Raw genomic sequence first — 67,417 nt, 5'->3', positions numbered from 1 at the left:
ACATAACATAACATAACATAACATAACATAACATAACATAACATAACATAACATAACATAACATAACATAACATAACACAACATAACACAACATAACATAACATAACATAACATAACATAACATAACATAACACAACATAACATAACATAACATAACATAACATAACATAACATTACATAACATAACATAACATTTTTTGGAACATTATCATAGATGAGCTTCTTTCTATGCCGCTGCCTGAAGGGTGTGAAATTCAGGCCTTTGCAGATGACATCCTCTTAATAGTCAGCGCCAAAACTGTAAAAGAACTGCAACTTTACGCTAATGATGCTTTGCGCCTAATATATAATTGGGGAAAGAATGTGAAGTTGACTTTTAGCGACACCAAGACATATGCTATGGCATTTAAAAGTAATGCTAAAAAAGCTGAACTATTTTTAAATGGCGATCGACTAATCTTCGTCAAAGAAATTAAGTACCTGGGTGTAGTAATAGATGATCGACTGAGATTCACCAACCACGCTAAGTACGTTGTCAATAAAGCTCAGCGAGTATATAAAAACTTATGCCGATATGTTAGACCCACATGGGGTGTACACGCAGACAACGTTATCACAATCTATAAGCATGTTGTGGAGCCAACTATAACTTACGCTGCAAGTATATGGGGCAAAGCTATACAGTTTAATTATATTCGCCGTCTTCTTCGCTCGTTCCAAAGAACTTTCGCTATACGAGCAATCAGAGGCTTTCACACAGTTTCGGCTAATTCGGCTCTGGCGCTTGCAGGTTTCACACCGCTGCATCTGAAGATAAAAGAAACTATGCAAATCGAAAGTGTCAAATTATCCGGAGTATATGATGAAACACTAAACGTCATGCTTGAACAACGCACTACACCAAAAAATCAACTACATCCTTCCGAGCGTCAGTCTATACGTTTTGAAAGTATAGCATCACAACAGGAAGCTGACAATACTATGGATGCAAATGCGACCCACATCTATACCGATAGAAGCAAGTTAGAAACAGGCGCTTGTGGATCAGCTTTTGTCGTTCATAAACAAGATGACGACTGGACGACACGTAAATTTAAATTACATGACACATGCACTGTCTTCCAGGCTGAAGCTCTAGCAATTGACACTGCACTTAAATGGGCTCAGAATGAATTGAAAACTGAAAAGCTAGTCATATATAGCGACAGTCGCTCTTGTTTGGAAGCTATCCAAAATCGGAGCAACCCCAATCCTTTAATTGCATCAATTCATCAGCACCTGAACCTTCTTCGCCAGCGACACAGAATTGACTTTTACTGGGTCAAATCGCACATCGGTATTGAAGGAAACGAGCGTGCAGATGAACAGGCAAAAGAAGCAGCAAATCAAGGAGTCGATCCAGTATATACTGCATTTCCCTTAAGCTATGTTATACGGCAAATACGTTCTCAAATATTCGAGTCATGGCAGCAGGAGTATGCCGACGATACCACTGGCTCCATTACAAAGATTTTCTTTCCAATTCTTGAAGATGCGCAACTATACCGACAACTCTTTGGGATATCATTTGAATTGACACAGCTCTTTACTGGCCATGGTTTCAACAAGGCATACTTAAAGCGATTCAAAATCATTGACGAAGACTGGTGCCCGTGTGACCAACTCACTGTGCAGAGTATGCATCATCTTTTGCACGACTGTCCACGCTTTCACAGTGCACGACAAAGACACGAAACATTCTGTGCACAATATGATATTCCAGCATTCAACATAAAACAAATTTCAAAATATCCTAGTTTGATAACATCATTTAATGAATTTGTCAAAAAAATAATTGATAATTTAAAAAACTTCAATGCTTCAAACATTCCTACCTAATGTCTTAATCATAATAGTAATATTGTAGAATAACCATCTAACTGCTTGTATCCAATCGCAGGCATTTTATTTCTGTTAGTTTTGTTAAACTATAAAATATTTATGTAATTGAAAATACTTGTAATCTATCTGAATGTTATACTGCACATATGTATGAAAATATTTGCTCTAGAAAACAAACTAATTGAAATAATAAATTACTCGAAACGCAGTAAGCGCGTAGAACCCAAGGAAAAAAAAAACATTACATAACATAACATAACATAACATAACATAACATAACATAACAACTTACCCCGTATTAAAGCACTTATCAACAGCTTTCATTTGATACCCATATTGTACATACACAACCAAAGGTTACCCGGGTCCGCGTTTTGACCTATATCTCGAGACCCCAGTCACGGAGCGGCATGAAAAATACTCTGTACTAAAGCATTCACCAACAGCTTCAACATATATACAACATACATATATACGCTCACTTAAGTAGGAGAGAGCAAGATGTCGAACGTTGCCGTTCGTTTGCTTTGCTTGCTTTGTCGTTCGTTCCGTGCTTTCGCTTGCAGTTTATTCAATGCAATGAGCAAGGTAACGACAAATGAGCAAGGTAACGGCAATGAGCAAGGTAACTACATATGAGCAAGGTAACACTAATGAGCAAGGTAACACTAATGAGCAAGGTAACACTAAAGAGCAAGGTAACACTAATGAGCAAGGTAACACTAAAGAGCAAGGTAACACTAAAGAGCAAGGTAACACTAATGAGCAAGGTAACACTAATGAGCAAGGTAACACTAATGAGCAAGGTAACGACACATTTTTTCGTGCGTGCAGCCTGTTAAATCGAATTATAAGACGTTATCACGTCAAAAGTTCTTAGCCGAAACGTAATTAAAATACAACCGAAAGAAACAACACATTATACAAAAATAATAGACCTACTAAAACAAAAAACAAAAAAAATTTTATACATTTAGGCCAAAAGAGCAACAAGGGTTTAGAGTATTTTTACGACAGATGCATCACTCGACTCCTATCGAAGACATAAAAAATGAACTTTTTGATCTAGGTCATGAAACAACAAATATTCACAACATACAAATTAAAAACGCTTCAGGAATAAAACAACCTCTGTCACTATTTTCAACTGAACTAAAATTAAACGAAAACAATAAAGACATATACAGTAGAACTCATCTACTCCACTGTAAAATTAGTTTTGAGCCACCGCGTCAAAAAAGAACAATTCCTCAATGTGCAAACTGTCAGAGATACGGACATACAAAAAATTACTGTATGGTAGATCCAGTCCGCGTAAAATGTGCTGGCAAACACAAGACAAATATGTGTAAAATTAAGAACAAAGTGGAAACATACCAAATTAAATGTGCTCATTGTGGCAAAAACCATACAGCTAATTATAGAGGCTGTGAAATCTACAAAAAACTCCAAATACAAAGATATCCGACACTACGCAAAAAAGAAATTCACGCTGCACAAGAACAAAGCAATAATGATCATCAACAGAAAAACCTTGGCACAAATACAAATCAAACCCTTATACCAGGCGTTTCTTATGCAAGTTAATTCCAATGATTAATTTTTATTTAAAAAAATAAAATATCTTCAGTCCGAAGATGTTGTTCTTCATTTGAACATTTTATTGGAACTGATCTTATTAATTAATTTTACAATAATGAAACTTAAGAGCTAAAGTGCAATTCAGCAATTTATTTTTTTATTTTTCTTATTTCATATTTTTCAAACAAATACTATCGTGGTTGAAGCATACAATCTTCACTTTGAGCGCAATTATAGTGAAAGTCGCTGGTATGAACCAGAATATATATGTTCCACGTGCTCCATATCACTAAAAAAGTGGAAATCTAGTCAGTGTTTTCAAGATCGTTTGCCATTTTCGAGCCCAATGGTTTGGCATCATCAAGTCATTCACAGACAGGGAAGCCTGCTACTTTTGCCAAACCAACCTCCAAGGTCAGCGCTTCAAAACACGTAACAGTATAAAGTATCCCGAAGTGCTAACTGCTACGAAACCATCTTTAAGAGAAAATGAAAACAAGCTAACTGAAGTAAAAAAAATAGCTGATTCAAGAAGCGGTGATAACAGTTCATCTAATAGTTCACATAATGATGAACCTTTTATCACAGCTGCGTTAGAATCAAAAGAGGGGCATTTTGTTTCGAATTCAGATATGAACGATTTAGTACGTGATCTAGAACTCTCATACAGACATGCTGAGGTTTTGGCATCACGATTAAAACAATGGAATCTTGTAGAAAATGATTTCAAAATAACATTAACAAGGAAAAACTCTGAGCGGACTATTTTCAATAACAATTTTGAAATTGATGGCGAATACCAAAACCTTGCTTATTGTAAAGATTCATCGATGGATCGTGCAAAAGTGAGTATTTCATCGATTTTACGCTTTAAAAAAGAAAGATTTCTCTGTAAACATAAGTCCTGAATTTGATGTATGCTTTTTGTCAGGTTTAAAAGCTGTGTTATTACACAACGACAACGAGTTGCCATCCGTGCCTTTGGCATATGCTACTGATATGAAAGAGACATACGAAACTTTGGCAAAGATCCTTATTCTCTTCTTTTCGGAATGCAAGGAGGTTACACCAAATATCCCTGTTATTTTTGTGAATGGGATAGTCGTGCAAGCAATCACTGTGATCGAAAAGAGTGGCCATTGCGAAAGTTTTTCAAAATCGGAAAAAACAATGTTGTTAACATTCAATTAGTAAAAGCTGATAAAATCATATTACCGCCCTTGCACTTGAAACTCGGCTACATGAAGCAGTTTGTGAAACGTCTAGATAAAGACAGTGAAGCTTTTTCACACTTAAAAACGACTTTCCCTAAGCTGAGTGATGCCAAAATTAAAGAAGATATTACATTTCAAATAAAATGAAAGTAGCAAGTAATCGTCTGAAATAAAAACAATTTTTTAATTATTAGAAAATTGATGTGCATATTCCATGGAAATATAACCTATTGTATTATTGCACAATATAAAAAATTTTCCGTTATTGTGCAGGGATATTCGTTGGACCGCAAATTCGCAAAATCATGAAGGATGGAAATTTCACTGAGAAACTGAATCCGGTGGAAAGAAGAGCATGGATGAGTTTCATTTCTCTTTGTGAAAACTTTTTGGGAAAAAAAAGAAGTGACAACTACGTTGCAGTCGTGGATGAATTTTTACGGGCCTACGGAGACATGGGATGTAGAATGTCCATCAAAATTCACTTTTTGCATTCACATTTAGACTTCTTTCCGGAGAACCTTGGAAAATTCAGCGATGAACAAGGGGAAAGGTTTCATCAAGAAATTGCGTCAATTGAAAAACGTTTCCTCGAAAAAAACAAAATACATATGTTGGCGGATTACTGTTGGTAGCTCAAACGCGAGACGAGCGATTCTTCGAAGGTCGGGTAAACATTTTTAGAAAAATTTAGGTATGTAAAATCAACAAAAAAATTTATATAAAAAACAGTATGATTGTTCTTTTTACTCCAAGTCAGAACAACTTCATCCCAATTTTCAAAGTTGACAAAAAATGTACGACCAATACATTGTACACACTGCAATACACATGATGGCCCATATTTTCTATTAACGAAAAACTAGCGTAGTTTACGCAAATCCGATTATTGAAAGTAATACATTAATTTCTTCGTTAATAAATGCACTCAAAGAATATTAACATCTTTAATTTTGTTGTAAAATTATGCAATAAAAAATTGTTAAAATTAAAAAAATGATAAAAAAAGCACTTTCTCCAGGTTTAATCAAATAAAATATTGAAAATCTGTGAAAAAATGACTGAGATATCCGTAGATTACCGCGCAAAGTCTGAAAAAACGGTTTTTTTATAAATAAATAAAAATTGGAGGGTACAAAAAATATAACAAAAATATTTTTATGCATTATTCGACCATATAAACAACCTACAGTGTGTAATTTGTCAGGTGTATTTCGTTTTTTTTTGTAGCACAGTGTAATTTGATATTAACAATTGGCTCATTTCCCCTTCAGAATTTTGTTTTTTTCTTCCTTGAACATCCTTGTGTTTGACTGAATCAATGTGCTGTTTGCTTGAATTTTTTTTTTTGCAGAAACCAAACAATTGCAATGTGAACAAAATAAGACTGATTTGTCCGACTGAAAAACATTGGAAAATTGGTTTTTTCATATGCACAATAAATTCACCCGGCGTTTCTTTTCTATCTTTTGGCATCTTAACCCAATTTTCAATCAACCGATTACTTCAAATACATGCAATAACTCAGAAGAATATGATGTAACTTACTGCGTTTACTATACATTTCATACTAACACAAGTGACACATAGCACTTGTCGTTGTGCTCTCTTCACAAATCATAGTAACCAATAATTGCGCCAAGCTCATTTCGTGAAAATTTTTGAGTCTCATTTTTATAAACAAATTTGTCGCCTCATTGGAGAAAGCAAATAAATAAATTTTGAAACAGATTCACGCATAAAATGTTATAGATCTGTTCTTTAAACGAAAGTTTAGCTGCGAATTGTTTTTCTTTATGCTTTGGTTAGAAGAATGATTTAAATTTCTTAAAATTAGTCAAAAAATATGCAATCATGCATTTGAAATAGAAATATGCTTTTATGGACGAAACATGCGAAATATGCATGCAATATAAAAATAAAAACGATATAAAGAAAATTAGAATGCCAGTGGAGCGCACTCCACCGCGTGAACGGAGTATACCGCTATCTACCGTGTAAACAACAAAATCAAATCAGTGCTCAACTTACTCTGATAATAATGTACATGTAGAAACAAGAGAAACTATGGTTAAAATAAGAGATACAACAATACCGCTATCGTGGAGTGATCAATGCAAAACACCAACAGCTAATCATCATCAATTGGAGAGTCCGGCAATAAAGACTGCTTTGGCGCCCTACAACTATCCGCAAGAAATAGCAGTAACATCATGCACGACAGCAACTGGTACTCACTACTCCATTGACACCACATCAGCAGCAGCTCTAAGTTCAACAACAACTTCATCCACTTCTCCTGAACCAATCCATACACCTTCAACTCTCATTCAAACCGCAACACGTAGTGCTGAATGTAGCGCACCATCTACACTGATCGCATCGTCATCACCAGTAACGCACAATACAAAATGCAAATACAAAACGAAAAAAAAGACTTTGTGCAATCACATTTAAAGAGAAACCGCGATAAGCAATCGCCAAACAAACTCGAACTCGAAAATAATAACAAAAAACAAAAGAATAAAATGCAAAGCTCTACACAAACAACTCTACAAGAGTATTGGTTAGGCAATCCAGCTTCATCAAATAGGTTCGATCTCTTGGATGTAGAACCAAATATCAGTAAGCCAGAAAGCAACCCAATAGAAAAAGATCCAGGTACGCAGCGTGCACAAAAACCGCCACCAATATATGTAGGTACAAAATGTGGAAAATGTATGGACTCTAACAAATGCTTTAAATTCCATGTCAAATACTAAATTTGACATAAAAAAAAGAGGTTGTCTGTAAAGTCGGTTTACTGACGATAGTTTAACGTGATAACGTCATAAGAAAATACTGATTGAATGGTTGCATTTTTCAAAAGAAAATTTTAATTTTATTTGTTTGATAGATATTTTGTATGGATATAGAGAATGAGTTAACATTAACGTAACATAATATACTTTAAAATAACATAACATAACATAACATAACATAACATAACATAACATAACATAACATAACATAACATAACATAACATAACATAACATAACATAACATAACATAACATAACATAACATAACATAACATAACATAACATAACATAACATAACATAACATAACATAACATAACATAACATAACATAACATAACATAACATAACATAACATAACATAACATAACATAACATAACACAACACAACACAACACAACACAACACAACACAACACAACACAACACAACACAACACAACACAACACAACACAACACAACACAACACAACACAACACAACACAACACAACACAACACAACACAACACAACACAACACAACACAACACAACACAACACAACACAACACAACACAACACAACACAACACAACACAACACAACACAACACAACACAACACAACACAACACAACACAACACAACACAACACAACACAACACAACACAACACAACACAACACAACACAACACAACACAACACAACACAACACAACACAACACAACACAACACAACACAACACAACACAACACAACACAACACAACACAACACAACACAACACAACACAACACAACACAACACAACACAAAATAACATAACATAACATAACATAACATAGCATAACATAACATAACATAACATAACATAACATAACATAACATAACATAACATAACATAACATAACATAACATAACATAACATAACATAACATAACATAACATAACATAACATAACATAACATAACATAACATAACATAACATAACATAACATAACATAACATAACATAACATAACATAACATAACATAACATAACATAACATAACATAACATAACATAACATAACATAACATAACATAACATAACATAACATAACATAACATAACATAACATAACATAACATAACATAACATAACATAACATAACATAACATAACATAACATAACATAACATAACATAACATAACATAACATAACATAACATAACATAACATAACATAACATAACATAACATAACATAACATAACATAACATAACATAACATAACATAACATAACATAACATAACATAACATAACATAACATAACATAACATAACATAACATAACATAACATAACATAACATAACATAACATAACATAACATAACATAACATAACATAGCATAACATAACATAACATAACATAACATAACATAACATAACATAACATAACATAACATAACATAACATAACATAACATAACATAACATAACATAACATAACATAACATAACATAACATAACATAACATAACATAACATAACATAACATAACATAACATAACATAACATAACATAACATAACATTACATTACATTACATTACATTACATAACATAACATAACATAGCATAACAAATTACCCCGTATTAAAGCACTTATCAACAGCTTTCATTTGATACCCATATTGTACATACACAACCAAAGGTTACCCGGGTCCACGTTTTGACCTATATCTCGAGACCCTAGTCACGGAGCGGATGGAAATACTCTGAACTAAAGCATTCACCAACAGCTTCCATTTGATACCCATATTGTACATACACATCCGAAGGTTACCCGGGTCCTCGTTTTGACCTATATCTCGAGACCCTGTCTACCAATAGGTATCCAAACTATACGAAAACCATCTTCAATACCTCCTTAACAATGTGTGTAAGTTTGGTTTAATTCGGTGCAAAGACACGGCGGGTCCACGTTTTGGCATATATTTCCAGACCCTAGTCATCAATAGGTATGAAAATTACCCCGTATTAAAGCACTTATCAACAGCTTTCATTTGATACCCATATTGTACATACACAGCTAAAGGTTACCCGGGTCCACGTTTTGACCTATATCTCGAGACCCCAGTCACGGAGCGGCATGAAAAATACTCTGTACTAAAGCATTCACCAACAGCTTCAATTTGATATCCATATTGTACAAACACATTCTAGGGTCCACGTTTTGGTCTCTATCTCGAGACCCTAGTAACGGAGCGGCATGAAAAATACTCTGGACTAAAGCATTCACCAACAGCTTCCATTTGATACCCATATTGTACATACACATCCGAAGGTTACCCGGGTCCACGTTTTGACCTATATCTCGAGCCCTATTTCCAAAATAAAATATAATCCATGTTACTCGTGGATGATGTAGCTTTCGAATGGTGAAAGATATTTTAAAATCGGTCCAGTAGTTTTGAGCCTATTCATTCCAAACAAACAAAGTTTTCCTCTTTATAATATTAGTATAGACAACATATCTTATAAGGTATATGGTAAATATTAAAATACATTTTTTCCTTCATATATAATAAAAAAATTAATAATTATAACATTAAAACAACAGGTATTATTAACAAACTTGGTTTTATTTTAAATTCTTCAAGTGAACCAAATTAATAATAATCAATAAGAAGGCATATGCAAATACAAATACGTGAATTTATATATGTACATATGCGCATATACATACATATATACGCTCACTTAAGTAGGAGAGAGCAAGATGTCGAACGTTACCGTTCGTTTGCTTTGTTTGCTTTGTCGTTCGTTCCGTGCTTTCGCTTGCAGTTCATGCAATGCAATGAGCAAGGTAACGACAAATGAGCAAGGTAACACTAATGAGCAAGGTAACACTAAAGAGCAAGGTAACACTAATGAGCAAGGTAACACTAATGAGCAAGGTAACACTAAAGAGCAAGGTAACACTAATGAGCAAGGTAACTACATATGAGCAAGGTAACACTAAAGAGCAAGGTAACACTAATGAGCAAGGTAACGACACATTTTTTCGTGCGTGCAGCCTGTTAAATCGAATTATAAGACGTTATCACGTCAAAAAATTAATAATAATAACATTAAAACAACAGGTATTATTAACAAACTTGGTTTTATTTTAACTTCTTCAAGTGAATCAAATTAATAATAATCAATAAGAAGGCATATGCAAATACAAATACGTGAATTTATACAATATATGTACATATGCGCATATACATACATATATACGCTCACTTAAGTAGGAGAGAGCAAGATGTCGAACGTTGCCGTTCGTTTGCTTTGCTTACTTTGTCGTTCGTTCCGTGCTTTCGCTTGCAGTTCATTCAATGCAATGAGCAAGGCAACGACAAATGAGCAAGGTAACGGCAATGAGCAAGGTAACTACATATGAGCAAGGTAACACTAATGAGCAAGGTAACACTAATGAGCAAGGTAACACTAAAGAGCAAGGTAACACTAATGAGCAAGGTAACACTAAAGAGCAAGGCAACACTAAAGAGCAAGGTAACACTAATGAGCAAGGTAACTACATATGAGCAAGGTAACACTAATGAGCAAGGTAACACTAATGAGCAAGGTAACGACACATTTTTTCGTGCGTGCAGCCTGTTAAATCGAATTATAAGACGTTATCACGTCAAAAGTTCTTAGCCGAAACGTAATTAAAATACAACCGAAAGAAACAACACATTATACAAAAATAATAGACCTACTAAAACAAAAAACAAAAAAAATTGTATACATTTAGACCAAAAGAGCAACAAGGGTTTAGAGTATTTTTACGACAGATGCATCACTCGACTCCTATCGAAGACATAAAAAATGAACTTTTTGATCTAGGTCATGAAACAACAAATATTCACAACATACAAATTAAAAACGCTTCAGGAATAAAACAACCTCTGTCACTATTTTCAACTGAACTAAAATTAAACGAAAACAATAAAGACATATACAGTAGAACTCATCTACTCCACTGTAAAATTAGTTTTGAGCCACCGCGTCAAAAAAGAACAATTCCTCAATGTGCAAACTGTCAGAGATACGGACATACAAAAAATTACTGTATGGTAGATCCAGTCCGCGTAAAATGTGCTGGCAAACACAAGACAAATATGTGTAAAATTAAGAACAAAGTGGAAACATACCAAATTAAATGTGCTCATTGTGGCAAAAACCATACAGCTAATTATAGAGGCTGTGAAATCTTCAAAAAACTCCAAATACAAAGATATCCGACATTACGCAAAAAAGAAATTCACGCTGCACAAGAACAAAGCAATAATGATCATCAACAGAAAAACCTTGGCACATATACAAATCAAACCCTTATACCAGGCGTTTCTTATGCAAGTTAATTCCAATGATTAATTTTTATTTAAAAAAATAAAATATCTTCAGTCCGAAGATGTTGTTCTTCATTTGAACATTTTATTGAAACTGATCTTATTAATTAATTTTACAATAATGAAACTTAAGAGCTGAAGTGCAATTCAGCAATTTATTTTTTTATTTTTCTTATTTCATATTTTTCAAACAAATACTATCGTGGTTGAAGCATACAATCTTCACTTTGAGCGCAATTATAGTGAAAGTCGCTGGTATGAACCAGAATATATATGTTCCACGTGCTCCATATCACTAAAAAAGTGGAAATCTAGTCAGTGTTTTCAAGATCGTTTGCCATTTTCGAGCCCAATGGTTTGGCATCATCAAGTCATTCACAGACCAGAAGACTGCTACTTTTGCCAAACCAACCTCCAAGGTCAGCGCTTCAAAACACGTAACAGTATAAAGTATCCCGAAGTGCTAACTGCTACGAAACCATCTTTAAGAGAAAATGAAAACAAGCTAACTGAAGTACAAAAAATAGCTGATTCAAGAAGCGGTGATAACAGTTCATCTAATAGTTCACATAGTGATGAACCTTTTATCACAGCTGCGTTAGAATCAAAAGAGGGGCATTTTGTTTCGAATTCAGATATGAACGATTTAGTACGTGATCTAGAACTCTCATACAGACATGCTGAGGTTTTGGCATCACGATTAAAACAATGGAATCCTGTAGAAAATGATTTCAAAATAACATTAACAAGGAAAAACTCTGAGCGGACTATTTTCAATAACAATTTTGAAATTGATGGCGAATACCAAAACCTTGCTTATTGTAAAGATGTTGAAAAATTGTTTCAATGCTTTAACACGGAAGATCAATCGAAAAATTGGCGATTATTCATAGATGGATCGTGCAAAAGTGAGTATTTCATCGATTTTACGTTTTAAAAAAGAAAGATTTCTCTGTAAACATAAGTCCTGAATTTGGTGTATGCTTTTTGTCAGGTTTAAAAGCTGTGTTATTACACAACGACTACGAGTTGCCATCCGTGCCTTTGGCATATGCTACCGATATGAAAGAGACATATGAAACTTTGGCAAAGATCCTTATTCTCTTCTTTTCGGAATGCAAGGAGGTTACACCAAATATCCCTGTTATTTTTGTGAATGGGATAGTCGTGCAAGCAATCACTATGATCGAAAAGAGTGGCCATTGCGAAAGTTTTTCAAAATCGGAAAAAACAATGTTGTTAACATTCAATTAGTAAAAGCTGATAAAATCATATTACCGCCATTGCACTTGAAACTCGGCTACATGAAGCAGTTTGTGAAACGTCTAGATAAAGACAGTGAAGCTTTTTCACACTTAAAAACGACTTTCCCTAAGCTGAGTGATGCCAAAATTAAAGAAGATATTACATTTCAAATAAAATGAAAGTAGCAAGTAATCGTCTGAAATAAAAACAATTTTTTAATTATTAGAAAATTGATGTGCATATTCCATGGAAATATAACCTATTGTATTATTGTACAATATAAAAAATTTTCCGTTATTGTGCAGGGATATTCGTTGGACCGCAAATTCGCAAAATCATGAAGGATGGAAATTTCACTGAGAAACTGAATCCGGTGGAAAGAAGAGCATGGATGAGTTTCATTTCTCTTTGTGAAAACTTTTTGGGGAAAAAAAGAAGTGACAACTACGTTGCAGTCGTGGATGAATTTTTACGGGCCTGCGGAGACATGGGATGTAGAATGTCCATCAAAATTCACTTTTTGCATTCACATTTAGACTTCTTTCCGGAGAACCTTGGAAAATTCAGCGATGAACAAGGGGAAAGGTTTCATCAAGAAATTGCGTCAATTGAAAAACGTTTCCTCGAAAAAAACAAAATACATATGTTGGCGGATTACTGTTGGTAGCTCAAACGCGAGACGAGCGATTCTTCGAAGGTCGGGTAAACATTTTTAGAAAAATTTAGGTATGTAAAATCAACAAAAAAATTTATATAAAAAACAGTATGATTGTTCTTTTTACTCCAAGTCAGAACAACTTCATCCCAATTTTCAAAGTTGACAAAAAAAGTACGACCAATACATTGTACACACTGCAATACACATGATGGCCCATATTTTCTATTAACGAAAAACTAGCGTAGTTTACGCAAATCCGATTATTGAAAGTAATACATTAATTTCTTCGTTAATAAATGCACTCAAAGAATATTAACAAACATCTTTAATTTTGTTGTAAAATTATGCAATAAAAAATTGTTAAAATTAAAAAAATGATAAAAAAAAGCACTTTCTCCAGGTTTAATCAAATAAAATATTGAAAATCTGTGAAAAAATGACTGAGATATCCGTAGATTACCGCGCAAAGTCTGAAAAAATGGTTTTTTTATAAATAAATAAAAATTGGAGGGTACAAAAAATATAACAAAAATATTTGTATGCATTATTCGACCATATAAAGAACCTACAGTGTGTAATTTGTCAGGTGTATTTCGTTTTTTTTTTGTAGCACAGTGTAATTTGATATTAACAATTGGCTCATTTCCCGTTCAGAATTTTGTTTTTTTCTTCCTTGAACATCCTTGTGTTTCACTGAATCAATGTGCTGTTTGCTTGAATTTTTTTTTTTGCAGAAACCAAACAATTGCAATGTGAACAAAATAAGACTGATTTGTCCGACTGAAAAACATTGGAAAATTGGTTTTTTCATATGCACAATAAATTCACCCGGCGTTTCTTTTCTATCTTTTGGCATCTTAACCCAATTTTCAATCAACCGATTACTTCAAATACATGCAATAACTCAGAAGAATATGATGTAACTTACTGCGTTTACTATACATTTCATACTAACACAAGTGACACATAGCACTTGTCGTTGTGCTCTCTTCACAAATCATAGTAACCAATAATTGCGCCAAGCTCATTTCGTGAAAATTTTTGAGTCTCATTTTTATAAACAAATTTGTCGCCTCATTGGAGAAAGCAAATAAATAAATTTTGAAACAGATTCACGCATAAAATGTTATAGATCTGTTCTTTAAACGAAAGTTTAGCTGCGAATTGTTTTTTTTTATGCTTTGGTTAGAAGAATGATTTAAATTTCTTAAAATTAGTCAAAAAATATGCAATCATGCATTTGAAATAGAAATATGCTTTTATGGACGAAACATGCGAAATATGCATGCAATATAAAAATAAAAAAACAACGATATAAAGAAAATTAGAATGCCAGTGGAGCGCACTCCACCGCGTGAACGGAGTATACCGCTATCTACCGTGTAAACAACAAAATCAAATCAGTGCTCAACTTACTCTGATAATAATGTACATGTAGAAACAAGAGAAACTATGGTTAAAATAAGAGATACAACAATACCGCTATCGTGGAGTGATCAATGCAAAACACCAACAGCTAATCATCATCAATTGGAGAGTCCGGCAATAAAGACTGCTTTGGCGCCCTACAACTATCCGCAAGAAACAGCAGTAACATCTTGCACGACAGCAACTGGTACTCACTACTCCATTGTCGCCACATCAGCAGCAGCTCTAAGTTCAACAACAACTTCATCCACTTCTCCTGAACCAATCCATACACCTTCAACTCTCATTCAAACCGCAACACGTAGTGCTGAATGTAGCGCATCGTCATCACCAGTAACGCACAATACAAAATGCAAATACAAAACGAAAAAAAAAGACTTTGTGCAATCACATTTAAAGAGAAACCGCGATAAGCAATCGCCAAACAAACTCGAACTCGAAAATAATAACAAAAAACAAAAGAATAAAATGCAAAGCTCTACACAAACAACTCTACAAGAGTATTGGTTAGGCAATCCAGCTTCATCAAATAGGTTCGATCTCTTGGATGTAGAACCAAATATCAATAAGCCAGAAAGCAACCCAGTAGAAAAAGATCCAGGTACGCAGCGTGCACAAAAACCGCCACCAATATAGGTAGGTACAAAATGTGGAAAATGTATGTACTCTAACAAATGCTTTAAATTCCATGTCAAATACTAAATTTGACATAAAAGTTCTTAGCCGAAACGTAATTAAAATACAACCGAAAGAAACAACACATTATACAAAAATAATAGACCTACTAAAACAAAAAAAAAAAAAAATTTTATACATTTAGACCAAAAGAGCAACAAGGGTTTAGAGTATTTTTACGACAGATGCATCACTCGACTCCTATCGAAGACATAAAAAATGAACTTTTTGATCTAGGTCATGAAACAACAAATATTCACAACATACAAATTAAAAACGCTTCAGGAATAAAACAACCTCTGTCACTATTTTCAACTGAACTAAAATTAAACGAAAACAATAAAGACATATACAGTAGAACTCATCTACTCCACTGTAAAATTAGTTTTGAGCCACCGCGTCAAAAAAGAACAATTCCTCAATGTGCAAACTGTCAGAGATACGGACATACAAAAAATTACTGTATGGTAGATCCAGTCCGCGTAAAATGTGCTGGCAAACACAAGACAAATATGTGTAAAATTAAGAACAAAGTGGAAACATACCAAATTAAATGTGCTCATTGTGGCAAAAACCATACAGCTAATTATAGAGGCTGTGAAATCTACAAAAAACTCCAAATACAAAGATATCCGACACTACGCAAAAAAGAAATTCACGCTGCACAAGAACAAAGCAATAATGATCATCAACAGAAAAACCTTGGCACAAATACAAATCAAACCCTTATACCAGGCGTTTCTTATGCAAGTTAATTCCAATGATTAATTTTTATTTAAAAAAATAAAATATCTTCAGTCCGAAGAAGTTGTTCTTCATTTGAACATTTTATTGGAACTGATCTTATTAATTAATTTTACAATAATGAAACTTAAGAGCTAAAGTGCAATTCAGCAATTTATTTTTTTATTTTTCTTATTTCATATTTTTCAAACAAATACTATCGTGGTTGAAGCATACAATCTTCACTTTGAGCGCAATTATAGTGAAAGTCGCTGGTATGAACCAGAATATATATGTTCCACGTGCTCCATATCACTAAAAAAGTGGAAATCTAGTCAGTGTTTTCAAGATCGTTTGCCATTTTCGAGCCCAATGGTTTGGCATCATCAAGTCATTCACAGACCAGAAGACTGCTACTTTTGCCAAACCAACCTCCAAGGTCAGCGCTTCAAAACACGTAACAGTATAAAGTATCCCGAAGTGCTAACTGCTACGAAACCATCTTTAAGAGAAAATGAAAACAAGCTAACTGAAGTACAAAAAATAGCTGATTCAAGAAGCGGTGATAACAGTTCATCTAATAGTTCACATAATGATGAACCTTTTATCACAGCTGCGTTAGAATCAAAAGAGGGGCATTTTGTTTCGAATTCAGATATGAACGATTTAGTACGTGATCTAGAACTCTCATACAGACATGCTGAGGTTTTGGCATCACGATTAAAACAATGGAATCTTGTAGAAAATGATTTCAAAATAACATTAACAAGGAAAAACTCTGAGCGGACTATTTTCAATAACAATTTTGAAATTGATGGCGAATACCAAAACCTTGCTTATTGTAAAGATGTTGAAAAATTGTTTCAATGCTTTAACACGGAAGGTCAATCGAAAAATTGGCGATTATTCATCGATGGATCGTGCAAAAGTGAGTATTTCATCGATTTTACGCTTTAAAAAAGAAAGATTTCTCTGTAAACATAAGTCCTGAATTTGATGTATGCTTTTTGTCAGGTTTAAAAGCTGTGTTATTACACAACGACAACGAGTTGCCATCCGTGCCTTCGGCATATGCTACTGATATGAAAGAGACATACGAAACTTTGGCAAAGATCCTTATTCTCTTCTTTTCGGAATGCAAGGAGGTTACACCAAATATCCCTGTTATTTTTGTGAATGGGATAGTCGTGCAAGCAATCACTATGATCGAAAAGAGTGGCCATTGCGAAAGTTTTTCAAAATCGGAAAAAACAATGTTGTTAACATTCAATTAGTAAAAGCTGATAAAATCATATTACCGCCATTGCACTTGAAACTCGGCTACATGAAGCAGTTTGTGAAACGTCTAGATAAAGACAGTGAAGCTTTTTCACACTTAAAAACGACTTTCCCTAAGCTGAGTGATGCCAAAATTAAAGAAGATATTACATTTCAAATAAAATGAAAGTAGCAAGTAATCGTCTGAAATAAAAACAATTTTTTAATTATTAGAAAATTGATGTGCATATTCCATGGAAATATAACCTATTGTATTATTGTACAATATAAAAAATTTTCCGTTATTGTGCAGGGATATTCGTTGGACCGCAAATTCGCAAAATCATGAAGGATGGAAATTTCACTGAGAAACTGAATCCGGTGGAAAGAAGAGCATGGATGAGTTTCATTTCTCTTTGTGAAAACTTTTTGGGGAAAAAAAGAAGTGACAACTACGTTGCAGTCGTGGATGAATTTTTACGGGCCTACGGAGACATGGGATGTAGAATGTCCATCAAAATTCACTTTTTGCATTCACATTTAGACTTCTTTCCGGAGAACCTTGGAAAATTCAGCGATGAACAAGGGGAAAGGTTTCATCAAGAAATTGCGTCAATTGAAAAACGTTTCCTCGAAAAAAACAAAATACATATGTTGGCGGATTACTGTTGGTAGCTCAAACGCGAGACGAGCGATTCTTCGAAGGTCGGGTAAACATTTTTAGAAAAATTTAGGTATGTAAAATCAACAAAAAAATTAATATAAAAAACAGTATGATTGTTCTTTTTACTCCAAGTCAGAACAACTTCATCCCAATTTTCAAAGTTGACAAAAAAAGTACGACCAATACATTGTACACACTGCAATACACATGATTGCCCATATTTTCTATTAACGAAAAACTAGCGTAGTTTACGCAAATCCGATTATTGAAAGTAATACATTAATTTCTTCGTTAATAAATGCACTCAAAGAATATTAACAAACATCTTTAATTTTGTTGTAAAATTATGCAATAAAAAATTGTTAAAATTAAATGATAAAAAAAGCACTTTCTCCAGGTTTAATCAAATAAAATATTGAAAATCTGTGAAAAAATGACTGAGATATCCGTAGATTACCGCGCAAAGTCGGAAAAAACGGTTTTTTTATAAATAAATAAAAATTGGAGGGTACAAAAAATATAACAAAAATATTTTTATGCATTATTCGACCATATAAACAACCTACAGTGTGTAATTTGTCAGGTGTATTTCGTTTTTTTTTTGTAGCACAGTGTAATTTGATATTAACAATTGGCTCATTTCCCGTTCAGAATTTTGTTTTTTTCTTCCTTGAACATCCTTGTGTTTCACTGAATCAATGTGCTGTTTGCTTGAATTTTTTTTTTTGCAGAAACCAAACAATTGCAATGTGAACAAAATAAGACTGATTTGTCCGACTGAAAAACATTGGAAAATTGGTTTTTTCATATGCACAATAAATTCACCCGGCGTTTCTTTTCTATCTTTTGGCATCTTAACCCAATTTTCAATCAACCGATTACTTCAAATACATGCAATAACTCAGAAGAATATGATGTAACTTACTGCGTTTACTATACATTTCATACTAACACAAGTGACTCATAGCACTCGTCGTTGTGCTCTCTTCACAAATCATAGTAACCAATAATTGCGCCAAGCTCATTTCGTGAAAATTTTTGAGTCTCATTTTTATAAACAAATTTGTCGCCTCATTGGAGAAAGCAAATAAAAAAATTTTGAAACAGATTCACGCATAAAATGTTATAGATCTGTTCTTTAAACGAAAGTTTAGCTGCGAATTGTTTTTCTTTATGCTTTGGTTAGAAGAATGATTTAAATTTCTTAAAATTAGTCAAAAAATATGCAATCATGCATTTGAAATAGAAATATGCTTTTATGGACGAAACATGCGAAATATGCATGCAATATAAAAATAAAAAAACAACGATATAAAGAAAATTAGAATGCCAGTGGAGCGCACTCCACCGCGTGAACGGAGTATACCGCTATCTACCGTGTAAACAACAAAATCAAATCAGTGCTCAACTTACTCTGATAATAATGTACATGTAGAAACAAGAGAAACTATGGTTAAAATAAGAGATACAACAATACCGCTATCGTGGAGTGATCAATGCAAAACACCAACAGCTAATCATCATCAATTGGAGAGTCCGGCAATAAAGACTGCTTTGGCGCCCTACAACTATCCGCAAGAAACAGCAGTAACATCTTGCACGACAGCAACTGGTACTCACTACTCCATTGTCACCACATCAGCAGCAGCTCTAAGTTCAACAACAACTTCATCCACTTCTCCTGAACCAATCCATACACCTTCAACTCTCATTCAAACCGCAACACGTAGTGCTGAATGTAGCGCACCGTCTACACTGATCGCATCGTCATCACCAGAAACGCACAATACAAAATGCAAATACAAAACGAAAAAAAAAGACTTTGTGCAATCACATTTAAAGAGAAACCGCGATAAGCAATCGCCAAACAAACTCGAACTCGAAAATAATAACAAAAAACAAAAGAATAAAATGCAAAGCTCTACACAAACAACTCTACAAGAGTATTGGTTAGGCAATCCAGCTTCATCAAATAGGTTCGATCTCTTGGATGTAGAACCAAATATCAATAAGCCAGAAAGCAACCCAGTAGAAAAAGATCCAGGTACGCAGCGTGCACAAAAACCTCCACCAATATATGTAGGTACAAAATGTGGAAAATGTATGTACTCTAACAAATGCTTTAAATTCTATGTCAAATACTAAATTTGACATAAAAGTTCTTAGCCGAAACGTAATTAAAATACAACCGAAAGAAACAACACATTATACAAAAATAATAGACCTACTAAAACAAAAAAAAAAAAAAATTTTATACATTTAGACCAAAAGAGCAACAAGGGTTTAGAGTATTTTTACGACAGATGCATCACTCGACTCCTATCGAAGACATAAAAAATGAACTTTTTGATCTAGGTCATGAAACAACAAATATTCACAACATACAAATTAAAAACGCTTCAGGAATAAAACAACCTCTGTCACTATTTTCGACTGAACTAAAATTAAACGAAAACAATAAAGACATATACAGTAGAACTCATCTACTCCACTGTAAAATTAGTTTTGAGCCACCGCGTCAAAAAAGAACAATTCCTCAATGTGCAAACTGTCAGAGATACGGGCATACAAAAAATTACTGTATGGTAGATCCAGTCCGCGTAAAATGTGCTGGCAAACACAAGACAAATATGTGTAAAAGTAAGAACAAAGTGGAAACATACCAAATTAAATGTGCTCATTGTGGCAAAAACCATACAGCTAATTATAGAGGCTGTGAAATCTACAAAAAACTCCAAATACAAAGATATCCGACACTACGCAAAAAAGAAATTCACGCTGCACAAGAACAAAGCAATAATGATCATCAACAGAAAAACCTTGGCACAAATACAAATCAAACCCTTATACCAGGCGTTTCTTATGCAAGTTAATTCCAATGATTAATTTTTATTTAAAAAAATAAAATATCTTCAGTCCGAAGAAGTTGTTCTTCATTTGAACATTTTATTGGAACTGATCTTATTAATTAATTTTACAATAATGAAACTTAAGAGCTAAAGTGCAATTCAGCAATTTATTTTTTTATTTTTCTTATTTCATATTTTTCAAACAAATACTATCGTGGTTGAAGCATACAATCTTCACTTTGAGCGCAATTATAGTGAAAGTCGCTGGTATGAACCAGAATATATATGTTCCACGTGCTCCATATCACTAAAAAAGTGGAAATCTAGTCAGTGTTTTCAAGATCGTTTGCCATTTTCGAGCCCAATGGTTTGGCATCATCAAGTCATTCACAGACCAGAAGACTGCTACTTTTGCCAAACCAACCTCCAAGGTCAGCGCTTCAAAACACGTAACAGTATAAAGTATCCCGAAGTGCTAACTGCTACGAAACCATCTTTAAGAGAAAATGAAAACAAGCTAACTGAAGTAAAAAAAATAGCTGATTCAAGAAGCGGTGATAACAGTTCATCTAATAGTTCACATAATGATGAACCTTTTATCACAGCTGCGTTAGAATCAAAAGAGGGGCATTTTGTTTCGAATTCAGATATGAACGATTTAGTACGTGATCTAGAACTCTCATACAGACATGCTGAGGTTTTGGCATCACGATTAAAACAATGGAATCTTGTAGAAAATGATTTCAAAATAACATTAACAAGGAAAAACTCTGAGCGGACTATTTTCAATAACAATTTTGAAATTGATGGCGAATACCAAAACCTTGCTTATTGTAAAGATGTTGAAAAATTGTTTCAATGCTTTAACACGGAAGGTCAATCGAAAAATTGGCGATTATTCATCGATGGATCGTGCAAAAGTGAGTATTTCATCGATTTTACGCTTTAAAAAAGAAAGATTTCTCTGTAAACATAAGTCCTGAATTTGATGTATGCTTTTTGTCAGGTTTAAAAGCTGTGTTATTACACAACGACAACGAGTTGCCATCCGTGCCTTCGGCATATGCTACTGATATGAAAGAGACATACGAAACTTTGGCAAAGATCCTTATTCTCTTCTTTTCGGAATGCAAGGAGGTTACACCAAATATCCCTGTTATTTTTGTGAATGGGATAGTCGTGCAAGCAATCACTGTGATCGAAAAGAGTGGCCATTGCGAAAGTTTTTCAAAATCCGAAAAAACAATGTTGTTAACATTCAATTAGTAAAAGCTGATAAAATCATATTACCGCCCTTGCACTTGAAACTCGGCTACATGAAGCAGTTTGTGAAACGTCTAGATAAAGACAGTGAAGCTTTTTCACACTTAAAAACGACTTTCCCTAAGCTGAGTGATGCCAAAATTAAAGAAGATATATTATTACATTTCAAATAAAATGAATGTAGCAAGTAATCGTCTGAAATAAAAACAATTTTTTAATTATTAGAAAATTGATGTGCATATTCCATGGAAATATAACTTATGGTATTATTGTACAATATAAAAAATTTTCCGTTATTGTGCAGGGATATTCGTTGGACCGCAAATTCGCAAAATCATGAAGGATGGAAATTTCACTGAGAAACTGAATCCGGTGGAAAGAAGAGCATGGATGAGTTTCATTTCTCTTTGTGAAAACTTTTTGGGAAAAAAAAGAAGTGACAACTACGTTGCAGTCGTGGATGAATTTTTACGGGCCTACGGAGACATGGGATGTAGAATGTCCATCAAAATTCACTTTTTGCATTCACATTTAGACTTCTTTCCGGAGAACCTTGGAAAATTCAGCGATGAACAAGGGGAAAGGTTTCATCAAGAAATTGCGTCAATTGAAAAACGTTTCCTCGAAAAAAACAAAATACATATGTTGGCGGATTACTGTTGGTAGCTCAAACGCGAGACGAGCGATTCTTCGAAGGTCGGGTAAACATTTTTAGAAAAATTTAGGTTTGTAAAATCAACAAAAAAATGTATATAAAAACAGTATGATTGTTCTTTTTACTCCAAGTCAGAACAACTTCATCCCAATTTTCAAAGTTGACAAAAAAAGTACGACCAATACATTGTACAGACTGCAATACACATGATGGCCCATATTTTCTATTAACGAAAAACTAGCGTAGTTTACGCAAATCCGATTATTGAAAGTAATACATTAATTTCTTCGTTAATAAATGCACTCAAAGAATATTAACAAACATCTTTAATTTTGTTGTAAAATTATGCAATAAAAAATTGTTAAAATTAAAAAAATGATAAAAAAAGCACTTTCTCCAGGTTTAATCAAATAAAATATTGAAAATCTGTGAAAAAATGACTGAGATATCCGTAGATTACCGCGCAAAGTCTGAAAAAACGGTTTTTTTATAAATAAATAAAAATTGGAGGGTACAAAAAATATAACAAAAATATTTTTATGCATTATTCGACCATATAAACAACCTACAGTGTGTAATTTGTCAGGTGTATTTCGTTTTTTTTTTGTAGCACAGTGTAATTTGATATTAACAATTGGCTCATTTCCCGTTCAGAATTTTGTTTTTTTCTTCCTTGAACATCCTTGTGTTTCACTGAATCAATGTGCTGTTTGCTTGAATTTTTTTTTTTGCAGAAACCAAACAATTGCAATGTGAACAAAATAAGACTGATTTGTCCGACTGAAAAACATTGGAAAATTGGTTTTTTCATATGCACAATAAATTCACCCGGCGTTTCTTTTCTATCTTTTGGCATCTTAACCCAATTTTCAATCAACCGATTACTTCAAATACATGCAATAACTCAGAAGAATATGATGTAACTTACTGCGTTTACTATACATTTCATACTAACACAAGTGACGCATAGCACTTGTCGTTGTGCTCTCTTCACAAATCATAGTAACCAATAATTGCGCCAAGCTCATTTTGTGAAAATTTTTGAGTCTCATTTTTATAAACAAATTTGTCGCCTCATTGGAGAAAGCAAATAAAAAAATTTTGAAACAGATTCACGCATAAAATGTTATAGATCTGTTCTTTAAACGAAAGTTTAGCTGCGAATTGTTTTTCTTTATGCTTTGGTTAGAAGAATGATTTAAATTTCTTAAAATTAGTCAAAAAATATGCAATCATGCATTTGAAATAGAAATATGCTTTTATGGACGAAACATGCGAAATATGCATGCAATATAAAAATAAAAAAACAACGATATAAAGAAAATTAGAATGCCAGTGGAGCGCACTCCACCGCGTGAACGGAGTATACCGCTATCTACCGTGTAAACAACAAAATCAAATCAGTGCTCAACTTACTCTGATAATAATGTACATGTAGAAACAAGAGAAACTATGGTTAAAATAAGAGATACAACAATACCGCTATCGTGGAGTGATCAATGCAAAACACCAACAGCTAATCATCATCAATTGGAGAGTCCGGCAATAAAGACTGATTTGGCGCCCTACAACTATCCGCAAGAAACAGCAGTAACATCTTGCACGACAGCAACTGGTACTCACTACTCCATTGTCACCACATCAGCAGCAGCTCTAAGTTCAACAACAACTTCATCCACTTCTCCTGAACCAATCCATACACCTTCAACTCTCATTCAAACCGCAACACGTAGTGCTGAATGTAGCGCACCGTCTACACTGATCGCATCGTCATCACCAGTAACGCACAATACAAAATGCAAATACAAAACGAAAAAAAAAGACTTTGTGCAATCACATTTAAAGAGAAACCGCGATAAGCAATCGCCAAACAAACTCGAACTCGAAAATAATAACAAAAAACAAAAGAATAAAATGCAAAGCTCTACACAAACAACTCTACAAGAGTATTGGTTAGGCAATCCAGCTTCATCAAATAGGTTCGATCTCTTGGATGTAGAACCAAATATCAATAAGCCAGAAAGCAACCCAGTAGAAAAAGATCCAGGTACGCAGCGTGCACAAAAACCGCCACCAATATAGGTAGGTACAAAATGTGGAAAATGTATGTACTCTAACAAATGCTTTAAATTCTATGTCAAATACTAAATTTGACATAAAAGTTCTTAGCCGAAACGTAATTAAAATACAACCGAAAGAAACAACACATTATACAAAAATAATAATATAGACCTACTAAAACAAAAAAAAAAAAAAAATTTTATACATTTAGACCAAAAGAGCAACAAGGGTTTAGAGTATTTTTACGACAGATGCATCACTCGACTCCTATCGAAGACATAAAAAATGAACTTTTTGATCTAGGTCATGAAACAACAGATATTCACAAAATACAAATTAAAAACGCTTCAGGAATAAAACAACCTCTGTCACTATTTTCAACTGAACTAAAATTAAACGAAAACAATAAAGACATATACAGTAGAACTCATCTACTCCACTGTAAAAATAGTTTTGAGCCACCGCGTCAAAAAAGAACAATTCCTCAATGTGCAAACTGTCAGAGATACGGGCATACAAAAAATTACTGTATGGTAGATCCAGTCCGCGTAAAATGTGCTGGCAAACACAAGACAAATATGTGTAAAAGTAAGAACAAAGTGGAAACATACCAAATTAAATGTGCTCATTGTGGCAAAAACCATACAGCTAATTATAGAGGCTGTGAAATCTACAAAAATCTCCAAATACAAAGATATCCGACACTACGCAAAAAAGAAATTCACGCTGCACAAGAACAAAGCAATAATGATCATCAACAGAAAAACCTTGGCACAAATACAAATCAAACCCTTATACCAGGCGTTTCTTATGCAAGTTAATTCCAATGATTAATTTTTATTTAAAAAAATAAAATATCTTCAGTCCGAAGATGTTGTTCTTCATTTGAACATTTTATTGGAACTGATCTTATTAATTAATTTTACAATAATGAAACTTAAGAGCTAAAGTGCAATTCAGCAATTTATTTTTTTATTTTTCTTATTTCATATTTTTCAAACAAATACTATCGTGGCACTTTGAGCGCAATTATAGTGAAAGTCGCTGGTATGAACCAGAATATATATGTTCCACGTGCTCCACATCACTAAAAAAGTGGAAATCTAGTCAGTGTTTTCAAGATCGTTTGCCATTTTCGAGCCCAATGGTTTGGCATCATCAAGTCATTCACAGACCAGAAGACTGCTACTTTTGCCAAACCAACCTCCAAGGTCAGCGCTTCAAAACACGTAACAGTATAAAGTATCCCGAAGTGCTAACTGCTACGAAACCATCTTTAAGAGAAAATGAAAACAAGCTAACTGAAGTAAAAAAAATAGCTGATTCAAGAAGCGGTGATAACAGTTCATCTAATAGTTCACATAATGATGAACCTTTTATCACAGCTGCGTTAGAATCAAAAGAGGGGCATTTTGTTTCGAATTCAGATATGAACGATTTAGTACGTGATCTAGAACTCTCATACAGACATGCTGAGGTTTTGGCATCACGATTAAAACAATGGAATCTTGTAGAAAGTGATTTCAAAATAACATTAACAAGGAAAAACTCTGAGCGGACTATTTTCAATAACAATTTTGAAATTGATGGCGAATACCAAAACCTTGCTTATTGTAAAGATGTTGAAAAATTGTTTCAATGCTTTAACACGGAACATCAATCGAAAAATTGGCGATTATTCATCGATTGATCGTGCAAAAGTGAGTATTTCATCGATTTTACGCTTTAAAAAAGAAAGATTTCTCTGTAAACATAAGTCCTGAATTTGATGTATGCTTTTTGTCAGGTTTAAAAGCTGTGTTATTACACAACGACAACGAGTTGCCATCCGTGCCTTCGGCATATGCTACTGATATGAAAGAGACATACGAAACTTTGGCAAAGATCCTTATTCTCTTCTTTTCGGAATGCAAGGAGGTTACACCAAATATCCCTGTTATTTTTGTGAATGGGATAGTCGTGCAAGCAATCACTATGATCGAAAAGAGTGGCCATTGCGAAAGTTTTTCAAAATCGGAAAAAACAATGTTGTTAACATTCAATTAGTAAAAGCTGATAAAATCATATTACCGCCATTGCACTTGAAACTCGGCTACATGAAGCAGTTTGTGAAACGTCTAGATAAAGACAGTGAAGCTTTTTCACACTTAAAAACGACTTTCCCTAAGCTGAGTGATGCCAAAATTAAAGAAGATATTACATTTCAAATAAAATGAAAGTAGCAAGTAATCGTCTGAAATAAAAACAATTTTTTAATTATTAGAAAATTGATGTGCATATTCCATGGAAATATAACCTATGGTATTATTGTACAATATAAAAAATTTTCCGTTATTGTGCAGGGATATTCGTTGGACCGCAAATTCGCAAAATCATGAAGGATGGAAATTTCACTGAGAAACTGAATCCGGTGGAAAGAAGAGCATGGATGAGTTTCATTTCTCTTTGTGAAAACTTTTTGGGAAAAAAAGAAGTGACAACTACGTTGCAGTCGTGGATGAATTTTTACGGGCCTACGGAGACATGGGATGTAGAATGTCCATCAAAATTCACTTTTTGCATTCACATTTAGACTTCTTTCCGGAGAACCTTGGAAAATTCAGCGATGAACAAGGGGAAAGGTTTCATCAAGAAATTGCGTCAATTGAAAAACGTTTCCTCGAAAAAAACAAAATACATATGTTGGCGGATTACTGTTGGTAGCTCAAACGCGAGACGAGCGATTCTTCGAAGGTCGGGTAAACATTTTTAGAAAAATTTAGGTATGTAAAATCAACAAAAAAATGTATATAAAAAACAGTATGATTGTTCTTTTTACTCCAAGTCAGAACAACTTCATCCCAATTTTCAAAGTTGACAAAAAGTACGACCAATACACACTGCAATACACATGATGGCCCATATTTTCTATTAACGAAAAACTAGCGTAGTTTACGCAAATCCGATTATTGAAAGTAATACATTAATTTCTTCGTTAATAAATGCACTCAAAGAATATTAACAAACATCTTTAATTTTGTTGTAAAATTATGCAATAAAAAATTGTTAAAATTAAAAAAATGATAAAAAAAGCACTTTCTCCAGGTTTAATCAAATAAAATATTGAAAATCTGTGAAAAAATGACTGAGATATCCGTAGATTACCGCGCAAAGTCTGAAAAAACGGATTTTTTTATAAATAAATAAAAATTGGAGGGTACAAAAAATATACAATAACAAAAATAGTTTTATGCATTATTCGACCATATAAACAACCTACAGTGTGTAATTTGTCAGGTGTATTTCGTTTTTTTTTTTTGTAGCACAGTGTAATTTGATATTAACAATTGGCTCATTTCCCGTTCAGAATTTTGTTTTTTTCTTCCTTGAACATCCTTGTGTTTCACTGAATCAATGTGCTGTTTGCTTGAATTTTTTTTTTTGCAGAAACCAAACAATTGCAATGTGAACAAAATAAGACTGATTTGTCCGACTGAAAAACATTGGAAAATTGGTTTTTTCATATGCACAATAAATTCACCCGGCGTTTCTTTTCTATCTTTTGGCATCTTAACCCAATTTTCAATCAACCGATTACTTCAAATACATGCAATAACTCAGAAGAATATGATGTAACTTACTGCGTTTACTATACATTTCATACTAACACAAGTGACACATAGCACTTGTCGTTGTGCTCTCTTCACAAATCATAGTAACCAATAATTGCGCCAAGCTCATTTCGTGAAAATTTTTGAGTCTCATTTTTATAAACAAATTTGTCGCCTCATTGGAGAAAGCAAATAAATAAATTTTGAAACAGATTCACGCATAAAATGTTATAGATCTGTTCTTTAAACGAAAGTTTAGCTGCGAATTGTTTTTTTTTATGCTTTGGTTAGAAGAATGATTTAAATTTCTTAAAATTAGTCAAAAAATATGCAATCATGCATTTGAAATAGAAATATGCTTTTATGGACGAAACATGCGAAATATGCATGCAATATAAAAATAAAAAAACAACGATATAAAGAAAATTAGAATGCCAGTGGAGCGCACTCCACCGCGTGAACGGAGTATACCGCTATCTACCGTGTAAACAACAAAATCAAATCAGTGCTCAACTTACTCTGATAATAATGTACATGTAGAAACAAGAGAAACTATGGTTAAAATAAGAGATACAACAATACCGCTATCGTGGAGTGATCAATGCAAAACACCAACAGCTAATCATCATCAATTGGAGAGTCCGGCAATAAAGACTGCTTTGGCGCCCTACAACTATCCGCAAGAAACAGCAGTAACATCTTGCACGACAGCAACTGGTACTCACTACTCCATTGTCGCCACATCAGCAGCAGCTCTAAGTTCAACAACAACTTCATCCACTTCTCCTGAACCAATCCATACACCTTCAACTCTCATTCAAACCGCAACACGTAGTGCTGAATGTAGCGCATCGTCATCACCAGTAACGCACAATACAAAATGCAAATACAAAACGAAAAAAAAAGACTTTGTGCAATCACATTTAAAGAGAAACCGCGATAAGCAATCGCCAAACAAACTCGAACTCGAAAATAATAACAAAAAACAAAAGAATAAAATGCAAAGCTCTACACAAACAACTCTACAAGAGTATTGGTTAGGCAATCCAGCTTCATCAAATAGGTTCGATCTCTTGGATGTAGAACCAAATATCAATAAGCCAGAAAGCAACCCAGTAGAAAAAGATCCAGGTACGCAGCGTGCACAAAAACCGCCACCAATATAGGTAGGTACAAAATGTGGAAAATGTATGTACTCTAACAAATGCTTTAAATTCCATGTCAAATACTAAATTTGACATAAAAGTTCTTAGCCGAAACGTAATTAAAATACAACCGAAAGAAACAACACATTATACAAAAATAATAGACCTACTAAAACAAAAAAAAAAAAAAATTTTATACATTTAGACCAAAAGAGCAACAAGGGTTTAGAGTATTTTTACGACAGATGCATCACTCGACTCCTATCGAAGACATAAAAAATGAACTTTTTGATCTAGGTCATGAAACAACAAATATTCACAACATACAAATTAAAAACGCTTCAGGAATAAAACAACCTCTGTCACTATTTTCAACTGAACTAAAATTAAACGAAAACAATAAAGACATATACAGTAGAACTCATCTACTCCACTGTAAAATTAGTTTTGAGCCACCGCGTCAAAAAAGAACAATTCCTCAATGTGCAAACTGTCAGAGATACGGACATACAAAAAATTACTGTATGGTAGATCCAGTCCGCGTAAAATGTGCTGGCAAACACAAGACAAATATGTGTAAAATTAAGAACAAAGTGGAAACATACCAAATTAAATGTGCTCATTGTGGCAAAAACCATACAGCTAATTATAGAGGCTGTGAAATCTACAAAAAACTCCAAATACAAAGATATCCGACACTACGCAAAAAAGAAATTCACGCTGCACAAGAACAAAGCAATAATGATCATCAACAGAAAAACCTTGGCACAAATACAAATCAAACCCTTATACCAGGCGTTTCTTATGCAAGTTAATTCCAATGATTAATTTTTATTTAAAAAAATAAAATATCTTCAGTCCGAAGAAGTTGTTCTTCATTTGAACATTTTATTGGAACTGATCTTATTAATTAATTTTACAATAATGAAACTTAAGAGCTAAAGTGCAATTCAGCAATTTATTTTTTTATTTTTCTTATTTCATATTTTTCAAACAAATACTATCGTGGTTGAAGCATACAATCTTCACTTTGAGCGCAATTATAGTGAAAGTCGCTGGTATGAACCAGAATATATATGTTCCACGTGCTCCATATCACTAAAAAAGTGGAAATCTAGTCAGTGTTTTCAAGATCGTTTGCCATTTTCGAGCCCAATGGTTTGGCATCATCAAGTCATTCACAGACCAGAAGACTGCTACTTTTGCCAAACCAACCTCCAAGGTCAGCGCTTCAAAACACGTAACAGTATAAAGTATCCCGAAGTGCTAACTGCTACGAAACCATCTTTAAGAGAAAATGAAAACAAGCTAACTGAAGTACAAAAAATAGCTGATTCAAGAAGCGGTGATAACAGTTCATCTAATAGTTCACATAATGATGAACCTTTTATCACAGCTGCGTTAGAATCAAAAGAGGGGCATTTTGTTTCGAATTCAGATATGAACGATTTAGTACGTGATCTAGAACTCTCATACAGACATGCTGAGGTTTTGGCATCACGATTAAAACAATGGAATCTTGTAGAAAATGATTTCAAAATAACATTAACAAGGAAAAACTCTGAGCGGACTATTTTCAATAACAATTTTGAAATTGATGGCGAATACCAAAACCTTGCTTATTGTAAAGATGTTGAAAAATTGTTTCAATGCTTTAACACGGAAGGTCAATCGAAAAATTGGCGATTATTCATCGATGGATCGTGCAAAAGTGAGTATTTCATCGATTTTACGCTTTAAAAAAGAAAGATTTCTCTGTAAACATAAGTCCTGAATTTGATGTATGCTTTTTGTCAGGTTTAAAAGCTGTGTTATTACACAACGACAACGAGTTGCCATCCGTGCCTTCGGCATATGCTACTGATATGAAAGAGACATACGAAACTTTGGCAAAGATCCTTATTCTCTTCTTTTCGGAATGCAAGGAGGTTACACCAAATATCCCTGTTATTTTTGTGAATGGGATAGTCGTGCAAGCAATCACTATGATCGAAAAGAGTGGCCATTGCGAAAGTTTTTCAAAATCGGAAAAAACAATGTTGTTAACATTCAATTAGTAAAAGCTGATAAAATCATATTACCGCCATTGCACTTGAAACTCGGCTACATGAAGCAGTTTGTGAAACGTCTAGATAAAGACAGTGAAGCTTTTTCACACTTAAAAACGACTTTCCCTAAGCTGAGTGATGCCAAAATTAAAGAAGATATTACATTTCAAATAAAATGAAAGTAGCAAGTAATCGTCTGAAATAAAAACAATTTTTTAATTATTAGAAAATTGATGTGCATATTCCATGGAAATATAACCTATTGTATTATTGTACAATATAAAAAATTTTCCGTTATTGTGCAGGGATATTCGTTGGACCGCAAATTCGCAAAATCATGAAGGATGGAAATTTCACTGAGAAACTGAATCCGGTGGAAAGAAGAGCATGGATGAGTTTCATTTCTCTTTGTGAAAACTTTTTGGGGAAAAAAAGAAGTGACAACTACGTTGCAGTCGTGGATGAATTTTTACGGGCCTACGGAGACATGGGATGTAGAATGTCCATCAAAATTCACTTTTTGCATTCACATTTAGACTTCTTTCCGGAGAACCTTGGAAAATTCAGCGATGAACAAGGGGAAAGGTTTCATCAAGAAATTGCGTCAATTGAAAAACGTTTCCTCGAAAAAAACAAAATACATATGTTGGCGGATTACTGTTGGTAGCTCAAACGCGAGACGAGCGATTCTTCGAAGGTCGGGTAAACATTTTTAGAAAAATTTAGGTATGTAAAATCAACAAAAAAATTAATATAAAAAACAGTATGATTGTTCTTTTTACTCCAAGTCAGAACAACTTCATCCCAATTTTCAAAGTTGACAAAAAAAGTACGACCAATACATTGTACACACTGCAATACACATGATTGCCCATATTTTCTATTAACGAAAAACTAGCGTAGTTTACGCAAATCCGATTATTGAAAGTAATACATTAATTTCTTCGTTAATAAATGCACTCAAAGAATATTAACAAACATCTTTAATTTTGTTGTAAAATTATGCAATAAAAAATTGTTAAAATTAAATGATAAAAAAAGCACTTTCTCCAGGTTTAATCAAATAAAATATTGAAAATCTGTGAAAAAATGACTGAGATATCCGTAGATTACCGCGCAAAGTCGGAAAAAACGGTTTTTTTATAAATAAATAAAAATTGGAGGGTACAAAAAATATAACAAAAATATTTTTATGCATTATTCGACCATATAAACAACCTACAGTGTGTAATTTGTCAGGTGTATTTCGTTTTTTTTTTGTAGCACAGTGTAATTTGATATTAACAATTGGCTCATTTCCCGTTCAGAATTTTGTTTTTTTCTTCCTTGAACATCCTTGTGTTTCACTGAATCAATGTGCTGTTTGCTTGAATTTTTTTTTTTGCAGAAACCAAACAATTGCAATGTGAACAAAATAAGACTGATTTGTCCGACTGAAAAACATTGGAAAATTGGTTTTTTCATATGCACAATAAATTCACCCGGCGTTTCTTTTCTATCTTTTGGCATCTTAACCCAATTTTCAATCAACCGATTACTTCAAATACATGCAATAACTCAGAAGAATATGATGTAACTTACTGCGTTTACTATACATTTCATACTAACACAAGTGACTCATAGCACTCGTCGTTGTGCTCTCTTCACAAATCATAGTAACCAATAATTGCGCCAAGCTCATTTCGTGAAAATTTTTGAGTCTCATTTTTATAAACAAATTTGTCGCCTCATTGGAGAAAGCAAATAAAAAAATTTTGAAACAGATTCACGCATAAAATGTTATAGATCTGTTCTTTAAACGAAAGTTTAGCTGCGAATTGTTTTTCTTTATGCTTTGGTTAGAAGAATGATTTAAATTTCTTAAAATTAGTCAAAAAATATGCAATCATGCATTTGAAATAGAAATATGCTTTTATGGACGAAACATGCGAAATATGCATGCAATATAAAAATAAAAAAACAACGATATAAAGAAAATTAGAATGCCAGTGGAGCGCACTCCACCGCGTGAACGGAGTATACCGCTATCTACCGTGTAAACAACAAAATCAAATCAGTGCTCAACTTACTCTGATAATAATGTACATGTAGAAACAAGAGAAACTATGGTTAAAATAAGAGATACAACAATACCGCTATCGTGGAGTGATCAATGCAAAACACCAACAGCTAATCATCATCAATTGGAGAGTCCGGCAATAAAGACTGCTTTGGCGCCCTACAACTATCCGCAAGAAACAGCAGTAACATCTTGCACGACAGCAACTGGTACTCACTACTCCATTGTCACCACATCAGCAGCAGCTCTAAGTTCAACAACAACTTCATCCACTTCTCCTGAACCAATCCATACACCTTCAACTCTCATTCAAACCGCAACACGTAGTGCTGAATGTAGCGCACCGTCTACACTGATCGCATCGTCATCACCAGAAACGCACAATACAAAATGCAAATACAAAACGAAAAAAAAAGACTTTGTGCAATCACATTTAAAGAGAAACCGCGATAAGCAATCGCCAAACAAACTCGAACTCGAAAATAATAACAAAAAACAAAAGAATAAAATGCAAAGCTCTACACAAACAACTCTACAAGAGTATTGGTTAGGCAATCCAGCTTCATCAAATAGGTTCGATCTCTTGGATGTAGAACCAAATATCAATAAGCCAGAAAGCAACCCAGTAGAAAAAGATCCAGGTACGCAGCGTGCACAAAAACCTCCACCAATATATGTAGGTACAAAATGTGGAAAATGTATGTACTCTAACAAATGCTTTAAATTCTATGTCAAATACTAAATTTGACATAAAAGTTCTTAGCCGAAACGTAATTAAAATACAACCGAAAGAAACAACACATTATACAAAAATAATAGACCTACTAAAACAAAAAAAAAAAAAAATTTTATACATTTAGACCAAAAGAGCAACAAGGGTTTAGAGTATTTTTACGACAGATGCATCACTCGACTCCTATCGAAGACATAAAAAATGAACTTTTTGATCTAGGTCATGAAACAACAAATATTCACAACATACAAATTAAAAACGCTTCAGGAATAAAACAACCTCTGTCACTATTTTCGACTGAACTAAAATTAAACGAAAACAATAAAGACATATACAGTAGAACTCATCTACTCCACTGTAAAATTAGTTTTGAGCCACCGCGTCAAAAAAGAACAATTCCTCAATGTGCAAACTGTCAGAGATACGGGCATACAAAAAATTACTGTATGGTAGATCCAGTCCGCGTAAAATGTGCTGGCAAACACAAGACAAATATGTGTAAAAGTAAGAACAAAGTGGAAACATACCAAATTAAATGTGCTCATTGTGGCAAAAACCATACAGCTAATTATAGAGGCTGTGAAATCTACAAAAAACTCCAAATACAAAGATATCCGACACTACGCAAAAAAGAAATTCACGCTGCACAAGAACAAAGCAATAATGATCATCAACAGAAAAACCTTGGCACAAATACAAATCAAACCCTTATACCAGGCGTTTCTTATGCAAGTTAATTCCAATGATTAATTTTTATTTAAAAAAATAAAATATCTTCAGTCCGAAGAAGTTGTTCTTCATTTGAACATTTTATTGGAACTGATCTTATTAATTAATTTTACAATAATGAAACTTAAGAGCTAAAGTGCAATTCAGCAATTTATTTTTTTATTTTTCTTATTTCATATTTTTCAAACAAATACTATCGTGGTTGAAGCATACAATCTTCACTTTGAGCGCAATTATAGTGAAAGTCGCTGGTATGAACCAGAATATATATGTTCCACGTGCTCCATATCACTAAAAAAGTGGAAATCTAGTCAGTGTTTTCAAGATCGTTTGCCATTTTCGAGCCCAATGGTTTGGCATCATCAAGTCATTCACAGACCAGAAGACTGCTACTTTTGCCAAACCAACCTCCAAGGTCAGCGCTTCAAAACACGTAACAGTATAAAGTATCCCGAAGTGCTAACTGCTACGAAACCATCTTTAAGAGAAAATGAAAACAAGCTAACTGAAGTAAAAAAAATAGCTGATTCAAGAAGCGGTGATAACAGTTCATCTAATAGTTCACATAATGATGAACCTTTTATCACAGCTGCGTTAGAATCAAAAGAGGGGCATTTTGTTTCGAATTCAGATATGAACGATTTAGTACGTGATCTAGAACTCTCATACAGACATGCTGAGGTTTTGGCATCACGATTAAAACAATGGAATCTTGTAGAAAGTGATTTCAAAATAACATTAACAAGGAAAAACTCTGAGCGGACTATTTTCAATAACAATTTTGAAATTGATGGCGAATACCAAAACCTTGCTTATTGTAAAGATGTTGAAAAATTGTTTCAATGCTTTAACACGGAAGATCAATCGAAAAATTGGCGATTATTCATCGATGGATCGTGCAAAAGTGAGTATTTCATCGATTTTACGCTTTAAAAAAGAAAGATTTCTCTGTAAACATAAGTCCTGAATTTGATGTATGCTTTTTGTCAGGTTTAAAAGCTGTGTTATTACACAACGACAACGAGTTGCCATCCGTGCCTTTGGCATATGCTACTGATATGAAAGAGACATACGAAACTTTGGCAAAGATCCTTATTCTCTTCTTTTCGGAATGCAAGGAGGTTACACCAAATATCCCTGTTATTTTTGTGAATGGGATAGTCGTGCAAGCAATCACTGTGATCGAAAAGAGTGGCCATTGCGAAAGTTTTTCAAAATCCGAAAAAACAATGTTGTTAACATTCAATTAGTAAAAGCTGATAAAATCATATTACCGCCCTTGCACTTGAAACTCGGCTACATGAAGCAGTTTGTGAAACGTCTAGATAAAGACAGTGAAGCTTTTTCACACTTAAAAACGACTTTCCCTAAGCTGAGTGATGCCAAAATTAAAGAAGATATATTATTACATTTCAAATAAAATGAATGTAGCAAGTAATCGTCTGAAATAAAAACAATTTTTTAATTATTAGAAAATTGATGTGCATATTCCATGGAAATATAACTTATGGTATTATTGTACAATATAAAAAATTTTCCGTTATTGTGCAGGGATATTCGTTGGACCGCAAATTCGCAAAATCATGAAGGATGGAAATTTCACTGAGAAACTGAATCCGGTGGAAAGAAGAGCATGGATGAGTTTCATTTCTCTTTGTGAAAACTTTTTGGGAAAAAAAAGAAGTGACAACTACGTTGCAGTCGTGGATGAATTTTTACGGGCCTACGGAGACATGGGATGTAGAATGTCCATCAAAATTCACTTTTTGCATTCACATTTAGACTTCTTTCCGGAGAACCTTGGAAAATTCAGCGATGAACAAGGGGAAAGGTTTCATCAAGAAATTGCGTCAATTGAAAAACGTTTCCTCGAAAAAAACAAAATACATATGTTGGCGGATTACTGTTGGTAGCTCAAACGCGAGACGAGCGATTCTTCGAAGGTCGGGTAAACATTTTTAGAAAAATTTAGGTTTGTAAAATCAACAAAAAAATGTATATAAAAACAGTATGATTGTTCTTTTTACTCCAAGTCAGAACAACTTCATCCCAATTTTCAAAGTTGACAAAAAAAGTACGACCAATACATTGTACAGACTGCAATACACATGATGGCCCATATTTTCTATTAACGAAAAACTAGCGTAGTTTACGCAAATCCGATTATTGAAAGTAATACATTAATTTCTTCGTTAATAAATGCACTCAAAGAATATTAACAAACATCTTTAATTTTGTTGTAAAATTATGCAATAAAAAATTGTTAAAATTAAAAAAATGATAAAAAAAGCACTTTCTCCAGGTTTAATCAAATAAAATATTGAAAATCTGTGAAAAAATGACTGAGATATCCGTAGATTACCGCGCAAAGTCTGAAAAAACGGTTTTTTTATAAATAAATAAAAATTGGAGGGTACAAAAAATATAACAAAAATATTTTTATGCATTATTCGACCATATAAACAACCTACAGTGTGTAATTTGTCAGGTGTATTTCGTTTTTTTTTTGTAGCACAGTGTAATTTGATATTAACAATTGGCTCATTTCCCGTTCAGAATTTTGTTTTTTTCTTCCTTGAACATCCTTGTGTTTCACTGAATCAATGTGCTGTTTGCTTGAATTTTTTTTTTTGCAGAAACCAAACAATTGCAATGTGAACAAAATAAGACTGATTTGTCCGACTGAAAAACATTGGAAAATTGGTTTTTTCATATGCACAATAAATTCACCCGGCGTTTCTTTTCTATCTTTTGGCATCTTAACCCAATTTTCAATCAACCGATTACTTCAAATACATGCAATAACTCAGAAGAATATGATGTAACTTACTGCGTTTACTATACATTTCATACTAACACAAGTGACGCATAGCACTTGTCGTTGTGCTCTCTTCACAAATCATAGTAACCAATAATTGCGCCAAGCTCATTTTGTGAAAATTTTTGAGTCTCATTTTTATAAACAAATTTGTCGCCTCATTGGAGAAAGCAAATAAAAAAATTTTGAAACAGATTCACGCATAAAATGTTATAGATCTGTTCTTTAAACGAAAGTTTAGCTGCGAATTGTTTTTCTTTATGCTTTGGTTAGAAGAATGATTTAAATTTCTTAAAATTAGTCAAAAAATATGCAATCATGCATTTGAAATAGAAATATGCTTTTATGGACGAAACATGCGAAATATGCATGCAATATAAAAATAAAAAAACAACGATATAAAGAAAATTAGAATGCCAGTGGAGCGCACTCCACCGCGTGAACGGAGTATACCGCTATCTACCGTGTAAACAACAAAATCAAATCAGTGCTCAACTTACTCTGATAATAATGTACATGTAGAAACAAGAGAAACTATGGTTAAAATAAGAGATACAACAATACCGCTATCGTGGAGTGATCAATGCAAAACACCAACAGCTAATCATCATCAATTGGAGAGTCCGGCAATAAAGACTGATTTGGCGCCCTACAACTATCCGCAAGAAACAGCAGTAACATCTTGCACGACAGCAACTGGTACTCACTACTCCATTGTCACCACATCAGCAGCAGCTCTAAGTTCAACAACAACTTCATCCACTTCTCCTGAACCAATCCATACACCTTCAACTCTCATTCAAACCGCAACACGTAGTGCTGAATGTAGCGCACCGTCTACACTGATCGCATCGTCATCACCAGTAACGCACAATACAAAATGCAAATACAAAACGAAAAAAAAAGACTTTGTGCAATCACATTTAAAGAGAAACCGCGATAAGCAATCGCCAAACAAACTCGAACTCGAAAATAATAACAAAAAACAAAAGAATAAAATGCAAAGCTCTACACAAACAACTCTACAAGAGTATTGGTTAGGCAATCCAGCTTCATCAAATAGGTTCGATCTCTTGGATGTAGAACCAAATATCAATAAGCCAGAAAGCAACCCAGTAGAAAAAGATCCAGGTACGCAGCGTGCACAAAAACCGCCACCAATATAGGTAGGTACAAAATGTGGAAAATGTATGTACTCTAACAAATGCTTTAAATTCTATGTCAAATACTAAATTTGACATAAAAGTTCTTAGCCGAAACGTAATTAAAATACAACCGAAAGAAACAACACATTATACAAAAATAATAATATAGACCTACTAAAACAAAAAAAAAAAAAAAATTTTATACATTTAGACCAAAAGAGCAACAAGGGTTTAGAGTATTTTTACGACAGATGCATCACTCGACTCCTATCGAAGACATAAAAAATGAACTTTTTGATCTAGGTCATGAAACAACAGATATTCACAAAATACAAATTAAAAACGCTTCAGGAATAAAACAACCTCTGTCACTATTTTCAACTGAACTAAAATTAAACGAAAACAATAAAGACATATACAGTAGAACTCATCTACTCCACTGTAAAAATAGTTTTGAGCCACCGCGTCAAAAAAGAACAATTCCTCAATGTGCAAACTGTCAGAGATACGGGCATACAAAAAATTACTGTATGGTAGATCCAGTCCGCGTAAAATGTGCTGGCAAACACAAGACAAATATGTGTAAAAGTAAGAACAAAGTGGAAACATACCAAATTAAATGTGCTCATTGTGGCAAAAACCATACAGCTAATTATAGAGGCTGTGAAATCTACAAAAATCTCCAAATACAAAGATATCCGACACTACGCAAAAAAGAAATTCACGCTGCACAAGAACAAAGCAATAATGATCATCAACAGAAAAACCTTGGCACAAATACAAATCAAACCCTTATACCAGGCGTTTCTTATGCAAGTTAATTCCAATGATTAATTTTTATTTAAAAAAATAAAATATCTTCAGTCCGAAGATGTTGTTCTTCATTTGAACATTTTATTGGAACTGATCTTATTAATTAATTTTACAATAATGAAACTTAAGAGCTAAAGTGCAATTCAGCAATTTATTTTTTTATTTTTCTTATTTCATATTTTTCAAACAAATACTATCGTGGCACTTTGAGCGCAATTATAGTGAAAGTCGCTGGTATGAACCAGAATATATATGTTCCACGTGCTCCACATCACTAAAAAAGTGGAAATCTAGTCAGTGTTTTCAAGATCGTTTGCCATTTTCGAGCCCAATGGTTTGGCATCATCAAGTCATTCACAGACCAGAAGACTGCTACTTTTGCCAAACCAACCTCCAAGGTCAGCGCTTCAAAACACGTAACAGTATAAAGTATCCCGAAGTGCTAACTGCTACGAAACCATCTTTAAGAGAAAATGAAAACAAGCTAACTGAAGTAAAAAAAATAGCTGATTCAAGAAGCGGTGATAACAGTTCATCTAATAGTTCACATAATGATGAACCTTTTATCACAGCTGCGTTAGAATCAAAAGAGGGGCATTTTGTTTCGAATTCAGATATGAACGATTTAGTACGTGATCTAGAACTCTCATACAGACATGCTGAGGTTTTGGCATCACGATTAAAACAATGGAATCTTGTAGAAAGTGATTTCAAAATAACATTAACAAGGAAAAACTCTGAGCGGACTATTTTCAATAACAATTTTGAAATTGATGGCGAATACCAAAACCTTGCTTATTGTAAAGATGTTGAAAAATTGTTTCAATGCTTTAACACGGAACATCAATCGAAAAATTGGCGATTATTCATCGATTGATCGTGCAAAAGTGAGTATTTCATCGATTTTACGCTTTAAAAAAGAAAGATTTCTCTGTAAACATAAGTCCTGAATTTGATGTATGCTTTTTGTCAGGTTTAAAAGCTGTGTTATTACACAACGACAACGAGTTGCCATCCGTGCCTTCGGCATATGCTACTGATATGAAAGAGACATACGAAACTTTGGCAAAGATCCTTATTCTCTTCTTTTCGGAATGCAAGGAGGTTACACCAAATATCCCTGTTATTTTTGTGAATGGGATAGTCGTGCAAGCAATCACTATGATCGAAAAGAGTGGCCATTGCGAAAGTTTTTCAAAATCGGAAAAAACAATGTTGTTAACATTCAATTAGTAAAAGCTGATAAAATCATATTACCGCCATTGCACTTGAAACTCGGCTACATGAAGCAGTTTGTGAAACGTCTAGATAAAGACAGTGAAGCTTTTTCACACTTAAAAACGACTTTCCCTAAGCTGAGTGATGCCAAAATTAAAGAAGATATTACATTTCAAATAAAATGAAAGTAGCAAGTAATCGTCTGAAATAAAAACAATTTTTTAATTATTAGAAAATTGATGTGCATATTCCATGGAAATATAACCTATGGTATTATTGTACAATATAAAAAATTTTCCGTTATTGTGCAGGGATATTCGTTGGACCGCAAATTCGCAAAATCATGAAGGATGGAAATTTCACTGAGAAACTGAATCCGGTGGAAAGAAGAGCATGGATGAGTTTCATTTCTCTTTGTGAAAACTTTTTGGGAAAAAAAGAAGTGACAACTACGTTGCAGTCGTGGATGAATTTTTACGGGCCTACGGAGACATGGGATGTAGAATGTCCATCAAAATTCACTTTTTGCATTCACATTTAGACTTCTTTCCGGAGAACCTTGGAAAATTCAGCGATGAACAAGGGGAAAGGTTTCATCAAGAAATTGCGTCAATTGAAAAACGTTTCCTCGAAAAAAACAAAATACATATGTTGGCGGATTACTGTTGGTAGCTCAAACGCGAGACGAGCGATTCTTCGAAGGTCGGGTAAACATTTTTAGAAAAATTTAGGTATGTAAAATCAACAAAAAAATGTATATAAAAAACAGTATGATTGTTCTTTTTACTCCAAGTCAGAACAACTTCATCCCAATTTTCAAAGTTGACAAAAAGTACGACCAATACACACTGCAATACACATGATGGCCCATATTTTCTATTAACGAAAAACTAGCGTAGTTTACGCAAATCCGATTATTGAAAGTAATACATTAATTTCTTCGTTAATAAATGCACTCAAAGAATATTAACAAACATCTTTAATTTTGTTGTAAAATTATGCAATAAAAAATTGTTAAAATTAAAAAAATGATAAAAAAAGCACTTTCTCCAGGTTTAATCAAATAAAATATTGAAAATCTGTGAAAAAATGACTGAGATATCCGTAGATTACCGCGCAAAGTCTGAAAAAACGGTTTTTTTTTATAAATAAATAAAAATTGGGGGGTACAAAAAATATAACAAAAATATTTTTATGCATTATTCGGCCATATAAACAACCTACAGTGTGTAATTTGTCAGGTGTATTTCGTTTTTTTTTTTGTAGCACAGTGTAATTTGATATTAACAATTGGCTCATTTCCCGTTCAGAATTTTGTTTTTTTCTTCCTTGAATATCCTTGTGTTTCACTGAATCAATGTGCTGTTTGCTTGAATTTTTTTTTTTTGCAGAAACCAAACAATTGCAATGTGAACAAAATAAGACTGATTTGTCCGACTGAAAAACATTGGAAAATTGGTTTTTTCATATGCACAATAAATTCACCCGGCGTTTCTTTTCTATCTTTTGGCATCTTAACCCAATTTTCAATCAACCGATTACTTCAAATACATGCAATAACTCAGAAGAATATGATGTAACTTACTGCGTTTACTATACATTTCATACTAAGACAAGTGACACATAGCACTTGTCGTTGTGCTCTCTTCACGAATCATAGTAACCAATAATTGCGCCAAGCTCATTTCGTGAAAATTTTTGAGTCTCATTTTTATAAACAAATTTGTCGCCTCATTGGAGAAAGCAAATAAAAAAATTTTGAAACAGATTCACGCATAAAATGTTATAGATCTGTTCTTTAAACGAAAGTTTAGCTGCGAATTGTTTTTCTTTATGCTTTGGTTAGAAGAATGATTTAAATTTCTTAAAATTAGTCAAAAAATATGCAATCATGCATTTGAAATAGAAATATGCTTTTATGGACGAAACATGCGAAATATGCATGCAATATAAAAATAAAAACGATATAAAGAAAATTAGAATGCCAGTGGAGCGCACTCCACCGCGTGAACGGAGTATACCGCTATCTACCGTGTAAACAACAAAATCAAATCAGTGCTCAACTTACTCTGATAATAATGTACATGTAGAAACAAGAGAAACTATGGTTAAAATAAGAGATACAACAATACCGCTATCGTGGAGTGATCAATGCAAAACACCAACAGCTAATCATCATCAATTGGAGAGTCCGGCAATAAAGACTGCTTTGGCGCCCTACAACTATCCGCAAGAAACAGCAGTAACATCATGCACGACAGCAACTGGTACTCACTACTCCATTGTCACCACATCAGCAGCAGCTCTAAGTTCAACAACAACTTCATCCACTTCTCCTGAACCAATCCATACACCTTCAACTCTCATTCAAACCGCAACACGTAGTGCTGAATGTAGCGCACCGTCTACACTGATCGCATCGTCATCACCAGTAACGCACAATACAAAATGCAAATACAAAACGAAAAAAAAGACTTTGTGCAATCACATTTAAAGAGAAACCGCGATAAGCAGTCGCCAAACAAACTCGAACTCGAAAATAATAACAAAAAACAAAAGAATAAAATGCAAAGCTCTACACAAACAACTCTACAAGAGTATTGGTTAGGCAATCCAGCTTCATCAAATAGGTTCGATCTCTTGGATGTAGAACCAAATATCAATAAGCCAGAAAGCAACCCAGTAGAAAAAGATCCAGGTACGCAGCGTGCACAAAAACCGCCACCAATATATGTAGGTACAAAATGTGGAAAATGTATGTACTCTAACAAATGCTTTAAATTCTATGTCAAATACTAAATTTGACATAAAAGTTCTTAGCCGAAACGTAATTAAAATACAACCGAAAGAAACAACACATTATACAAAAATAATAGACCTACTAAAACAAAAAAAAAAAAAAAATTTTATACATTTAGACCAAAAGAGCAACAAGGGTTTAGAGTATTTTTACGACAGATGCATCACTCGACTCCTATCGAAGACATAAAAAATGAACTTTTTGATCTAGGTCATGAAACAACAAATATTCACAACATACAAATTAAAAACGCTTCAGGAATAAAACAACCTCTGTCACTATTTTCGACTGAACTAAAATTAAACGAAAACAATAAAGACATATACAGTAGAACTCATCTACTCCACTGTAAAATTAGTTTTGAGCCACCGCGTCAAAAAAGAACAATTCCTCAATGTGCAAACTGTCAGAGATACGGGCATACAAAAAATTACTGTATGGTAGATCCAGTCCGCGTAAAATGTGCTGGCAAACACAAGACAAATATGTGTAAAAGTAAGAACAAAGTGGAAACATACCAAATTAAATGTGCTCATTGTGGCAAAAACCATACAGCTAATTATAGAGGCTGTGAAATCTACAAAAAACTCCAAATACAAAGATATCCGATACTACGCAAAAAAGAAATTCACGCTGCACAAGAACAAAGCAATAATGATCATCAACAGAAAAACCTTGGCACAAATACAAATCAAACCCTTATACCAGGCGTTTCTTATGCAAGTTAATTCCAATGATTAATTTTTATTTAAAAAAATAAAATATCTTCAGTCCGAAGATGTTGTTCTTCATTTGAACATTTTATTGGAACTGATCTTATTAATTAATTTTACAATAATGAAACTTAAGAGCTAAAGTGCAATTCAGCAATTTATTTTTTTATTTTTCTTATTTCATATTTTTCAAACAAATACTATCGTGGCACTTTGAGCGCAATTATAGTGAAAGTCGCTGGTATGAACCAGAATATATATGTTCCACGTGCTCCATATCACTAAAAAAGTGGAAATCTAGTCAGTGTTTTCAAGATCGTTTGCCATTTTCGAGCCCAATGGTTTGGCATCATCAAGTCATTCACAGACCAGAAGACTGCTACTTTTGCCAAACCAACCTCCAAGGTCAGCGCTTCAAAACACGTAACAGTATAAAGTATCCCGAAGTGCTAACTGCTACGAAACCATCTTTAAGAGAAAATGAAAACAAGCTAACTGAAGTAAAAAAAATAGCTGATTCAAGAAGCGGTGATAACAGTTCATCTAATAGTTCACATAATGATGAACCTTTTATCACAGCTGCGTTAGAATCAAAAGAGAGCATTTTGTTTCGAATTCAGATATGAACGATTTAGTACGTGATCTAGAACTCTCATACAGACATGTTGAGGTTTTGGCATCACGATTAAAACAATGGAATCTTGTAGAAAGTGATTTCAAAATAACATTAACAAGGAAAAACTCTGAGCGGACTATTTTCAATAACAATTTTGAAATTGATGGCGAATACCAAACCCTTGCTTATTGTAAAGATGTTGAAAAATTGTTTCAATGCTTTAACACGGAAGATCAATCGAAAAATTGGCGATTATTCATCGATGGATCGTGCAAAAGTGAGTATTTCATCGATTTTACGCTTTAAAAAAGAAAGATTTCTCTGTAAACATAAGTCCTGAATTTGATGTATGCTTTTTGTCAGGTTTAAAAGCTGTGTTATTACACAACGACAACGAGTTGCCATCCGTGCCTTCGGCATATGCTACTGATATGAAAGAGACATACGAAACTTTGGCAAAGATCCTTATTCTCTTCTTTTCGGAATGCAAGGAGGTTACACCAAATATCCCTGTTATTTTTGTGAATGGGATAGTCGTGCAAGCAATCACTATGATCGAAAAGAGTGGCCATTGCGAAAGTTTTTCAAAATCGGAAAAAACAATGTTGTTAACATTCAATTAGTAAAAGCTGATAAAATCATATTACCGCCATTGCACTTGAAACTCGGCTACATGAAGCAGTTTGTGAAACGTCTAGATAAAGACAGTGAAGCTTTTTCACACTTAAAAACGACTTTCCCTAAGCTGAGTGATGCCAAAATTAAAGAAGATATTACATTTCAAATAAAATGAAAGTAGCAAGTAATCGTCTGAAATAAAAACAATTTTTTAATTATTAGAAAATTGATGTGCATATTCCATTTAAATATAACCTATTGTATTATTGTACAATATAAAAAATTTTCCGTTATTGTGCAGGGATATTCGTTGGACCGCAAATTCGCAAAATCATGAAGGATGGAAATTTCACTGAGAAACTGAATCCGGTGGAAAGAAGAGCATGGATGAGTTTCATTTCTCTTTGTGAAAACTTTTTGGGAAAAAAAAGAAGTGACAACTACGTTGCAGTCGTGGATGAATTTTTACGGGCCTACGGAGACATGGGATGTAGAATGTCCATCAAAATTCACTTTTTGCATTCACATTTAGACTTCTTTCCGGAGAACCTTGGAAAATTCAGCGATGAACAAGGGGAAAGGTTTCATCAAGAAATTGCGTCAATTGAAAAACGTTTCCTCGAAAAAAACAAAATACATATGTTGGCGGATTACTGTTGGTAGCTCAAACGCGAGGCGAGCGATTCTTCGAAGGTCGGGTAAACATTTTTAGAAAAATTTAGGTTTGTAAAATCAACAAAAAAATGTATATAAAAAACAGTATGATTGTTCTTTTTACTCCAAGTCAGAACAACTTCATCCCAATTTTCAAAGTTGACAAAAAAAGTACGACCAATACATTGTACACACTGCAATACACATGATGGCCCATATTTTCTATTAACGAAAAACTAGCGTAGTTTACGCAAATCCGATTATTGAAAGTAATACATTAATTTCTTCGTTAATAAATGCACTCAAAGAATATTAACAAACATCTTTAATTTTGTTGTAAAATTATGCAATAAAAAATTGTTAAAATTAAAAAAATGATAAAAAAAGCACTTTCTCCAGGTTTAATCAAATAAAATATTGAAAATCTGTGAAAAAATGACTGAGATATCCGTAGATTACCGCGCAAAGTCTGAAAAAACGGATTTTTTTATAAATAAATAAAAATTGGAGGGTACAAAAAATATACAATAACAAAAATAGTTTTATGCATTATTCGACCATATAAACAACCTACAGTGTGTAATTTGTCAGGTGTATTTCGTTTTTTTTTTTTGTAGCACAGTGTAATTTGATATTAACAATTGGCTCATTTCCCGTTCAGAATTTTGTTTTTTTCTTCCTTGAACATCCTTGTGTTTCACTGAATCAATGTGCTGTTTGCTTGAATTTTTTTTTTTGCAGAAACCAAACAATTGCAATGTGAACAAAATAAGACTGATTTGTCCGACTGAAAAACATTGGAAAATTGGTTTTTTCATATGCACAATAAATTCACCCGGCGTTTCTTTTCTATCTTTTGGCATCTTAACCCAATTTTCAATCAACCGATTACTTCAAATACATGCAATAACTCAGAAGAATATGATGTAACTTACTGCGTTTACTATACATTTCATACTAACACAAGTGACGCATAGCACTTGTCGTTGTGCTCTCTTCACAAATCATAGTAACCAATAATTGCGCCAAGCTCATTTCGTGAAAATTTTTGAGTCTCATTTTTATAAACAAATTTGTCGCCTCATTGGAGAAAGCAAATAAATAAATTTTGAAACAGATTCACGCATAAAATGTTATAGATCTGTTCTTTAAACGAAAGTTTAGCTGCGAATTGTTTTTCTTTATGCTTTGGTTAGAAGAATGATTTAAATTTCTTAAAATTAGTCAAAAAATATGCAATCATGCATTTGAAATAGAAATATGCTTTTATGGACGAAACATGCGAAATATGCATGCAATATAAAAACAAAAAAACAACGATATAAAGAAAATTAGAATGCCAGTGGAGCGCACTCCACCGCGTGAACGGAGTATACCGCTATCTACCGTGTAAACAACAAAATCAAATCAGTGCTCAACTTACTCTGATAATAATGTACATGTAGAAACAAGAGAAACTATGGTTAAAATAAGAGATACAACAATACCACTATCGTGGAGTGATCAATGCAAAACACCAACAGCTAATCATCATCAATTGGAGAGTCCGGCAATAAAGACTGCTTTGGCGCCCTACAACTATCCGCAAGAAACAGCAGTAACATCATGCACGACAGCAACTGGTACTCACTACTCCATTGTCACCACATCAGCAGCAGCTCTAAGTTCAACAACAACTTCATCCACTTCTCCTGAACCAATCCATACACCTTCAACTCTCATTCAAACCGCAACACGTAGTGCTGAATGTAGCGCACCGTCTACACTGATCGCATCGTCATCACCAGTAACGCACAATACAAAATGCAAATACAAAACGAAAAAAAAAGACTTTGTGCAATCACATTTAAAGAGAAACCGCGATAAGCAATCGCCAAACAAACTCGAACTCGAAAATAATAACAAAAAACAAAAGAATAAAATGCAAAGCTCTACACAAACAACTCTACAAGAGTATTGGTTAGGCAATCCAGTTTCATCAAATAGGTTCGATCTCTTGGATGTAGAACCAAATATCAATAAGCCAGAAAGCAACCCAGTAGAAAAAGATCCAGGTACGCAGCGTGCACAAAAACCGCCACCAATATATGTAGGTACAAAATGTGGAAAATGTATGTACTCTAACAAATGCTTTAAATTCTATGTCAAATACTAAATTTGACATAAAAGTTCTTAGCCGAAACGTAATTAAAATACAACCGAAAGAAACAACACATTATACAAAAATAATAGACCTACTAAAACAAAAAAAAAAAAAAAATTTTATACATTTAGACCAAAAGAGCAACAAGGGTTTAGAGTATTTTTACGACAGATGCATCACTCGACTCCTATCGAAGACATAAAAAATGAACTTTTTGATCTAGGTCATGAAACAACAAATATTCACAACATACAAATTAAAAACGCTTCAGGAATAAAACAACCTCTGTCACTATTTTCAACTGAACTAAAATTAAACGAAAACAATAAAGACATATACAGTAGAACTCATCTACTCCACTGTAAAATTAGTTTTGAACCACCGCGTCAAAAAAGAACAATTCCTCAATGTGCAAACTGTCAGAGATACGGGCATACAAAAAATTACTGTATGGTAGATCCAGTCCGCGTAAAATGTGCTGGCAAACACAAGACAAATATGTGTAAAAGTAAGAACAAAGTGGAAACATACCAAATTAAATGTGCTCATTGTGGCAAAAACCATACAGCTAATTATAGAGGCTGTGAAATCTACAAAAAACTCCAAATACAAAGATATCCGACACTACGCAAAAAAGAAATTCACGCTGCACAAGAACAAAGCAATAATGATCATCAACAGAAAAACCTTGGCACAAATACAAATCAAACCCTTATACCAGGCGTTTCTTATGCAAGTTAATTCCAATGATTAATTTTTATTTAAAAAAATAAAATATCTTCAGTCCGAAGATGTTGTTCTTCATTTGAACATTTTATTGGAACTGATCTTATTAATTAATTTTACAATAATGAAACTTAAGAGCTAAAGTGCAATTCAGCAATTTATTTTTTTATTTTTCTTATTTCATATTTTTCAAACAAATACTATCGTGGCACTTTGAGCGCAATTATAGTGAAAGTCGCTGGTATGAACCAGAATATATATGTTCCACGTGCTCCATATCACTAAAAAAGTGGAAATCTAGTCAGTGTTTTCAAGATTGTTTGCCATTTTCGAGCCCAATGGTTTGGCATCATCAAGTCATTCACAGACCAGAAGACTGCTACTTTTGCCAAACCAACCTCCAAGGTCAGCCCTTCAAAACACGTAACAGTATAAAGTATCCCGAAGTGCTAACTGCTACGAAACCATCTTTAAGAGAAAATGAAAACAAGCTAACTGAAGTAAAAAAAATAGCTGATTCAAGAAGCGGTGATAACAGTTCATCTAATAGTTCACATAATGATGAACCTTTTATCACAGCTGCGTTAGAATCAAAAGAGGGGCATTTTGTTTCGAATTCAGATATGAACGATTTAGTACGTGATCTAGAACTCTCATACAGACATGTTGAGGTTTTGGCATCACGATTAAAACAATGGAATCTTGTAGAAAGTGATTTCAAAATAACATTAACAAGGAAAAACTCTGAGCGGACTATTTTCAATAACAATTTTGAAATTGATGGCGAATACCAAAACCTTGCTTATTGTAAAGATGTTGAAAAATTGTTTCAATGCTTTAACACGGAACATCAATCGAAAAATTGGCGATTATTCATCGATTGATCGTGCAAAAGTGAGTATTTCATCGATTTTACGCTTTAAAAAAGAAAGATTTCTCTGTAAACATAAGTCCTGAATTTGATGTATGCTTTTTGTCAGGTTTAAAAGCTGTGTTATTACACAACGACAACGAGTTGCCATCCGTGCCTTCGGCATATGCTACTGATATGAAAGAGACATACGAAACTTTGGCAAAGATCCTTATTCTCTTCTTTTCGGAATGCAAGGAGGTTACACCAAATATCCCTGTTATTTTTGTGAATGGGATAGTCGTGCAAGCAATCACTATGATCGAAAAGAGTGGCCATTGCGAAAGTTTTTCAAAATCGGAAAAAACAATGTTGTTAACATTCAATTAGTAAAAGCTGATAAAATCATATTACCGCCATTGCACTTGAAACTCGGCTACATGAAGCAGTTTGTGAAACGTCTAGATAAAGACAGTGAAGCTTTTTCACACTTAAAAACGACTTTCCCTAAGCTGAGTGATGCCAAAATTAAAGAAGATATTACATTTCAAATAAAATGAAAGTAGCAAGTAATCGTCTGAAATAAAAACAATTTTTTAATTATTAGAAAATTGATGTGCATATTCCATGGAAATATAACCTATTGTATTATTGTACAATATAAAAAATTTTCCGTTATTGTGCAGGGATATTCGTTGGACCGCAAATTCGCAAAATCATGAAGGATGGAAATTTCACTGAGAAACTGAATCCGGTGGAAAGAAGAGCATGGATGAGTTTCATTTCTCTTTGTGAAAACTTTTTGGGAAAAAAAAGAAGTGACAACTACGTTGCAGTCGTGGATGAATTTTTACGGGCCTACGGAGACATGGGATGTAGAATGTCCATCAAAATTCACTTTTTGCATTCACATTTAGACTTCTTTCCGGAGAACCTTGGAAAATTCAGCGATGAACAAGGGGAAAGGTTTCATCAAGAAATTGCGTCAATTGAAAAACGTTTCCTCGAAAAAAACAAAATACATATGTTGGCGGATTACTGTTGGTAGCTCAAACGCGAGACGAGCGATTCTTCGAAGGTCGGGTAAACATTTTTAGAAAAATTTAGGTATGTAAAATCAACAAAAAAATTTATCTAAAAAACAGTATGATTGTTCTTTTTACTCCAAGTCAGAACAACTTCATCCCAATTTTCAAAGTTGACAAAAAAAGTACGACCAATACATTGTACACACTGCAATACACATGATTGCCCATATTTTCTATTAACGAAAAACTAGCGTAGTTTACGCAAATCCGATTATTGAAAGTAATACATTAATTTCTTCGTTAATAAATGCACTCAAAGAATATTAACAAACATCTTTAATTTTGTTGTAAAATTATGCAATAAAAAATTGTTAAAATTAAATGATAAAAAAAGCACTTTCTCCAGGTTTAATCAAATAAAATATTGAAAATCTGTGAAAAAATGACTGAGATATCCGTGGATTACCGCGCAAAGTCTGAAAAAACGGTTTTTTTTATAAATAAATAAAAATTGGAGGGTACAAAAAATATACAATAACAAAAATAGTTTTATGCATTATTCGACCATATAAACAACCTACAGTGTGTAATTTGTCAGGTGTATTTCGTTTTTTTTTTGTAGCACAGTGTAATTTGATATTAACAATTGGCTCATTTCCCGTTCAGAATTTTGTTTTTTTCTTCCTTGAACATCCTTGTGTTTCACTGAATCAATGTGCTGTTTGCTTGAATTTTTTTTTTTGCAGAAACCAAACAATTGCAATGTGAACAAAATAAGACTGATTTGTCCGACTGAAAAACATTGGAAAATTGGTTTTTTCATATGCACAATAAATTCACCCGGCGTTTCTTTTCTATCTTTTGGCATCTTAACCCAATTTTCAATCAACCGATTACTTCAAATACATGCAATAACTCAGAAGAATATGATGTAACTTACTGCGTTTACTATACATTTCATACTAACACAAGTGACACATAGCACTTGTCGTTGTGCTCTCTTCACAAATCATAGTAACCAATAATTGCGCCAAGCTCATTTCGTGAAAATTTTTGAGTCTCATTTTTATAAACAAATTTGTCGCCTCATTGGAGAAAGCAAATAAAAAAATTTTGAAACAGATTCACGCATAAAATGTTATAGATCTGTTCTTTAAACGAAAGTTTAGCTGCGAATTGTTTTTCTTTATGCTTTGGTTAGAAGAATGATTTAAATTTCTTAAAATTAGTCAAAAAATATGCAATCATGCATTTGAAATAGAAATATGCTTTTATGGACGAAACATGCGAAATATGCATGCAACATAAAAATAAAAAAACAACGATATAAAGAAAATTAGAATGCCAGTGGAGCGCACTCCACCGCGTGAACGGAGTATACCGCTATCTACCGTGTAAACAACAAAATCAAATCAGTGCTCAACTTACTCTGATAATAATGTACATGTAGAAACAAGAGAAACTATGGTTAAAATAAGAGATACAACAATACCGCTATCGTGGAGTGATCAATGCAAAACACCAACAGCTAATCGTCATCAATTGGAGAGTCCGGCAATAAAGACTGCTTTGGCGCCCTACAACTATCCGCAAGAAACAGCAGTAACATCTTGCACGACAGCAACTGGTACTCACTACTCCATTGTCACCACATCAGCAGCAGCTCTAAGTTCAACAACAACTTCATCCACTTCTCCTGAACCAATCCATACACCTTCAACTCTCATTCAAACCGCAACACGTAGTGCTGAATGTAGCGCACCGTCTACACTGATCGCATCGTCATCACCAGTAACGCACAATACAAAATGCAAATACAAAACGAAAAAAAAGACTTTGTGCAATCACATTTAAAGAGAAACCGCGATAAGCAATCGCCAAACAAACTCGAACTCGAAAATAATAACAAAAAACAAAAGAATAAAATGCAAAGCTCTACACAAACAACTCTACAAGAGTATTGGTTAGGCAATCCAGTTTCATCAAATAGGTTCGATCTCTTGGATGTAGAACCAAATATCAATAAGCCAGAAAGCAACCCAGTAGAAAAAGATCCAGGTACGCAGCGTGCACAAAAACCGCCACCAATATATGTAGGTACAAAATGTGGAAAATGTATGTACTCTAACAAATGCTTTAAATTCTATGTCAAATACTAAATTTGACATAAAAGTTCTTAGCCGAAACGTAATTAAAATACAACCGAAAGAAACAACACATTATACAAAAATAATAGACCTACTAAAACAAAAAAAAAAAAAAAATTTTATACATTTAGACCAAAAGAGCAACAAGGGTTTAGAGTATTTTTACGACAGATGCATCACTCGACTCCTATCGAAGACATAAAAAATGAACTTTTTGATCTAGGTCATGAAACAACAAATATTCACAACATACAAATTAAAAACGCTTCAGGAATAAAACAACCTCTGTCACTATTTTCAACTGAACTAAAATTAAACGAAAACAATAAAGACATATACAGTAGAACTCATCTACTCCACTGTAAAATTAGTTTTGAACCACCGCGTCAAAAAAGAACAATTCCTCAATGTGCAAACTGTCAGAGATACGGGCATACAAAAAATTACTGTATGGTAGATCCAGTCCGCGTAAAATGTGCTGGCAAACACAAGACAAATATGTGTAAAAGTAAGAACAAAGTGGAAACATACCAAATTAAATGTGCTCATTGTGGCAAAAACCATACAGCTAATTATAGAGGCTGTGAAATCTACAAAAAACTCCAAATACAAAGATATCCGACACTACGCAAAAAAGAAATTCACGCTGCACAAGAACAAAGCAATAATGATCATCAACAGAAAAACCTTGGCACAAATACAAATCAAACCCTTATACCAGGCGTTTCTTATGCAAGTTAATTCCAATGATTAATTTTTATTTAAAAAAATAAAATATCTTCAGTCCGAAGATGTTGTTCTTCATTTGAACATTTTATTGGAACTGATCTTATTAATTAATTTTACAATAATGAAACTTAAGAGCTAAAGTGCAATTCAGCAATTTATTTTTTTATTTTTCTTATTTCATATTTTTCAAACAAATACTATCGTGGCACTTTGAGCGCAATTATAGTGAAAGTCGCTGGTATGAACCAGAATATATATGTTCCACGTGCTCCATATCACTAAAAAAGTGGAAATCTAGTCAGTGTTTTCAAGATTGTTTGCCATTTTCGAGCCCAATGGTTTGGCATCATCAAGTCATTCACAGACCAGAAGACTGCTACTTTTGCCAAACCAACCTCCAAGGTCAGCCCTTCAAAACACGTAACAGTATAAAGTATCCCGAAGTGCTAACTGCTACGAAACCATCTTTAAGAGAAAATGAAAACAAGCTAACTGAAGTAAAAAAAATAGCTGATTCAAGAAGCGGTGATAACAGTTCATCTAATAGTTCACATAATGATGAACCTTTTATCACAGCTGCGTTAGAATCAAAAGAGGGGCATTTTGTTTCGAATTCAGATATGAACGATTTAGTACGTGATCTAGAACTCTCATACAGACATGTTGAGGTTTTGGCATCACGATTAAAACAATGGAATCTTGTAGAAAGTGATTTCAAAATAACATTAACAAGGAAAAACTCTGAGCGGACTATTTTCAATAACAATTTTGAAATTGATGGCGAATACCAAAACCTTGCTTATTGTAAAGATGTTGAAAAATTGTTTCAATGCTTTAACACGGAACATCAATCGAAAAATTGGCGATTATTCATCGATTGATCGTGCAAAAGTGAGTATTTCATCGATTTTACGCTTTAAAAAAGAAAGATTTCTCTGTAAACATAAGTCCTGAATTTGATGTATGCTTTTTGTCAGGTTTAAAAGCTGTGTTATTACACAACGACAACGAGTTGCCATCCGTGCCTTCGGCATATGCTACTGATATGAAAGAGACATACGAAACTTTGGCAAAGATCCTTATTCTCTTCTTTTCGGAATGCAAGGAGGTTACACCAAATATCCCTGTTATTTTTGTGAATGGGATAGTCGTGCAAGCAATCACTATGATCGAAAAGAGTGGCCATTGCGAAAGTTTTTCAAAATCGGAAAAAACAATGTTGTTAACATTCAATTAGTAAAAGCTGATAAAATCATATTACCGCCATTGCACTTGAAACTCGGCTACATGAAGCAGTTTGTGAAACGTCTAGATAAAGACAGTGAAGCTTTTTCACACTTAAAAACGACTTTCCCTAAGCTGAGTGATGCCAAAATTAAAGAAGATATTACATTTCAAATAAAATGAAAGTAGCAAGTAATCGTCTGAAATAAAAACAATTTTTTAATTATTAGAAAATTGATGTGCATATTCCATGGAAATATAACCTATTGTATTATTGTACAATATAAAAAATTTTCCGTTATTGTGCAGGGATATTCGTTGGACCGCAAATTCGCAAAATCATGAAGGATGGAAATTTCACTGAGAAACTGAATCCGGTGGAAAGAAGAGCATGGATGAGTTTCATTTCTCTTTGTGAAAACTTTTTGGGAAAAAAAAGAAGTGACAACTACGTTGCAGTCGTGGATGAATTTTTACGGGCCTACGGAGACATGGGATGTAGAATGTCCATCAAAATTCACTTTTTGCATTCACATTTAGACTTCTTTCCGGAGAACCTTGGAAAATTCAGCGATGAACAAGGGGAAAGGTTTCATCAAGAAATTGCGTCAATTGAAAAACGTTTCCTCGAAAAAAACAAAATACATATGTTGGCGGATTACTGTTGGTAGCTCAAACGCGAGACGAGCGATTCTTCGAAGGTCGGGTAAACATTTTTAGAAAAATTTAGGTATGTAAAATCAACAAAAAAATTTATCTAAAAAACAGTATGATTGTTCTTTTTACTCCAAGTCAGAACAACTTCATCCCAATTTTCAAAGTTGACAAAAAAAGTACGACCAATACATTGTACACACTGCAATACACATGATTGCCCATATTTTCTATTAACGAAAAACTAGCGTAGTTTACGCAAATCCGATTATTGAAAGTAATACATTAATTTCTTCGTTAATAAATGCACTCAAAGAATATTAACAAACATCTTTAATTTTGTTGTAAAATTATGCAATAAAAAATTGTTAAAATTAAATGATAAAAAAAGCACTTTCTCCAGGTTTAATCAAATAAAATATTGAAAATCTGTGAAAAAATGACTGAGATATCCGTGGATTACCGCGCAAAGTCTGAAAAAACGGTTTTTTTTATAAATAAATAAAAATTGGAGGGTACAAAAAATATACAATAACAAAAATAGTTTTATGCATTATTCGACCATATAAACAACCTACAGTGTGTAATTTGTCAGGTGTATTTCGTTTTTTTTTTGTAGCACAGTGTAATTTGATATTAACAATTGGCTCATTTCCCGTTCAGAATTTTGTTTTTTTCTTCCTTGAACATCCTTGTGTTTCACTGAATCAATGTGCTGTTTGCTTGAATTTTTTTTTTTGCAGAAACCAAACAATTGCAATGTGAACAAAATAAGACTGATTTGTCCGACTGAAAAACATTGGAAAATTGGTTTTTTCATATGCACAATAAATTCACCCGGCGTTTCTTTTCTATCTTTTGGCATCTTAACCCAATTTTCAATCAACCGATTACTTCAAATACATGCAATAACTCAGAAGAATATGATGTAACTTACTGCGTTTACTATACATTTCATACTAACACAAGTGACACATAGCACTTGTCGTTGTGCTCTCTTCACAAATCATAGTAACCAATAATTGCGCCAAGCTCATTTCGTGAAAATTTTTGAGTCTCATTTTTATAAACAAATTTGTCGCCTCATTGGAGAAAGCAAATAAAAAAATTTTGAAACAGATTCACGCATAAAATGTTATAGATCTGTTCTTTAAACGAAAGTTTAGCTGCGAATTGTTTTTCTTTATGCTTTGGTTAGAAGAATGATTTAAATTTCTTAAAATTAGTCAAAAAATATGCAATCATGCATTTGAAATAGAAATATGCTTTTATGGACGAAACATGCGAAATATGCATGCAACATAAAAATAAAAAAACAACGATATAAAGAAAATTAGAATGCCAGTGGAGCGCACTCCACCGCGTGAACGGAGTATACCGCTATCTACCGTGTAAACAACAAAATCAAATCAGTGCTCAACTTACTCTGATAATAATGTACATGTAGAAACAAGAGAAACTATGGTTAAAATAAGAGATACAACAATACCGCTATCGTGGAGTGATCAATGCAAAACACCAACAGCTAATCGTCATCAATTGGAGAGTCCGGCAATAAAGACTGCTTTGGCGCCCTACAACTATCCGCAAGAAACAGCAGTAACATCTTGCACGACAGCAACTGGTACTCACTACTCCATTGTCACCACATCAGCAGCAGCTCTAAGTTCAACAACAACTTCATCCACTTCTCCTGAACCAATCCATACACCTTCAACTCTCATTCAAACCGCAACACGTAGTGCTGAATGTAGCGCACCGTCTACACTGATCGCATCGTCATCACCAGTAACGCACAATACAAAATGCAAATACAAAACGAAAAAAAAGACTTTGTGCAATCACATTTAAAGAGAAACCGCGATAAGCAATCGCCAAACAAACTCGAACTCGAAAATAATAACAAAAAACAAAAGAATAAAATGCAAAGCTCTACACAAACAACTCTACAAGAGTATTGGTTAGGCAATCCAGCTTCATCAAATAGGTTCGATCTCTTGGATGTAGAACCAAATATCAATAAGCCAGAAAGCAACCCAGTAGAAAAAGATCCAGGTACGCAGCGTGCACAAAAACCGCCACCAATATATGTAGGTACAAAATGTGGAAAATGTATGTACTCTAACAAATGCTTTAAATTCTATGTCAAATACTAAATTTGACATAAAAGTTCTTAGCCGAAACGTAATTAAAATACAACCGAAAGAAACAACACATTATACAAAAATAATAGACCTACTAAAACAAAAAAAACAAAAAAAATTTTATACATTTAGACCAAAAGAGCAACAAGGGTTTAGAGTATTTTTACGACAGATGCATCACTCGACTCCTATCGAAGACATAAAAAATGAACTTTTTGATCTAGGTCATGAAACAACAAATATTCACAACATACAAATTAAAAACGCTTCAGGAATAAAACAACCTCTGTCACTATTTTCGACTGAACTAAAATTAATCGAAAACAATAAAGACATATACAGTAGAACTCATCTACTCCACTGTAAAATTAGTTTTGAGCCACCGCGTCAAAAAAGAACAATTCCTCAATGTGCAAACTGTCAGAGATACGGGCATACAAAAAATTACTGTATGGTAGATCCAGTCCGCGTAAAATGTGCTGGCAAACACAAGACAAATATGTGTAAAAGTAAGAACAAAGTGGAAACATACCAAATTAAATGTGCTCATTGTGGCAAAAACCATACAGCTAATTATAGAGGCTGTGAAATCTACAAAAAACTCCAAATACAAAGATATCCGACACTACGCAAAAAAGAAATTCACGCTGCACAAGAACAAAGCAATAATGATCATCAACAGAAAAACCTTGGCACAAATACAAATCAAATCCTTATACCAGGCGTTTCTTATGCAAGTTAATTCCAATGATTAATTTTTATTTAAAAAAATAAAATATCTTCAGTCCGAAGATGTTGTTCTTCATTTGAACATTTTATTGGAACTGATCTTATTAATTAATTTTACAATAATGAAACTTTAGAGCTAAAGTGCAATTCAGCAATTTATTTTTTTATTTTTCTTATTTCATATTTTTCAAACAAATACTATCGTGGTACTTTGAGCGCAATTATAGTGAAAGTCGCTGGTATGAACCAGAATATATATGTTCCACGTGCTCCATATCACTAAAAAAGTGGAAATCTAGTCAGTGTTTTCAAGATCGTTTGCCATTTTCGAGCCCAATGGTTTGGCATCATCAAGTCATTCACAGACCAGAAGACTGCTACTTTTGCCAAACCAACCTCCAAGGTCAGCGCTTCAAAACACGTAACAGTATAAAGTATCCCGAAGTGCTAACTGCTACGAAACCATCTTTAAGAGAAAATGAAAACAAGCTAACTGAAGTAAAAAAAATAGCTGATTCAAGAAGCGGTGATAACAGTTCATCAAATAGTTCACATAATGATGAACCTTTTATCACAGCTGCGTTAGAATCAAAAGAGGGGCATTTTGTTTCGAATTCAGATATGAACGATTTAGTACGTGATCTAGAACTCTCATACAGACATGTTGAGGTTTTGGCATCACGATTAAAACAATGGAATCTTGTAGAAAGTGATTTCAAAATAACATTAACAAGGAAAAACTCTGAGCGGACTATTTTCAATAACAATTTTGAAATTGATGGCGAATACCAAAACCTTGCTTATTGTAAAGATGTTGAAAAATTGTTTCAATGCTTTAACACGGAAGATCAATCGAAAAATTGGCGATTATTCATCGATGGATCGTGCAAAAGTGAGTATTTCAACGATTTTACGCTTTAAAAAAGAAAGATTTCTCTGTAAACATAAGTCCTGAATTTGATGTATGCTTTTTGTCAGGTTTAAAAGCTGTGTTATTACACAACGACAACGAGTTGCCATCCGTGCCTTTGGCATATGCTACTGATATGAAAGAGACATACGAAACTTTGGCAAAGATCCTTATTCTCTTCTTTTCGGAATGCAAGGAGGTTACACCAAATATCCCTGTTATTTTTGTGAATGGGATAGTCGTGCAAGCAATCACTATCATCGAAAAGAGTGGCCATTGCGAAAGTTTTTCAAAATCGGAAAAAACAATGTTGTTAACATTCAATTAGTAAAAGCTAATAAAATCATATTACCGCCATTGCACTTGAAACTCGGCTACATGAAGCAGTTTGTGAAACGTCTAGATAAAGACAGTGAAGCTTTTTCACACTTAAAAACGACTTTCCCTAAGCTGAGTGATGCCAAAATTAAAGAAGATATTACATTTCAAATAAAATGAAAGTAGCAAGTAATCGTCTGAAATAAAAACAATTTTTTAATTATTAGAAAATTGATGTGCATATTCCATGGAAATATAACCTATTGTATTATTGTACAATATAAAAAATGTTCCGTTATTGTGCAGGGATATTCGTTGGACCGCAAATTCGCAAAATCATGAAGGATGGAAATTTCACTGAGAAACTGAATCCGGTGGAAAGAAGAGCATGGATGAGTTTCATTTCTCTTTGTGAAAACTTTTTGGGAAAAAAAAGAAGTGACAACTACGTTGCAGTCGTGGATGAATTTTTACGGGCCTACGGAGACATGGGATGTAGAATGTCCATCAAAATTCACTTTTTGCATTCACATTTAGACTTCTTTCCGGAGAACCTTGGAAAATTCAGCGATGAACAAGGGGAAAGGTTTCATCAAGAAATTGCGTCAATTGAAAAACGTTTCCTCGAAAAAAACAAAATACATATGTTGTCGGATTACTGTTGGTAGCTCAAACGCGAGACGAGCGATTCTTCGAAGGTCGGGTAAACATTTTTAGAAAAATTTAGGTATGTAAAATCAACAAAAAAATTTATCTAAAAAACAGTATGATTGTTCTTTTTACTCCAAGTCAGAACAACTTCATCCCAATTTTCAAAGTTGACAAAAAATGTACGACCAATACATTGTACACACTGCAATACACATGATGGCCCATATTTTCTATTAACGAAAAACTAGCGTAGTTTACGCAAATCCGATTATTGAAAGTAATACATTAATTTCTTCATTAATAAATGCACTCAAAGAATATTAACAAACATCTTTAATTTTGTTGTAAAATTATGCAATAAAAAATTGTTAAAATTAAATGATAAAAAAAGCACTTTCTCCAGGTTTAATCAAATAAAATATTGAAAATCTGTGAAAAAATGACTGAGATATCCGTAGATTACCGCGCAAAGTCTGAAAAAACGGTTTTTTTTATAAATAAATAAAAATTGGAGGGTACAAAAAATATAACAAAAATATTTTTATGCATTATTCGACCATATAAACAACCTACAGTGTGTAATTTGTCAGGTGTATTTCGTTTTTTTTTGTAGCACAGTGTAATTTGATATTAACAATTGGCTCATTTCCCCTTCAGAATTTTGTTTTTTTCTTCCTTGAACATCCTTGTGTTTGACTGAATCAATGTGCTGTTTGCTTGAATTTTTTTTTTTGCAGAAACCAAACAATTGCAATGTGAACAAAATAAGACTGATTTGTCCGACTGAAAAACATTGGAAAATTGGTTTTTTCATATGCACAATAAATTCACCAGGCGTTTCTTTTCTATCTTTTGGCATCTTAACCCAATTTTCAATCAACCGATTACTTCAAATACATGCAATAACTCAGAAGAATATGATGTAACTTACTGCGTTTACTATACATTTCATACTAACACAAGTGACACATAGCACTTGTCGTTGTGCTCTCTTCACAAATCATAGTAACCAATAATTGCGCCAAGCTCATTTCGTGAAAATTTTTGAGTCTCATTTTTATAAACAAATTTGTCGCCTCATTGGAGAAAGCAAATAAATAAATTTTGAAACAGATTCACGCATAAAATGTTATAGATCTGTTCTTTAAACGAAAGTTTAGCTGCGAATTGTTTTTCTTTATGCTTTGGTTAGAAGAATGATTTAAATTTCTTAAAATTAGTCAAAAAATATGCAATCATGCATTTGAAATAGAAATATGCTTTTATGGACGAAACATGCGAAATATGCATGCAATATAAAGATAAAAAAACAACGATATAAAGAAAATTAGAATGCCAGTGGAGGGCACTCCACCGCGTGAACGGAGTATACCGCTATCTACCGTGTAAACAACAAAATCAAATCAGTGCACAACTTACTCTAATAATAATGTACATGTAGAAACAAGAGAAACTATGGTTAAAATAAGAGATACAACAATACCGCTATCGTGGAGTGATCAATGCAAAACACCAACAGCTAATCATCATCAATTGGAGAGTCCGGCAATAAAGACTGCTTTGGCGCCCTACAACTATCCGCAAGAAACAGCAGTAACATCATGCACGACAGCAACTGGTACTCACTACTCCATTGTCACCACATCAGCAGCAGCTCTAAGTTCAACAACAACTTCATCCACTTCTCCTGAACCAATCCATACACCTTCAACTCTCATTCAAACCGCAACACGTAGTGCTGAATGTAGCGCACCATCTACACTGATCGCATCGTCATCACCAGTAACGCACAATACAAAACGAAAAAAAAAGACTTTGTGCAATCACATTTAAAGAGAAACCGCGATAAGCAATCGCCAAACAAACTCGAACTCGAAAATAATAACAAAAAACAAAAGAATAAAATGCAAAGCTCTACACAAACAACTCTACAAGAGTATTCGTTAGGCAATCCAGCTTCATCAAATAGGTTCGATCTCTTGGATGTAGAACCAAATATCAATAAGCCAGAAAGCAACCCAATAGAAAAAGATCCAGGTACGCAGCGTGCACAAAAACCGCCACCAATATATGTAGGTACAAAATGTGGAAAATGTATGGACTCTAACAAATGCTTTAAATTCCATGTCAAATACTAAATTTGACATAAAAAAAAGAGGTTGTCTGTAAAGTCGGTTTACTGGAGATAGTTTAACGTGATAACGTCATAAGAAAATACTGATTGAATGGTTGCATTTTTCAAAAGAAAATTTTAATTTTATTTGTTTGATAGATATTTTGTATGGATACAGAGAATGAGTTAACATTAACATAACATAATATACTTTAACATAACATAACATAACATAACACAACATCCGTGTGGAGTTGTCTGTCTGTCTCCCATCGGACGCGTCCCCAGGTGGCGGATCGAGGAAGGCTCGGCATCATGCAGGGTAAGTGGGAAATAAAATACCACTCGCGGACCAAAACAGACAATTACCGGCTTGGAGGTGCGGATAGTTCTACTATCACCAAGCTAGGGTATGAGGGCTAGCAACCTACTTACCCAAAAGCTAAAACCCAGAAGCGTCTGCCTCAGATTGAGCGGCTCCCTGGTCAGCGTCTGTTCTCCATGTAAGGAGCGGCTGTACTAATCGCGTAATGCGAAATAGCTGGGGCTATGAGCCTCTGTTACCTGAGTATGCGGAGTGGAATCTTGCAAAAATGGCTTTCAGAAGGGTTCATGACCTCTTCCGCCTCGTTAAAACCTGGCAGGTCTCACAAAGCGCTCAAAGCGCGTAGTCTTAAATGACCACGTAGGTTGGGTTGAGATTACTCCCCATTAATTCCGGCTTGAAGTCTGGCACTGAACACTGGACCCCATAAGGGCCAGTGTCAACCCTCGCATGGCCTCCCTGTTTACAAAGATAACCATGGGACTTACGGGAACTACGTACACGCGCTGAGATAGCGGCTGTGAGTTGGGGCCCATACAGCAAGGACAACAAAAACATAAATAAAAACAAAAACAACGATGAAAACAGCACTGCCAAGATGGCAACAGGAGAAGCTATGGAGGCTTTCAGGAGGAGTTCCGTTATTGCAAGGACCCCTCCACAAGCAGCAGCAACAAGAGACAACACAACGGAGAGCAGCCTGCCAACAACGGCTACCCAGCGGCGGACAGATGTATCAACACTGGAGATGAAAGGTCGAGAAGGCACGCCCGGGACGCCGACAACCCATATCATCAAAAAAGTCACTGACGCTCCCAAGCCGCAGCAAAACCCTACTTCCTGCAGCACTGATGCAAAACAAAGCAGGCAATGTGAATTGATCGACATCCTTGGAAAATAAATTGATGCACTTATTCAATACGTGGAATCACGCCGTAATGTCCACGGTGACATAAGAAGAGTGTGCAGTATTATCAAAAGAGCTCACACAGACGTTCTCAGTGAAACGGATTCAATGGAACGTTGCATAAGAAAATTGTCTACCTCTAAACAGGTGCAAATTGTTTCGACAGCAGGGAAAAACACTCCTCAGACGGCTGAGAGAACTAGAGCCAAAGAAAGCCCAAGAGCTGCAACCCAGATTGCAACAAAGTCTCCAGTTGCTAAAAAGAGGAAAAGCGACTCTGATTCTTCCCGGCCACAAACTGTAAATCAACCCATGCAGAGGGAAGAGTGGAAAAAGGTAGAGAAGAAAAAGAAATCGCTGAAAAACAGAAAAGGCACCATCAGGCCAATGTCGGACGCCATTATTATCGAGAAAAAGGCGGGCGGTACATCATATGCGGATATGCTGCGAGCAGTAAAGCACAGCGAAGAACTGAAGGACCTTAGCGAAAAAGTTAAGACGATGCGACCTACAAAAAAAGGTGGCCTTCTTATAGAATTTAAAAGGAGCAAGGATGTTGAGGCCAGTAGTTACCAAATGGCTATTGAAAAAGCGCTGGACGGTGTAGCGTCGGTGAACCTGAAGACGCATACAGTCACAATCCAATGTAAAGGTCTTATCACTGACCTGAACACGGAGGAGGAGCTACTTGAAGCGATTACTCAGCAGGCGCAGGTGAAAAATCTAAAGATGTCGGCGATACGAAGCACACGCACCATTCCAGGAGGTACACAGTCAATGTATTTATCGTTGCGTGCAGATGATGCCAAAAAGGTGCTGGAGCTAGGACATCTCAAAGTAGGATGGGTAAGATGTCGAGTAACAGAAGTTACATCACCGAGACGGTGCTACAGATGCTGGGCATACGATCACGGAGCAACCGCGTGTAAAGAACCCGATCGCACCAAATTGTGCAGACGATGTGGAAAAGAAGGCCACCAAGCAGCAAGCTGCAAAAACGATGAAAAATGTGCGCTGTGTACCGGAGCACATGCAGCTGGCAGCGCAAAGTGCCCGCGCTACCAAGAGGCGGTGCGTCTTAGAAAAACATGAAAGTTCTTCAGCTTAACGCAAACCATTGCCAAGCAGCTCAGGACCTGCTATGGCAGACTGTAGCAGAACAAAGCATTGACATAGTTCTACTTTCTGAACCATTTGAAAACATTGACACTCACAATTGGCTTGCTGATAGTAACATGGGAGCGGCGGTTTGGCTGGTGGGCAATAAAACTCCCCAGTGTAAAATGTCGACAGTCCGCAACGGATTTACATGGATAAAAACGGACGATGTGTTCTATGTCAGTTGCTATGCACCACCACGATGGTCTATACAGGAGTTCGAGCAAATGATGCTAGAGCTGGAACTTGAATTAAGGGGAAAGAGGCCGATCCTGCTTGCAGGAGACTTCAACGCTTGGTCAAGAACTTGGGGCAGTACACATACCAATCAGAGGGGTCGGCTGGTTGAGAACACCGTCGCAGCGCTCGACCTTGTTCTTCTGAACACTCCTGGCGTATATACGTACGACTGCAAAAAGGGAAACTCCATCATTGATCTTGCCTTTGCGGACCGGCTAACTGCGAATACAACCATCTGGACGGTAGATAAGGCCATCCATTCGCATAGCGACCATCTGGCTATTATGATACAAACGTACAGCATAGTACGTAGATACAAAACGAGTGTCCGCAAATGGAAAAAATCAGCTTTCAACACTGAAACTTTTAAAAATGCTTGGGAAAGTGTTCATATTGACGGAGTTAATGCAGAAATTCTGGCGGAACAAATTGCCTCTCAAATGGAAGCTTCCTGTGACGCAACCATGCCCAGGTGCGGAGTCGGTAGGCACAAACAAGCAGTCTACTGGTGGACCGATGAAATTGCATCAATCCGGAGGAAATGCCTAATGGCAAGAAGAAAGGCACAAAGAGCACGGCGCCGATCATCGTATGAAGATCTTTATGCATCCTATAAGGCTCGTAAACGCGATCTGAAGTTAGCAATCCAGCAAAGCAAAATCAGAAGTTTTAGAGAAATGGTAGACGCGGCAAATGTAGATCCATGGGGCTTAGCGTATAAAACTGTCATGCGGAAAGTGAAGGGACCGCAATCATCTCAACCAACGTGCCCACGGCTATTACAACAAGTGGTTGTAACGCTCTTTCCGCCGCAGAAAGACAGTGATAACTCAGCGGACAACTACGAGTTAGAGCCGAATATACCTTCAGTAACAACAGATGAAGTGCTAGGTACACTGAACCGCATTAAAGACAGAAAGGTCCCAGGACCAGATGGTATACCTAATGCTGCCTTTAAGACAGCTGTACAGACGAAACCACACCTTTTTGCGAGCTTGTACGAAAGTTGTCTTAGAGAGGGAACTTTCCCAAATAGATGGAAGATTCAACGACTTGTGCTGCTCCTCAAACCAGGAAAGCAACCTGATGAACCATCAGCGTACAGACCGCTGTGCATGCTCGATACGGTAGGAAAAGTATTCGAACGTATCATATGCGACCGACTACAAGCCTATCTCGAATGCCCATCTGGTCTATCGGACAATCAGTATGGTTTTCGAAGAGCGAGGTCAACGGTAGATGCAACCAGGACGGTGACAGACATTGCGCACGAAGCAATCAGCGGTGGGCACTTGCATATGAAGTACTGCGCTATCATCACATTGGACATCAAAAACGCGTTCAACTCTGCAAAGTGGAGCAATATTTTAATGTCTCTCAAAGAACTAAGAGTACCGGGTTATCTACTGTGCATAATCCGTAGC

The 67,417-nt window shown here is 34.3% G+C and overlaps 1 protein-coding gene across 1 annotated transcript; it reads left to right on the top strand.

Annotated features, from left to right (window-relative positions):
• Positions 1-43,700: 43,700 nt before the first annotated feature.
• Positions 43,701-65,687, top strand: LOC128870113 (mucin-5AC-like). Its single transcript, XM_054112718.1, has 11 exons — positions 43,701-44,027; positions 44,093-44,329; positions 48,409-48,783; positions 48,850-49,086; positions 53,161-53,535; positions 53,601-53,837; positions 57,912-58,286; positions 58,352-58,592; positions 62,692-63,032; positions 63,086-63,322; positions 64,743-65,687. Exons 1-11 carry the CDS (start codon positions 43,701-43,703, stop codon positions 65,685-65,687), a joined length of 3,927 nt encoding a protein of 1,308 aa, XP_053968693.1.
• The last annotated feature ends 1,730 nt before the right edge of the window (positions 65,688-67,417 follow it).

This window comes from Anastrepha ludens, chromosome X (assembly GCF_028408465.1).
Source record: "Anastrepha ludens isolate Willacy chromosome X, idAnaLude1.1, whole genome shotgun sequence".
In the NCBI taxonomy this organism is placed as follows: domain Eukaryota; kingdom Metazoa; phylum Arthropoda; class Insecta; order Diptera; family Tephritidae; genus Anastrepha; species Anastrepha ludens.
The sequence above is the reverse complement of the archived record's forward strand: the minus strand, read 5'-3'. Positions and strand labels throughout refer to the sequence as shown.

Excerpts from the sequence above, each read along its gene's own strand:
- LOC128870113 (XM_054112718.1), top strand. The coding sequence starts at position 43,701 with ATGGTTAAAATAAGAGATACAACAATACCGCTATCGTGGAGTGATCAA. Across the intron at positions 48,784-48,849 it reads TGATCGCATCGTCATCACCA|AGAAACCGCGATAAGCAATC; the intron begins GTAACGCACAAT and ends TCACATTTAAAG. Across the intron at positions 58,593-62,691 it reads ACCGCCACCAATATATGTAG|AAACAAGAGAAACTATGGTT; the intron begins GTACAAAATGTG and ends ATGTACATGTAG.